Here is a 72,089-nt window from a genome sequence, read left to right as displayed (position 1 = left end):
CTGGTTGGTGGAAAGAGTCATAAAATCATAGAATAGTAGGGGTTGGAAGTGACTTATGGAGATCACCTGGTCTAATGCCCTGCTAACACAGGTATACCTAGATCAGGTTGCACAGAACTACTAATGTGTTTTTGGAAAGTGCTAGCACATTGGGATAGTACCATCATATTGATGTGTGGAAAGCTGTGGCAAACATGCCTTGTCTTTAGCCTCCCTTTACACAACTTTAGGTATTTTCTGATTCATTCACTTGAAGCATTTTAACAAAAATTATGTGACTACAGAAAATGGAAATTGTGTGAAACTGTGCTGGGGGAGGTTTAGGTTGGATATTAGGAAAGTTTTCTTTACAGAAAGAGTGGTCAGGCATTGGAATAGGTTGCCCAGGGATTTGGTGGAGTCACAGTCCCTGGAAATGTTCAAGAAACGTGTGGACGTTGCACTCTGGGACTTGATTTAAGGGCCATGGTGGTGTTAGGCTGACAGCTGGAGCAGTTCTATAGTTCTGTGATATCTTCCATAACAGTAATCCAATCTTCACCTGAATTCTAGACATCTTCAAAACTGTCCGTTAGAAGAAGAGCGATTTCAAGCTTGAGCAAAAAACAGGTTGCAGGTATTGCCTGAAAACACATGTATCAAGGGCTGGAAAGTAGCTTAAGACATTGTTAGAACCAGATACTTCTCCATGGAAGAACTGCAACAGAGAGAACTGTAAGCAAATGTACTAAGGAGGCAGCAGTAATCTAAAGGTGAACTTACAGTTTTGTTATTGACAAATAAGTATTGATGTATGGAGCAATACTTTTTTTCATGTTTTCCTTCACACAGAACCAAACTATGTGAAACTTGAAAACTATACTGTTAAAAAGGTTTACACAAATTTCTTGCAAGTTTATTCTGTTTAAAATTAATCTCTTGATAACAGTAAGCAAAGAATAAGAACCTTCATTAGGAAAAATGTGCTGTTTAATTTCTTTTTCTTCCCCTGGTGTTTTCAAGGTGACTGTCTGTTATCAGCATGGTTGCAAAGGCTGTCCCAGATTTTCCCTCTCTTTGCTGCCTGTGGAGACTTGGATGGTTTCACTCTACCCAAAACAAACTTCTTCCTCCACCCATCAGAGATAACTTCTGCAATTGTACAAACATCAGAGTGTAAATCCTGTTCTGATAAATTTGAAATGTCAGTTCTGTGAATGATGCTTAACAGTATGTTCTTTAGAGCAGTTATAAACAAGATATGAATATTGTATCTGACATAACAAATCTGTACCTCATCCACAGCTTTCACAAGGAAAAGAAAATCTTCACATTGCTACACAGGGGACTTCTTGGAACTGCAGTTGGAGATGATGATTATGGGAAAACTAGGACTTATAAATACTTTATTGTTTTGATGGAAATCAGCCAAGAAGGCAGATAAAAGACTTAAGAAGAGCTAGCTAGGAAACAAAACAGAGACCTAAATGACTTTAGTGGCAATGTAAATTCTAGAACTTAACATCTGGTTCTTGCACTTGTCAGCTCACTCAGCAAAAAGTCAGACTGATTAGCTGCTTGACGGCAGAATATAGGGAAGGGAGTAAAGACCACATCATATCAACAAGTAGCAGGCAGTGCCAAATGAATACTCATCATATACAGTGATATTACTAAAGGTAGCAGACAGCAGTGTTAGATAAAGCCTAACTCTCAAAGTCTGTGCCTGTGCCTGACCTGTCTCATGGGTACAACTATACAAATAATAAATAGTGATGAGTTGGTTGTTAAGGACACTGATATGGAATCTTAAACTCAGGCCAGGTTTAGTCAGGTCATGAAATATTCTTCCAAAAGATTGCAGTCAGCTTGCACAGATTTACAGTCCCTGACTTACTGACTTCAAGACCACATACTGATGAAAAACCACAATCATGGCAATGAGTTTGAAGATTTTTGCTTGAAAAAAACTTTGGAATTAAGGATTTAGGAAGCCTTCTTAAAATAGAACAGAAAGACAAATGTTTTCACGTGCATGCCCCAGATGTGCTGTACTTACACCATGCAATAAAAAGAGGTTTAGGGAATTACTATACATGAGAAATCTGAGGAAATAAACCCATTCAATGCAGCTTAATACAGTGCAAATCTAGACATACAGATCAGCTTGGGTTCTACCAAGCCTTGCAAAGTGTTCAACATGTATGGCAAAAGGGACACACTCTTTGGCTGCTTGCAGACCCCAGTTATCTTCCCTTAAATCAGTACAGGTGTCTGTCCTGGCAAAGTCCTGAGATTTATGGAGACAGGAGCCATGAGGCTTTCCTTTAAGCCACAATTTCAATGCATACTGTTGATCCAGCAATTACGCAGCATGGGACAATTGTTTTCAATACTGATCAGTCAAGAATTAGACTTCTTTGTTATTTAAGGAAGAGAAAGTGGAGTTCAGGTGGTTTTGCTTTGTTACATAAAATATAATAGTATGTTTGAAGTTTATTTCTGTCTCCATTAGTCTGCCCTTTGGCTAGGATGGCAAATGGTCCATGTTGAGGAAATGAAGAACAGGAAGACAGCATTTATATATCATCTTAATTTACAACTGTAGCAGCTCATTATCAGGAAGCACCTCAGAATAGAACTTTGGTGACCTGTATTTTCAAGACTAGCACAGGCCCCATAAAAAGGCACTTTGGGATATTCCAGCTTGACTATCAAGTATTCAAGTACAGCTGTACTCAGTATTGGTGAGGCTGAACATGGAATACTGTGTTCACTTTTGGGCCTGTCACTACAAGAAAGACATTGAGGTACTGGAGCATGTCAAATGAGGGCAATGAAATGGAGAAAAGTTGACTTAAAGAAGCAGTCTTGTTTCAGGGTCTTGCATCTCCCCATTACAATTCTTTTATAAAACAAAAGCATACCATTTCATTAAACAAGATAACTGCATAGGCTTCTCCATACGTTGTGTAGTGCTTTAAATAGGAAGTAAATATAAACATGACATATGGCCATCTTCCAGATGATTGAACTGTAAAATGTTATTTAATGCTGCAAAATATTGCTCCTTTCTCTTAGCTAACAGCATGGATGTCTGTATAGAAAATATAATTTTTTTCATGTGTTTATTTTAAAGAAACTTAGCAGAAAATAATCTCATCCTATCTCTGAATTGCTGGATTGGGTTTTTTAGTAAAATCAGAAGAAAAATGATTGCTTTAACATGCAGTCTAACTCTAATCTCGTTCAACTAATGTAAATCAAAATCAACTCCATTGAAGTAAGTCAAATTCAGTGGACACAGAATTATGAGGCCAGGGTTAGTTCCACTGACTTCAGTACAGTACGTGCTGATCTGCTTCAGTGTGAGATCAGAATCAGGCCAATATGGATACATATGAACATTCAATTCAACTCCACGAGTGGGTCTGGATACAAAATCTAAAATCACAGCCATGCTTCCAAAAAGGTAGAATGTTCAGGAAAATTATTTGGGACTTGACAGTAAGAAAAATAAGAAACAGTTGCAAGTTCAGGATATTTGGATATAGATAAATTTCTAATGAATTTCTTTTAAAATCAAGCATCTACAATTCCCCCCCTGTTTTTATTGCTGGGACCTAGTCTTGTGTCTCTGTGTTTCTACTGTATGAAACACTAACACATAAAGTAGAGCATATGCTTCAGGAGTGAGTAAAATTTTCTGCTGTAGCAGAAGAAATCCAGAACTCCGGACTCAATTATTGGCAAGTAAAAACATTTTGATTCATCTTTATGCCGAAACCTAATGTTGAATCAAGTTTGGTGCTCTACCTCTTCTTTGTGTTCAGGATGAGGGAAGCTAACAGAACTGGCTGAAGTTGCAAGAGGATTTTGTGGTCAGAGATTTGAACTAGATGGCCACATGCAGACAGGTTTTTGTACTTCCTGTAGCTCTTGAACCATCTCCATTCCTACAACTACCTCCAAATTGCACATTTTTTTTAAAAATTAGAACTATTTGACAAGTCTTTTCCACTTTGTTTCTGATTGCATCTAAAGTGGTATGAAAACTCAAGTATAAAACCTTTGGAGAGTTCATTGCATTACATCCCTATAGGTTACAAAAAACAAGGACTAACTCACCTACTAAAGCTATGAACAGTTCTACCTCTAATTGCACACTTGTTATATTAAACCAGGGAGCAAACTGTTAGTAAACAGCACATTGTCAGTAGAGCATTATGGACACTTGCATACAAATATATATTCTTCTTTTCTCCCATCTCTTATTTTTGGAGCATATCAGAAAAATCAAGAGGGGGCTATGACTTGTAATTGCCTTGAAGAACTGGTATTAAGGATTCTTGCTGGAATCCTGGAGAAAGAAAAGGAAAAGAACAAAATGTTGTGCATCTGCCTTTTTAACTTAGACCTAGAAATGGCCAGACATTGAAGTGAATTCAGATCTTTTTTTCTCCTCTCATTCTCATATGGATGGAATTTCCACATTGAGGAAATGAAGAACAAAATGGAGGCCAGGTGATGATCTGGTCATGGCCATAATCACAGTAAGGCAGAACAGGGAATATGCTGCAATCTTCAAGAGGTAGCACAGTGCCATGTAAACACAACATTTTCTCTGGACTCTCTTCCTTAATGTATTGCAATGATGGGAAAGTTCTGAAACCTGTTAAGACTTAGTCTGGTGAGAATTTGAATTCCTGTAAATCCACATAGCTGAAGAGATTAAAGAGCTAAATCCAGACAAAAAGCTGCCTACAGGATAGGAGCTGAATGATAGGCCAGCAACCCATTGCTTAAAAAAACAGTAACATGATTAGACTGCCATTCTGACAAACAGCATGATAGATGCAGATGGCAGAATTTTGTTCAAAGTCTCTAGGCACTATTTGATTGCAAAAACCAACAACTTAGTGTACACAGTAACTATAGACTTAGCTTGGAGTGTTTTTTTAAGTTTGCTTACTTTTGTGTTGTAACAGTAGGATGTTGAAATAAAACAAATAGATGATTAAGATATTACATTAGTTTTACTTTTTATTTTTAAAACTCCCATACAAAAGATTGGTAGCTAGAAAAAAATGCAGAAAGAAAATAGTATTCCAACTGAGGTCTTCAATGAATGCAGATTGCTTGCATCTGCTGTGCTGCATGATATTTTTATGTAATGGCAGAACACTGCCAAGATCAAGAGCAGCAGGCAATCCTAACACAAACTCCTGAAGTGGAGTCTCAGGGCCATCACACCCTGTTGAGATTATCTCCTGTTACCATACAAGTGCCTAAGTGCATTCAAGTCACTAACAAAATCAAATGTCAAGAAAAAGCTGAGATGTTTATTTTTAAAGCTGGATACCCTGCCCCAGGAAAGTAACCCTCTGAATGACCTTGTTCTTCCTGGCTACATCAAATGACAGATGTAGGTGTAGGGTCATGCCATCCAGTAGGCCTCAGAGCAGGAGGGTGACATTGCTCCATCATGAAATGAGATTCATAGAAGTTAGCTGGTTTTAAAAAAATAATTTGTATTTATTAATATTCTGATTTTACTTACAATTTTAAAAAATGTTCCCGTGAAGTCAAGATGTCCAGTGAATGTGGAACCAAGCCGTTGAGGAGAGCCCTAGCAGGCATGTCTCCACTGAGGTTTGGCTCTGAAGTCCTGCGAGGGACCATCATCAGCCTGGTCAATCCATATGGGCCACAATGCTCTTTTGATAAATGGCAGCCAGAAGTTATGAGTACTATTCCTGCATAATGGTGCCTGTCAGCAGGATTTTTCCCTCAGCTTGACCTGCACTGATTCTGCTTCTCTTCAGGGTCCAAGGGATTGGAGCTGGTTCCTTTTCCTGTGGCAGGGGTAAGCTACAGAAGCTTTTTTTTTTTTTTGGTTGATCTGTTTTGGTTTATACAACTGAAATCAGAATCACACAGTACTGCTTTTTGTGAGGAAGGGTTTGGTTGCAGTTGTGTTTTTTTTTTTTTAGTTTTATTTTAATAAAGTTTGATTTTTAACATCTTGGTTGCGAACTTTCCTTAATTCATCAAAAAAACCCCATGAAAACAGCCACTAAGGGTTTGTTTCTTCTCTTTTTGGACTTTTATCAAAAGAAGGTTCATGGCAATCATGTTTCAGCAGTATTAAATTAGAGGAGAGTGAATAGCAGTAATAATATTAACAAACAAAGAAGGACTGGTTGTTGATGTCAGGATTGGGGGTAATCTTGGTTGCAGTGACCATGACATGTTAGAGTTTAATATCAACAGACAGAGAAACAGAGTGATAAGTAAAATTTCAATCCTGGACTTTAAGAGGGCTAACTTTCCCCTCTCCAAGACTCTACTTAGAAATATCCAGTGGAATAGGGCTCTGGAAGGGGAGGCCCAAGAGAGCTGGTTAATATTCAAACATTACCTCCTCTAAGCTCAAGAGTGATGTATTCACTTGACAAAAAAATCAAGTAAGGCAAGAAGAAGACCTGCATGGGAGTCTTAGTAAAACTCAAAAACAAAAAAGGAGGTTTACAATATGTGGAAAAAAGGATTATAGAGATGTAGCCAGAGAATGTAGAGATGCAACAAGGAAAGCCAAGGCCCTCCTGGAACTGAATCTCGCCAGAGGGGTGAAGGAGAACAAGAAGAGTTTTCTCAAATGCATCAATGATAAATGGAAGAGCAGGCAGAAGGTGGGCCCACTGCTGAATGAGAGGGGAGATACAGTAACTGATGATGCAGAGATGGCAGAGTTGCTGAATGCCTTCTTTGCCTCAGTCTTCACTCCTAACACCAGCCCTCAGGAACCTCAGTCTCTAGAAGCAAGGGAGCAGAACTGGAGAGATGTGGACATTCTGCTGGTCAGTCAGGACAGGGTTAGAGATCTCTTATACCATTTGAAGACACACAAATCCATGGGCCCTGATGGGATGCACCCATGAGTGCTGAGAGAGCTGGCTGATAGTGTGGCTGAACCTCTCTCCATCATCTTTGAAAAGTCCTGGAGAACAGGAGAGGTGCCTGATGATTGGAAGAAAGCAAATGTCACTCCAGTCTTCAAAAGAGGCAAGAAGGATGACCCAGGCAACTACAGACTAGTCAGCCTCACCTCCACCCCTGGAAGGATGATGGAGCAGCTCATCCTGGAGGTCATCTCTAACCACATGGAAGACAAGAAGGTTATCAGGAGTAGCCAACATGGATTTACCAAGGGGAGATCCTGACTGACTAATCTGATAGCCTTCTATGAAATTATGACCAAGTGGGTAGATGAGGGCAGAGCAGTGCATGTCATATATCTTGACTTCAGTAAAGCTTTTGATACTGTCTCCCATAACATCCTCATAGAAAAGCTCAGGAGATGTGGCCTAGATGGTTGGTCAGTGAGGTGGATTGAAAACTGCCTCCACAACAGAGTTCAGAGGGTCTTCAATGGCACAGAGTCAACGTGGAGGCCTGTGGCCAGTGGTGTCCCCCAGAGATGGGTACTGGGTCCAGTTTTGTTCAGTATCTTTGTCAGCGACCAGGATGAGGGCATTGAGAGTACCCTCAGCAAGTTCTCTGATGATACAAAACTGGGGGGGGTTGGCTGACATCCTGTCAGGCTGTGCAGCCATCCAACGTGACCTGGACAGGCTGGAGAGCTGGGTGCAGGTAAACCTCATGGAGTTTAATAAGGACAAGTGCAGGGTCCTGCATTTGGGGAGAAACAACATGCAGCAGTACAGGTTAGGGGCTGCCCTGCTGGAAAGCAGCTCCACAGAGAAAGACCTTGGAGTGCTGGTGGACAGCAAGTTCTCCATGGAACAACAATGTGCTCCTGTGGCCAAGAGAGCCAATGGGATCCTGGGGTGTACCAAGAAAGGTGTGTCCAGCAGGTCTAGGGAAGTTCTTCACCCCCTCTACTCTGCCCTGGTGAGACCACACCTGGAATGCTGTGTCCAGTTGGGCTCCTCAGTTCAAGACAGAGACCTGCTGGAGAGGTACGAGGACGACTGGGGGACTTGAGCATTTCCCCTATGAAGAGACACTGAGATCCCAGGGGCTGTTTAGTCTTGAGAAGACTGAGACAGGATCTCATAAATGTGTATAAATATCTGAGGGGTGGGTGTCAAGTGGAGGGGGCCAGGCTCTTTTCAGTGGTGCACAGTGATGAGACAAGGAACAAAGGTTTCAAAGTAGAACATAGAAGATTTCACCTCAACGTGAGGGGAAACTTCTTTACAGTGAGGGTGACAGAGTACTGGAACAGGCTCCCCAGCGGGGTTGTGGAGTCTCCTTCTCTGGAGACTTTCAAAACCTACCTGGATGCATTCCTGTGCAGACTGCCCTAAGTGATCCTGCTCTGGCAGGAGGGTTGGACCTGATGATCTCTTGAGGTCTCTTCCAACCTCTAATATGCTGTGATACTGTGATGTATCACGTGTAATTAACTTTGTATAACACAGCTGTGAACTGTGTCTGCCCCTGCCCATGTTCGGATATGCACCATCCTATTAGTCCAGTTATCAGGGTCCTGTGTTACCAAAGGGCGTTAGTTGTCTTGGAACAGTATTTAAACCAGCCCAGAAGTCAGGCAGCTTGCCTTGTCCTCACCCAGACAGCAACAAGAACCAAATGCTGCCAGAGTAGCAGCTGAAGGCCTGCTTACCACAAAGAGACAAGAGCCAAATGCTGCTGGGAAAGCAGCTGAAGGACCTGCTCTAGCAGACCAACTATTTCACCCAGGCCTTGCACCTGGACCAAGGCAGAAAGGGGAAAGCTCCAAGGGAATTGAATCCCAGAAGAGGATGCAGCCCAGCGATGGAGCACACATGAGAGAGGACCCCTAGCCCTCTCTGAGCCAAGGGAAAGCTCCAGACGGACAACATGACAAGAGAGAGGCTCCTTAGCCGTCTCTGAGCCAAGGGCTGCTCAAATCATAGCCACAGCATCTGGGAAGATACCAGACAGAGGAGCAAGTCCTGAGTACCTGACCAATCTGCCATGGAATCCCATTTGTGGGAAACCCACAGATCACAGCACCTGTATTTCCAATTTGAATTGCTATATTGGAAAGGTTAGATCTGTGCTTAAATCATTTAACTGTCTTTATGTGTGCAGTGTAAAACCCACAACTGAATAACTGAACCTGTGAATACACTTTGTGAATAAGAGATGATGGTGTTTGAAGATACCACCGACAGGAACTATTAATTATAAAATATATAAAAACATACAATTGTTATCACAGATGGCCACCAGAAATCCATGAAATTTCCAGAGCAAACCTATAGAAATGAGAAGTCAGCTGAACAAATTCTTGTCACATTTGGGTTTATCTATTTCAAAGCACTGCCTCCAATTAACTTAAAAGAAAAAGCCCCCATATTTGGTTGTTTTTCCACTGTGTTCTTTTATCAACTCCTAGTAACACAGCTGGAGAAATCCATGTTTTCTGGCATGATGGAATTAGTACTGAGAAACAAAATTGTTTGGCTTTAGATCACTGAGTTGAACTGGAAAGGCGGAAAGAATGTCAAAGTTTACTGGTTGTTCCAGGCTGCATATAGAGTGAATTAGCAGCTTCAATTTTATTCTCCATTGCATAAAGACAAAAAAAATACCACTACTGTGACTTAAGCCCTCCTTGGCAGCCCCAGTAGAACAAGAAAGGTCAAGCTTGAAAACAAATGAGTGAGGTGGGGTGGGGTAGGGGAAATTCCCTTTCAATCCTACAGGTGCACTATCTAAGCCAGTGCTGGAGCACATGGAGGAGGCAATATGGGATGGTTTGTGTTGCCAGAACACCAGCTGGATCTCCTCTGGGCTTAAGCAAAAGACCTGGATACACAAACTGAGGTTGGAATGGCCCTAAACCACTTCATTTAAAGATAACAGATCTCCAGTGTCTGTCACCAGAACTCTTGAGTCCTCCCAGGCCTCTACTGGGGCCCGGGAAGTTAAAATAGAATGGAATACAAATGGAGTAATCCAGAGTGCAGCAAAGTACTAAGATCTACGCACTGTGCACTTGAACTGTGTTTGACAAAAGGAGCAGTTTCAGCACATTTTTGTCTGTGCCTGTTTTTATTTGCTTATTTGTAAGATCGCTGAAATTAAGTTCATCTTAAAGCAATCATTCACATGCACTGATAACAAACTTAAGACTCTTTGCATTTGATGGTGATGAAGTAACTCCTTTCTTCGGCAAAGTACAAAACATATTTACTTTAGCTAAGGTTGCCTAGGAATTAATGCTATTTATCTTGCAGCACAATGAACAAACTTCATTCAGCTACAGCAAAGAAAAATCTATATAAAAAGTTTTTCACGTGATCTTAAGAAATTTCTGAATCACTTCTATCAATACAATCAAGACAAAAAGACAGAAAGGTAAAGGCTGAGTGTTTTCCGTGTGAAAAGTCTACAGTTTTACACTCCACATCTTAAGAAATTACTGCTGCATTTTAAACCAAGCCATTTAACATCGATAGTAAAATGTTAGAATTTTAGGTACAAAAATGGGGAGAGAATTGGAGCCAACAGCTCAATAGCTGAATCTTATATTTTATTTTCTATTTTACAGATTGTTGTTAACAAAATCCTGTTTCCCAGAATGTGTACATTCAAAGGCATGCAAAAAATGTGATATTATCCTAATTTGAAAAGTTTTAGATCCCAAGGGACTTTTTCAATGAGGGCAGTACAGGAAGCATTCAATATTAGTATTTGAATGTCAAATGCCTATCTCATATGCTTATATATAAATAGCTATAACAAATATTTATTTAAAGCACCTCAAGCTGGATATACTCAATTTTGTTTAAATTAACTTAGAAAATGACACTGAAGGTCCAATTCTTGATTTATTGTATATAGGGATTAGTTTTCCTAAAATATTTTGCAGCATTTGCTCTGAGTGTGCTGTCTTGGTTATTATTCCTGAAAATAGGCTTCCTTGAGAGAAAAGTCACATAACAAATAAAGACATGCAAACAAGTTCTTTAATTCAGTTCAAAATCTGGAGGAAAATGTTCCTTAAAAAAAAAAAAGAGTGTTTTTTTTTTTAAATAGAAAAAGCTCATTTTATGTAATTCTAATTGAAAAGGTTTCTTTGACTGACATATTTTATCTAATCCTCCTTATTTAAGAAAATAAAGATGTTTTATTACTTTCCAGCTCTATGGCATTAGCGTGCTTGCCAAGTTTTTCTTGGCTAACACTATAGATAATTATTTTCCAAGTATGTGCATTTTAGCACTTAAACCACAATATTTGCCTACATAACAATGACACAGAGAGAGAACAGGTTTCCTCAAATCAGTGTAGCCCAGGCATTTTTTGTGATTAGAAGCCATAATGTGAAGAACAAATTGAGTGTACAGATTTTCAGATCTACTACAAGCACAGCTATTCCTTAATGTAATCTACACTGGTGTAACAAAGCACAAGACCCAGACCAGGACGTTTCTTTAAATAAAGTACATTTTAACAAGTTGCCAATAAACTTGACAAGTATGTTTTTGTCTTCTTGGAAACAGAGACTGATTGGGGTTTTTGTGGATCATGAAATGACTTTGTGCAGCCCTCTTTCACTAATACAGGATACCAGCAGACTGAAATGCAGAATGCTACCCTTTCCATCACTTAACAATGAATGACAAACAAAAGGACTGCTCTTAGTGACTCTATCTGCTAGATCCAGACTATGCATGATCTTCCCATCTTCATGATGCCTACACATACAGAGGAGGAGTTAAATGTCCAGCTTTTTAAGGAAGAGGTACTGGCTAGTTCCCAGTGGCTCTCAAGTACTTAGATAAAGTATTCTCCCACAGGACTGTTTCAGTAAGGCACAACACTCCATTTAAAGTTTGCATCAGCTGGTTTATTTGAAAAGTACTGACCCATCTTGTCACAGGCTGTGTCCCAGGAATGCATTCAAGTGAGATTTCAGACAATGATTTATTTTTTTTTCCTCTGTTATTAGTCCTTGTAATTATGAATAATAAAGGGGGGGGGAGGGGGGAGGGAGATACACAAAAAAATCCCATCAAACTTTCCAAAGTTTCTGCCACTCTATCTGCCACCTCATCTAGCTGTAGAGGTAAATATTGAAATGCACTGACACTCAGTTACTAAACTGCAGATACCTAGATGGAATGAGCTGTTTCAAAACCAGTTAAATTTTGTTTACTTTTAAAGTGGATGTTAGTCTCCTGCCCCTATCTCAAAAGGAAAATTGAGGGGGAAGAGCTGTGGTATGTGAAGGGGGATAATCTTGAGTGAGTCTTGATGGAGTCATGGCTCCAGAGAGTTGTGTTTGTGTAATGCCTGTTGCTATAAAAAGCAACACTGTTACTGATTGGTGGAACGCTAGTGGTGTGGAGATTAGGGGAAGAGGCAGTAGTAGAGAGGTAGTACGTGGTACACAGTGTTAGTTTCATTATTGCTTGTGTACAAAAATTACAAGGATGGGCCAGCCTCTTCTTCTTAATGACAAGTGACAGGACTAGAGGAAATGGTTACAAGCTGCTGGATATTAGGAAATGCTTCTTCTTTGGAAGGGTTATCAAACATTGGAATGGTCTGCCCAGGGAGGTGGTGGAGTCACCATCACCGGGGATGGTCCTGGCTCCCAGGGACATGGTCTAGTGTTGACCCTTCAGTGATGGGTCAAGGGGGTTGGACTGGATAATCTTTGAGGTCTCCCAACCATGTGTATTCTGTGGTTCTGTGATTCTGTGAAATACAGTAGTCTGTGTGATGCATCACAAGCACCCTAACTTCCTTTGAATGTGTCCGTTACTTTAAAAATAATTGACAAGGGCTTTGCTAAACAATTTTTACAGTGATGTGAAACATTAGTTCTCCATTCCTTTGCCTGACTCTTGTGTTGCAAACAGGAAGGTGATTTAACCTGCAAAGAAAGGTGTATATACTTTCACAGCTGTGGCCACATATTAGGGCAAAATCTTACATGACTCTCTCCTTGCCTCTGGCAGGGAGTGACCTGTTCCTTGTCCATATCTGTTCAGCATCTGAAAACCTCTCTCCTTACACAGACTCCTGCTAGTCATCAGCATACTTTGAATTCTAAGCTACCTGTCAGAAACAGGTAGCCCAATTACTATCCATGGTTGATTACAGGACATATAGCACAAGAAATATTTTGCTTAGGATATTCTTCTTGTTTCCAAACTTAAAGACAGTGAAGAAATGAGATTAGATTTCTGCTATCATTAATCATTTGTGCTAAAATTTGCCAGTCCTTTATGATTCACTCGTATTTTCTGGAAGAGTGGAAAGTTGTCCAAGTCATCATGATGCAATAATGTTGTAATTCCCTAACAATCACTCTGAAAACTAAACTTGGAATTTATATAGGCATTTACATAGGCATTCACATAACAGGTTTATACACAATTTTATTAGCCAGATAGCTCTGTCTTTATGAAGCATGTTGAACAAAAGAAACAAAACCAGCCCAACCTTTATTGCCCTGTTTTCTTTTTGATGTGTTGGCAGTCTGGATCTTAGACCCATAGAATCACAGAATCACAGAAACACAGAATCATAGAATGGTAGGGATTGGAAGGGATATCAGAGATCATTGGGTCCAACCCTGTGAAAAAGCAGAATCACTTAGGGCAGGTCACACAGAAACACATTCAGGGAGGCCTTGAAAGTCTCTAGAGAAGGAGACTCCACAATCGCTATGACCACCAGGTCCAGTGCTCCATTACCCTCACAGTAAAGAAGATTTTCTTCCTGTTGAAGTGGAACTTCCTGGTTTCCAGTTTGTATCTGTTGCTCCTCAGTCTGTTGCAGGACACCATTAAAAAGAGACTTGCACTTTCTTGACACCACCCTTTAGATATTTGTAAACATTAATAAGATCTCTTCTAAGTCTTCTCTTTTTCAAGCAAAACAGCCCTAGGTGTGTCCGCCTTTCCTCGTAAGACAGATCTTCCAGTCCCTTAATCATCCTCGTAGCCCTCCATTGGACTCTGTCTCCTCATTCTTGAACTAGGGAGCCCAGAACTGGCACAATACTCCAGATGTGGTCTTACTAGGGCAGAGTAGAGAGGGGAGGAGGACATCCCTTGATCATTTTTACATCACACACAAACATTCCCTAGAGATAGCTGTAAAAATGGTTCAGACTGAAACCAAAAATATAAGGTGTTCAAGTTGGTTGCTGATGCTTGTTTTACAACATCTGAGAAAGGCAAAAACTCAAAAGAGAGGTAAAAACATGCCTACTTTCTCAGTCCTTTTCTATTGTCTGCTTTGAATGCTCAGGCTGGCAGGCCCTTAAGGCTGTGTGAAAAGGTGATCAGCTCCTGAAATGAGGCTAAACGATTCCTTCCAAATATCATGGGAAAACAGAGTAATTTCCCTGAACATGGCAAAAAGATCATAGGGAGCAGAATTCTTTAGTTGGAAGCTGTCCATTTATTTCACAGTCCAGTTATGACAGTTTGAAATACAAATGGCTTTGCACACATATCAGCCTAGTATAAAACTAATGGCCCAACTCCATTTTGGACTGTTTGATCTGTTTGCTGGTAGGATCATCTGTCCTGATCAGTCTGCCCTGCAAATGAGGTGCCTAAACAAGTAAATACTCCACTCTGGTGAGACCCCATCTGGAGTACTGAGTCCAGTTCTGGAGCTCCTATTACAAGAAGGATCTGGATGTGCTGGAACATGTCCAGAGAAGGGCCATGAGGATGATCAGAGGGCTGGAGCACCTCTCCTATGAGAACAGGGTGTCAGGGCTATTTACTCTGGAGAAGAGAAGGCTCTGAGGTGACCTTATTGTGGCCTTCCAGTATCTGAAGGAGGCCTATAAGAAAGCTGGGGAGGGATTTTTAGGGTGTCAGGTAATGATAGGACTAGGGGAATGGAAAAAAAAAAACAGAAGTGGGTAGATTCAGATTGGATGTTAGGAAGGAGTTTTTCACCATGAGGCTGGTGAGACACTGAAACGGGTCGCTCAGGGAGGTGGTAAAAGCCCCATCCCTGGAGGTTTTTAAGGCCAGGCTGGATGTGGCTCTGAGCAACCTGATGTAGTGTGAGGTATCCCTGCCCGTGGCCAGGGGTGTTGGAACTGGATGATCCTTGAGGTCCCTTCCAACCCTAACAATTTTATGATTCCATTAAATACCACCAAATCCTCATGGTTGATATGGGTAATGTTTGCACAGCTCTTCACATCCATGAAATAGCTGTGTCCAGCCTAATCAATAGTGTGATGTTAATTAATTAGGTAAGGTAATAATCAATGTCTTCTGCTTGACATTATAACAGTCATTCTATTGGCATTATAATGGTGTCATAAGGGACTTATCCAGGAGACAGTCATTTGACCACTGTTCCAATCTCTGGAAGCTGGGCTCACCAGTGTATATTGGACATAGGAAGAAATGCTTCCGGTAAATTCCTTGCTTTCATTCCTGTGCTGCAGAACAGTAGTCACTGCAGATGTAATTGCATGAGGTCTTTCTTCATGAGCAGTTTTGAGCAATCATGTTGTGCCTCCTGCTCTTCAATCTTGTGCTTCTGAGCTGATGTCCTGAGCAAAACATGGCTTGTTGAGTTTTCCGAGGTAACCTGGAGATAAAACTCTTTGTTGGTGATCATTCAGGTTGAGCTGCAAAGTGATTTTTACCACAGGTATTCCTCAGCACGCCACCGTCCTGAAGGGCTAACAGCAAATCATTGTTCCTGGTGACAAAACCAGCCACCCTGTACAAAACATCATAAGACCTATTGTCTAACCTCAATGATGCTAGGGCATTTATATTTCTCTTCTCTTTACTGAGTTCCCTTTGGCTTTTGTTTCAGCTCTTCACAGCCTCTGTCAGCAAGATATCAGTAAGATATCTGATAATCTGGTTATTTGTGTTTCAAGAATCACAGAATTAACCAGGTTGGAAAAGACCTTTGAGATCATCAAGTCCAACCTATCACCCAACACCATCTAACCAAGTAAACCATGGCACCAAGTGCCTCATCCATCTTATTTTAAACACTTCCAGGGACGGTGATTCCACCACCACCCTGGGCAGCCCATTCCCATGGCCAATCACTCTTTCTGTGAAGAATTTCTTCCTAACATCCACCTAAGCCTCCCCTGGTGCCCCTTGAGGCTGTGTCCTCTCGTTCTGTCACTGGTTGCCTGGGAGAAGAAATCAAAAGCCACTACTCTGTTCCTCACTGGCTGCTCCTCTCCTCAACAAACATATTCATCCACTCGTTTGCATGCCAGCAGCACTGGGATGTGGGATTAGTTAGATGCATCAGGCCTATACATCTGAGGCCATGAGTAAAGCTGAAATATGGGCAACAACAAGCCAAGACTGGTGCTGCTGCACTCAGAGAACAACACCCCTCCAGCCAGCAGTGCTGAGACATTGGCAGGGCCCACTGTTACTGATACAAAGAAAACCAATCCCAGCCAAAACTGGACTCTTGGCACATTTGTAACTGCTGAAAGAGTTATACAATTTGGAAAAAACAAACAAACAAACAAACAAAACGTTTTTAGGCTGGTGGGGAAAAGGAGCCTTCTGCCTACACAAAACCTGTCATACATCTTGTGCATAGACATCTGTATTTTAGTAATGCTAGTGACACAGCTTTCTTTGTACATGTGCTGTAACAAGAGAGAGTTACTGGGAATGGATAACCAGCTGGAAGAATGTGGTCAGGCCTGAACTTTCAGGTCCATTCACGCCTGTGAATTAATTTAGCTTACCATTTTACCATCTTAAGTTACGAAATGTTCATGCAAAGCGTTAACAGCTAGAGCAATCCAAGAGACAGTCTATCACGCCAAACTCTAACCACTAGGCAGTAATTAAGCTGTCAGTTACAAAACATAACGTTTGTGGTATTTCCCAATGAAGCAACAGTCAGTGCCATGTGTCAAAAGGAGAGATTGGTTCAGACGGGTAAAAGTTCTTTTGTTTGACATCTCCCGACTTTGTTTCTGAGTAAATGAAAACTGTGTACCATTGTGCCAGTGAACTCTGGTTTGAAAGATCGTACAGAGACATTCTCAGTGAAAGCCCACAGATAAAACAAAAATTTACTAAGAATACAGTAAATATTTTTTCCCCTTGCATTTCAACACAGCAGCAGATTCTTACTCATCTCACTGCCTGAGTCCTCAAGGCATTCCTTTAACACGTAGCACCAGCAGGATTTAAACCTGGCAACATCCTGAAGAGTTTGGTGCAGCCTTTTTGATGGCTATTCAAAATAAGGGGTGTGCTAAGTCCAATATTTTTGAATCACCACCATGAAAGTCATGTGGCCAGATTAATTTTCAGGGTTAAAAGATTAAATCAATGGTTCACTAGATCAGGGGCTCAGAGTGTGCTTAGCTGTCAGTGTGCCTGTATATTTTACTTTTAGATGTAAGGCAATCTTTAACTCACATTTACCCACTGACAGCTCCACAGAACCTTCCTTCTACCGGGGAGAGGTAGAAAATAAAGATGTGCTTAAATCATTGCACATTGTTTTATTAACATCAAATAAATAGATAAAGAAAACGTTTAAGCTCCAGTGTTGGAACAGCAAATGATGCTCACTTTGGGTGACATAAACAAAGACAGTGATATCTTACATTCAACCACACCACTTGTGGCTCATGAAGCAGCTTGTTTGCAGCTGAACTGTCCAACCTGACAGTAGGAAAAAATCTCACAACCCTGCAACTAACCATTGCAGCAGGTATTTGAATGCTACTGATGAAACCTTTACATTTATGAGATTAAGAGTTACTGAAAACACGACTGTACAATTTTCAGCAGTGAACAAGCTGACTCTTATAATGAGCAAAAAGACCCCAAAACCCAAAAAAAACCCAACAACCCTGTGGTCCTTCCTTGGTGCAGAGAACTGTGGTATTTCTCCTGAGAATATCCAAGTGAGCCTGCAGGTTTCATTTCAGGTAGCAACAAAACTCACCTTGGGAAGAGAAAGAATTAATAAAGATCAATATCTTTCTCTGTAGTTTTATTTTATATTTTCAATATTTTATTTTTCCTTAAGGAAACTTTTGGAATTGTGCATATGACATTCTGAGCTTTTATTTAAAGTGGACACCTCTGTAACTAGAGTTCTTGCTTGTAAGTGTGCTTAAATGTCTGACAACAAAAGGATCTCCCTGAAAACATGTGAAAAACGTTTTGGTTTTTTTAAAATGGTTTTTGAGTACAGATAGACAGTTCTCAGCCTCACAGACTCACTGATGCACAGAAACTGTGCTCATAGATGCAGTCATGACTTTAGCTGCTAAATAAATAACCAGGGGCATTTTCTAGCTTGATATACTCAGAAGCCAGCATTAATGCTTTGGCATTTACTGCCAGGAACAACCAGGCCACCCACTGTAGCTGTTTTAAAGGCAAACAGATACAGCTCTCAAATACCAGCAAGCTGTAAGACAATGTGAGTAGTTTTACTGCCTTTCACAAGACCAGCATAAGCTGCTAATGTCTGTGTTTTACTATCATAAAAATAGATAAAGAAAACATTTAAGCTCCAGCATAGGGATAGTAAATGATGCTCTCAGAAATGTTTATTTGGAGAAACAGTGGCTCAGACATTCAGATACTATATAGACATTTGTGAATTTCTTTTCATTCCTCAACATGCCTTTTTTTTTTTTTTTTCAAATGTTATCAACCCATCCAGAGTCATGATAAACTTAATCAGATATTCATCAGGTACTTAGGAGCATATTCTGTGAAATCCCAGATAAGCCAGTAAATGCAGCAAAGGACAAAAAAGTGCTATTCAAATATTCACTGAAATTGCAAACACAACAACAACAACAAAAGATTTTGTCTATGGTATTTAAACAGTCCCAGTATCAGCACAGAGAGGTGTTTTGCAGGGAAAGGCACTTGCACCCACAGCATCATTTAGTGATAGAAAGTTATATTACCTCCTTTTTCATAGAGCAGGAAAGCAAGCACAGAGTTCTCAAGTCTTTTAGTAGTACTTTGAGCCATTGTTTTTCTATTATAATTAGATCCATACAACACAAACAATTTGGGGGAATTCTTTCGTCTTCCAAATGAGGACCAAAGAAGAAACATATAGAAAGAGAGAAAGGGAGAAATGTGGGGAGAGGTTCTGAAAGAGACAGAAAACACATCTGATGCGACTTTTCAGTGCAGTATGGTAACAAGAAAAAGTTTAATTACAAGCTGTGGGGCATTAGATCATGGAGAAGAGAGATTGTTCACATGGTGCTGGTAAGACCACACCTAAAAGAACCACTTGGTTTTTGAACAACTTACTATAAGGATGACTGTGCCCAACTGGAATGGATTTGGAGAACAGCAAAACAATTATTAAATGTATGAATTTATAAGGAAAGATAAACTGGCTAAATATATACAAAACTTGGCTATGAGATACTTAAAGGGAGACATTAACTGTATGTTAGTACAGCATTCAAAGGCGTATATGCCAAAGAGGCTGTAAATTCTTATGAAATATTTAGTGAGATATCAATAGGATAGAGTTAAGACTAAAGAAATGGAATAGTCTAGAGTATTAGTGCTTGAGAAAGGAGTGGCCCTCAACCAGGTAATAGGTGAATACAATCTTTAGTTTAACTGCCATATTATCTGTCTGTAGTACATGTGTCTAGGACAGGGAAGAGAAAGGAAAGTGGTACAGATGATTTAACTACAAAATTATTCTGAGGTGAATAACGTGTGAACAAATGGCATGGTCACTGTGTGCAAACTCATCCATCTTTTTTGTAAACAAAGTGTTTTTTATAAGGACCATAGCATTTAGTTACCAAAGTTGGAGGTTTCCACCTTCCAATTTGTATGTGTGCAAACTCTGATATAAGCCTTTCCATTACTGGTTTACATCTGTAGAAAGTACATATGCAGTGCAACTGAATAAACTCACACTGTTCAGTGGATTTAAAAGAATTCCTACTGGATTTTCTAGTATGAGAAAAAAAAATCTCCAGAGGTTTTTCTCTTGTTTCCACGTGGGGTGGATGAATCTACACAAACACAGAGATCCCAAACTCATTTAATCTCCCCTCATTCCCTGGCAAAGAGAACTCTGGAGATCTTTGGTTCTGCTAAAAAAATAGACTTCATCCATTTCCTCTGTGCTGTTACGGTTTTTATCTACGATATTTTGCGTGGAAGTTGCCAAACAACATCTGTGTTGCTCATGAAAAACAAATGAAAATGTTTTCAATTAGTTTATATCAGCACAAAAATATATTTTCATGTGAAATAGTTCTTGTTCTAGCAGCTATCTGATGAAGAATTGACTCACAAACATGTGAGTCAGAACTACTCCTCCTGGCATTTTGCTGCCTTGGGTGAAATACCAGCCCAAATACCCATGCAGTTCTTTATCATATTTGACAAGTTAATTTGGGAGTGCATTCTATTCAGTCAAAATTTCATGAAATAATTTATTTCCTTTGGTTCTGCTCTGCTTTCTACTCTTACCCTTTTGTGTTCAATCAGCTTCATGCTTCAGCATGTCTCTTTCTCATCATTACACATATTTCCTTAGGATATTACAATTATTTATACCATGCAGCCTCTCTTCATGTGTTTCCTTCCTTTTCATTCCCATGCACTGTTTTACTGGAGTTTCATATCGCCTGGTCTGAGCTATCCATCTCTCACACGCTGTCACCTAATGATCCTTGAGTTTCATGAATGCACTTACCCTGAAAAAGATAGTGTTCTGCACCTTGACACTTTTAGGGCCTGGGATGAGGGAAGAATTAGAGTGACCTGATGGTGAAGGAAAGTACAAAGAGACCTAAAGAGGGAGATAAGAAAATAGTTTGAGCTGCAAAATCTCCTTATTCCTGTTTTCATTTAATTTGAACGTTTCTCTACACTTGTGCTTTAGTATCTGTAGTCATTGCTTCCTATCTTTGAAATGCTACCTCTCCAAATATCAAGCCAGTGTTCTTTCAGTCCAGTTTGCTGGTGCTGTAGCAGGTGAGCACTCCTTCTCTCTCCTTCACTTCGGCAGGAAAGATTGTACAGATAAAAGTTTCCTGACCTTATTCATTGCAGGAATAGCTGAGACATGGCAGTAACAGGTATTTAACACACAAATGCAATCTTTTGGAACAGCTTTAAAGTAGTTGCTGGCAGAAAAGCTCTGCCTCATCCCAAAGGATTTCAGTTAAACAAAACACCCAGGTTCACGATCTAGAATATAAGGTTGTGAAATTGCTGTGACAGCACAAAGTCACAGAGTGGTACCTTAAACTTCAGGTTAAGGGCCTGAAATTCTCGCATGTCCTGCAAACAGAAGACCTTTCCCAGACTGTCCAAAAAGCTGAAGCTTCTGCCATTCCTGCAAAGGGACCAGAAGCAAACAAACTTCACAAAGACTATGCTGCTTTCCTGTCCTTTGCTATAAAGTTTTCCCTGCTGAAACCTAGCAAGCCAAAGTAATCCTTTGTATGAGTGCAAATTTACACTGCAAAGTCAGGAGCATTCCAAAGAATGGGAGTTGTGATACACATAGAGTATGCATGAGAATACACATACACAAATACATATGCATGTGCAATATATGTATATTAAACCTTCTGAGTATTTGTCTAATTAAGAGAGTGTAGTTTAAAAATTAAGAAGGCAGAATATTCAGTCATTGCTTTGCTCTTCTTCTTTCCTAACTTAATTTCTCCTGGTTCACTTTCTGCAGTTTTCAGCAGATGTTTTTGTGTGTGAAAGTGAGACCTTAAAATTGCTGGATAACCAAATTCAGGCTGCCTAGCAATACTGTGAAATGTAATGCATGAGAAATAGGATGCAAACTGATTACAAAGACATTTCAAAAGTATCCAGGAGTTTGGGAGTGTAAGTATTTTCCTCAAGCACCGTAGAAGAACTTAACTGTGTTTTAGATGGAACATATTACTGAAGTTCCGTTGTTCTCTGACTTAGTTTTAGAAAAAACACTGAAGAAAATCTGAGGTCTCTTCAGGATGCACTCATTTTTGGTTTTGTAGTTGCAGCTGTCCACTGTGATTAAGGAACTTGGTCTCCAAAGGTCCCTTCCTACCCTTGCCATTCTGTGGATCAGTTCCAGCCTCCATTTACATGTGCTGAAATAGCAAAATTCTTTTTTACTGTGTCACACGGTGGTGCCTTTAATGAAATGCATGAATTTGCCTTTAATGAAATGCATGAATTTGTGTCCTGACTTGACATTGAGATGGGAACAGAAATAAGAGAGGAAGATATGCATTGTTAAAATTCCTTCCTGTTATTTTGTAAACTAAGTTACAGTAAACTTTATCTATGAAACTGTGTGTATGACTTTCATTTCAATATTGGATCCTAAACAGTGCTTCAGCTGAGCAGATTCTTACAGCCTCAAGAAACACATAAAACTGACCTTCACACCTGCAGCAAAGGACACAATCTTCTATCATTTATAACAGCACAGTGAGCAAGACATAGCTGTTTATAGCATTCAGAAGAAGTAATTCAGCATAAACCACAATATATTCAAAAGGAAATGAGTATACCAAGGGCACTGGGCTCACTGACTTTGCCAACGTGAATAGGCTTTCCTCATGGGAATAACTCTGTTGTCCTCACTAGGAGGGAAGTATCTTCCAGACACTGAAGAATGCAAGGAATGCTACAGAAATAATTTCTTTAATGCTACAGAATGCTACAGAAATAATTGTTAGTTTGAGGTGTATTTGAAAGCGTGTGTTATAGAAAGCAAATACCTGTCCCAATTAAAACTCTTCCAGATCTGAATCTTTGTTGAACCTATTATCAAAACATGACTAGAGGTCAGCTGTGAAAAGAACCTTTCTTACTACTGTTCTGAAACATGTCTGCAACAAAGCAAGGGATGTATGAAACTTTTAACTGCCTGCCAGCAGGTACCATCAACTACTAAATTCTCGGCACAGCTAATGACATCACCAGGGAGCACGATTTAGGTCAAAAGCTTGGCAGGAGGTACTGGCAACTGTTAAATCAACAGTATTCAAAACTGGAAAACCAACATGCTTTCTACCATCAATTTTAAAAGAGAGCTTACTATGCCTTAAACACAGCAGCAGGTTTAATAGAAAAGCAGACATGTTTACGGTTTCAGATTTACAACAAGGCTTATAAACACCTTATTACTCAGAATCCAGTCTACTGCCCTAGAAACTAAGAATGTAACTTTGTTGAGCAGAAGGATTTGTTGACACAAATGTCTTGCCTAAATTTGCCGTTGTGGTTAACCAAAATACATTTACCACTGAGAATGTAAACAAAAGCAAACAAGATGCCTCTTCTACCACAATACAGTAAGCTTGAAATTGGCCAAGCCTAATGCAAAGGCATAAATATGCTTAATGTTTATGGAACTTTTCCAGAAGCTATTTGCCCTGTTAGGCCTAATGTCCTATATGAGACCTACTGAACGAGAATGTGTTTTCAGTGTTACGTGTACTTAAAGACCTCATCAAAAATATTCAGAGGAGCTGCCATGAATACCACTGTTAACCATGATGCAAATGAAATGGGTAATGGTTTACTCTTGCATCAACGTGAATAAATCAGTTCTGTCCCATATAGTATGTGTACACAGAGAAATTAACAGACAATTAGCATGATAACTCTAATGGAAACACAGATGGCACTGAAAGAAAAGTAGCTCTTAAATTTGCAGGAGAACTGAGAAACTGGGAAATCAAGTCTGGTGTCTGAACTTCTGTTGAGGGTTGCAGGATCTTACGCAGCTGCTTCTTGAGAGAGTAATCAAAAGCATGCCCAGCATTGTCTAGTGCTCAGGGAGAAGCTCTACCTCATGAGGAGACTCCTGATGTCCAGTCTCAAAGGAGAAGGAGGAGGAGATGGAGGAGAGTGAAGACAAAAAGCAAAAGGGGGAAGCTACTGAGAAAAAAATAAAGCTGTAATATATTAATTTCAATATATAGCTTTGAGGTGGATCAGGTGGTTTTGCAAACTAAGAAATCTTGAAAGACTTCCCTTTCATCTCAATTGTCTTTATGTCAGGTTCATGTTTTAACATTCCATTAATTCTATTTTAAAAATTAACCATAACCCATTAAAAATAGTGTTGAGGACCAGCATTCAGTGACTTTTAAAAAATATGTGTTATTAATTTTTGCTCCAGAACACATCAATGTAAGTGGAGGTTGAACATAAAAATGAGTTTGTTTTCTTAGCAGAAATCGTTTCTTGGAGTATAATAACATGCACATCTGTGAGCAAGACTGAAGCCTCACATCAGAAGTGTTACAATTAATAATACAAAAGACTCTGCAGCTGTTGAAGGGGGAAAAAATAAAAAGGTCAAAGTATTAATATCATGTGATTACTCAGTAAGGCTATGGTTTACACTGCGCCACAAATCAGCATGGAAATTTTGCCCAGGAATCACAGATTCCTTCAGAGAAGACCCCTGCGGTGCAGCTGTAATCTGTGACGATGTGTAACAGAACCACTCAGTGGAATAATGCCAACAAGTAGTAGAAGTTTTCCACTTCCACAAAAAAAGCCTGGGGCTCTGATTTCTGCAGCTTTTACCTCCTTTGTCTGGTGTGCGTTTGTTTGCTTGTTTCTTGGTGGTGGTGACTGAAGAGAGGTTACGTTTCCAGTTACTCTGCCGTTAACTATATTGTGCAAAAAACTTGTTAACAACGTTTCTTACATTATATCCTGAGAGAATCAGGGATTAGGAGTTGCTTGTCACATGGCTCATTTGTGGAATATTATCACTGCCCTGAGATGTCATTCTCTCATGACTCTAATGTTTAGACATAGCACTGTAAACACTTCATACAATTATAAAATAAACCAGATTCAGTTCTGTTAGAAGTGCTCACATGACTGGGTATTGTATGTGGGCTAAACAGCAGCAGCTTCTGGAAAAACTCCAACGAGGAAGGAAATGGTTGGCTGACCATGTTTAAGTATCCTGATTTCCAGTTGTACCTTTCCATGCTGAAAAGTGTTTATACTCGTTCCACAGACTTTCTCTGCTATTTTTTGTAAAAATAGCAGACTGGCTCAGCTAGTCAGTGTCATAGTAAGGTAACTCTCAATAGTTTTTGAAAAGTTGTGGTCATCTGGGGAGATTCTTGAGAAACAGAAGAAAGAAAATGTCACTCTGTCTTCAAGGTCAAGAAGGAGGATGTGGAGAGCTGCAAGGCTCACCAGCCTCAACTCAGTCCCTGGAAAGAAGCAAGACCTTACCCCTTTTAGTTTGAAGGTCAGAATCCTGTGACAATTAAGGTACAGAAAGATAGATCTGATAAATCAATAGCAAGTAACTTCACTGATACAGTCTTCAACTCAAGAAGTCCTTAGCTACTAGTTTCTGAAACCTTAGAGCTGGCTGAAGAGAAAATCAGCCTATACAAACCATTCTTACACTCTCTTCTTAAGCATTCATTGCTGCTTTCTGTTCCAAACACGACAGCACAGCAATGCTTAAATAATTCATCACTATTTACAAGCTACTAGGCCAAACCCAATCAATCTCTCAACTGTAGCAGAAAATTGGTCAGTTAGCTAAAGCTGTGAGCTACTTTTTCTTGAAAAAATAACACGGAAAGAATAAAAACAGATAAGAGAATGAAAATATAGTAATTAGAGCAAAAGCATTTGTATACTGTTTCCAAAACAAAGAGTTAAAGCATTTTCTTTCAAATTTTGGCAAGAGAATTCAGCTTTGAGAGTTAACTCTTTTTGAAAAACAGGAGAAGGGGGAAGATTTTTCTGCAGTGTTCATATGACACAATAATTACTATCCTTTAAAACGTTTCCTCAGAGACCTCTACTTTCTCTGAATCCTGTAGGTAAAGTAGAAACATCAGTCTCTGTGTACATATTCTGAAGTAGTGTTTCAGGCTTTAAGCACCTCTGGGATTTTGCAGTCTGAGTTTTCCCTTGTATAGGAAAAGGAGATGTGGGTTGTATGTCAGCATAAAAACTAAATTTGCTGTGGGGGTGAGGTGTTTGTGTAGGTGTTTAGGCATTATGGTTTTGGTTAACAAGACTTTTGATTTGGGGTTAGTATGGTTGGCTTGATGACTTTATTAGCAGTTTCTTGGAATTTAACTATTAATTGATAGAAAATGCAGCTGAGCAGTTCTCACTTTAAATTTTTGCATTAAGGAAATAACTTGCTTATCATGGAAGGAAACAATTCAATTTTTAACAAACTGTGGAAAATACACTTACAAAATGATTGAATCACTGATTTTTTTTTTTAATGTTAACCTTTGGGGAGCATAATTTAGGACTGATTCACCTGAGGATAATTATTCCTTTCTATGTGCTTTTCCAGGTTAAAATATCTGAAAAGTATTCCCATGAACACACTCCAGCCTGGTTTTTAAGAACACATACTTGATTCAAACTCCGCTGAAAACAGCCTGGTTTTCAGTGGGATCAGCTGATCTTGGCAGGGCTCCCTGCTTTACAAGCTCCAGATACTGAAATAAATAATTTACCTTTAACCTAGGATCTGGCTTATTTTTGAGACACTTAAGAAAACATATCTTTGTTGGGCTATCACCTTTCCACATTCCGTCATCTGCCAAAGATCTCTGGGAATGTCAAGTGTCTTCTTCTGGGGCATATTTCCAGGGGGCATGCTTTTAGCCATAGCACATTGGGATATTTTTATACCTAACAGATGATCCACGTGTCAGGTGCACCTAAGTACTAGATCATAGTGATAACTGTGAGACATCTGCAGAAAAGCTGACAGGCAGATCAACTGCATGTTTTGTGTTTGATATATGAGTCTTCATTAATCATGTTCAGAGTTGTTTTTCATCGTACAGAACAGTTCCAGCCCACATGGTGAATCCAGTACTTTCTCAAAAGGCAATAAAGCAAGTTGTTCGTGTTTTCTTTTTCAATTATTTTACTTTTTTCCTGGAAAAATTTATTACGTGGCATCCAATGATGATGTCTTGATCAAGATATTGCAGACAAATGTGACTCAATATGCTAAATTTAGAGACAGGAAAGCTGTCTCTAAATCTGAATCTCTGAACACCTCTACAGAGCTTGACAGGATCTCTCATATGAGGTTGCCTTCTTTCAGGCACAGTTAAATGTGCAATCCAATCTATCTACTTTTGGTCATTCTGTTGACAGTGATCATTGTGATTTAAAAGTTAGAATATGGATTTTCACAAAGGGCCATTAATAATGTAATTATCTTTTATCAATGATTGTCCCATGCACATTTTGAGAATACAAATTGATATAGAACACATGTTCCAGTGAAAGACACCTTTAGGATATTGGTCAGGCTGCCTCCTACTTACAGAGGGAATAGATTGAGTTTCAGGGAGAAAGATGAAATATTCACAGAGGAAATAGGCTGCAAAGGCAGCGCTGGCTGGAACAACGAGCATATTCCATAAGAAAAAGTGGGAATACATGTGCACAGCCCGAAACTCCAAACACCAGTGGTCAAGAGAGTACTAGCCAGCCAGATGCTGGAATGGTGGGCCTTTCTTAGGAAAAAAAAAAAAACAACATGTGGAATAAAAAGCGTGAAGTAAATCTGGGACATGTTAATGAGCTTCGTAATTCCCCTGCACATCCTAGGGGTAGCACTGTATTTCCCACTTGGACTTTGAGAGGCAAGATGAAAAGCTCGTAAGACAGGGAAGTGTGATAGTAGGTGCAGAAGTGTCTTCCAGTAATTGCTGGTGACACTCAAAGACCCATTAAAGAGCCCAGGCAAAGTGTGCCAGCTGTTAGCCTAAATTGCAGGTTTTTTTCCTACTGTGAAAATGGGAAATTCAAATTAATACTATTTCATCAATATAAAAATCAGACTCTTTTTCATAACAAGAAGGACCCTACGCAGTCACAGGTTGCACATGAGTTAGGCTAACCAAGGTGCCAACCCTTAAAATAAATCTGTACCTGGTCTAGAGAACTTCCTTTGCAGCTTGAGTCAGAGCAAATAAGTTTCAAGCCATGACAGCATAGAAGTGAAGCTAAATTAACTCATTTACCAGCCTCCATTTTCTGCTACGTATTAACATTTACAAACTGTATTAATGTATTTTCATTAATAACATGATTTTTTTTTTCATAGATTTAGTGCTATCTGTGAAGTGTTGTCTGTGAAGCTATGGAGAAGGTGCTTGTGCTACTAGCTACTTCATGTCTGTGCTCCGAACACTGCAGGGGCTCCCAGCTTGTTTCTTGGCATAATTGGAGTAGAGTTGCTATAGGAAAGAGGGAAAACAATGCCTCAACCTTAGAATATTTTTTCTTTTGGTTTTGAAATTACTCATATATTCCTACATTAAATATGTGCAGAGAGATCTCTTTGGTGTTGGCTTGGTTTCTTTTCTTTTCATTGTTTTGAAAGAGAGAAAATAAAAGTTACTTCAAGATGACCTGTTGAAGACTGGCCTGATTTTCATATGCCCTTTTATTAATTAAAGACTAGTACTTCTAACACAGAGAGAGAGGAGCACTATGAATCACATCAGATGATCGAATCAAATCAAATTTGTTAATCAAGACACAAAGGTTCAGTTCAGTGCAAGAAGCCTTCCAGGAAAGCTAAAAAAGCTCTTGTATTCAGTATCACTCTCCTGCTTTACCAGTAGATGTCTCTGTGTCAGCTTCTCCCTCTGTCTTGCCTCTGATAAAAAAAAAAAAATCTCCATTTGGACACCACGTTGTTAAAGGATGCCTAACATTTTTCACTGCACCTTCTAATCTGTGTCTATATCCAAGTGATTTTGAAAGAAATGTGAGGAATCTAGTTTGTCTAGATTGTTTTAAAGTGTAAAATAAGATATTTTTATTAGTCAAACTACGAGCTATTCAATTAGTAATAATTAGGGTATCTTCATCTTTAATAGCTATGTTTTATTTATGAACTAATCTAATGAATGATATGCTAATTTATCAGAAGGACATCACAACACAACTATTGATATAAGGAAAGACTGAGCTGACACACAATAAGACAAGCCCCACAGTAAAAGTGGTTCTGAATGTCACATCATTTCAAGGCACTTCTATTTAAAAATAATAGTAATAATTAAAAAATCACCATAACACAAATATCATTCCTTCTAAATGTTAAGTATCTTTACAAAACTGCCTGACAAAACTGGCTTTCCAGTATCTGAAGGGGCCTACAAGAAAGCTGGGGAGGGACTTTTTAGGCTATCAGGTAGTGACAGGACTAGGGGGAATGGAATGAAGCTGGAAGTGGGGAGATTCAGGCTGGAAGTGAGGAAGAAGTTCTTCCCCATGAGAGTGGTGAGAGCCTGGAATGGGTTGTCCAGGGAGGTGGTTGAGGCCCCATCCCTGGAGGTGTTTAAGGCCAGGCTGGATGAGGGTCTGGCCAGCCTGATGTAGTGTGAGGTGTCCCTGCCCGTGGCAGGGGGGTTGGAACTAGATGATCCTTGTGGTCCCTTCCAACCCTGACTGATTCTATGATTCTATGATTCTAAAAGAGGCTACTAATCAATTCCAGCTGTATTTGAAGTTCACACACATAGATGGCAGTCTGTCAAATACACAGATTTTTTTTTTCTACTGCTGATAACATTATTCTTATTAGCGCCTGATAGGGTGCACCAATCCTGCATCCAGAGGTTGTGCTGACTGTGTTGGTAAAGCTGTGAATGACAGTCACATGCCACTGTCAGAGATGTAAGTACTTCAGGGGAAGGCTGAAAATGGAAGGACCTTCTCTGAGTTCCTTCATTGATGTCTTTCTTCACATGACAGGGACTGGCAGTGTTGGCAACCATCTAAGAGGAAAGGGAAGTAAGGAAAGAGCAAAGAGCCTTCCCACAGCAGGAAGACAGGAGTCAGGAAACCCTGTTTTACAGGGATGATGATCATAGAATCATAGAATCAGTCAGGGTTGGAAGGGACCACAAGAATCATCTAGTTCCAACCCCCCTGCCATGGGCAGGGACACCTCACACCACATCAGGCTGGCCAGAGCCTCATCCAGCCTGGCCTTAAACACCTCCAGGGATGGGGCCTCAACCACCTCCCTGGACAACCCATTCCAGGCTCTCACCACTCTCATGGGGAAGAACTTCTTCCTCATGTCCAGCCTGAATCTCCCCACTTCCAGCTTTATTCCATTCCCCCTAGCCCTATCACTACCTGATAGCCTAAAAATCCCTCCCCAGCTTTCCTGTAGGCCCCCTTCAGATACTGGAAAGCCACAATAAGGTCACCTCGGAGCCTTCTCTTCTCCAGACTGAACAGCCCCAACTCTTTCAGTCTGTCCTCATAGCAGAGGTGCTCCAGCCCTCTGATCATCCTGGTGGCCCTTCTCTGGACACCTTCCACCATGTCCATATCCCTCTTGTAATAGGGGCTCCAGAACTGGATGCAGTACTCCAGGTGGGGGTCTCACCAGAGCTGAGTAGAGGGGGAGAATCACCTCCCTTGACCTGCTGGCCACACTTCTCTTGATGCAGCCCAGGATCTGGTTGGCTTTCTGGGCTGCAAGTGCACACTGACAGCTCATGTTGAGCTTCTCATCCACCAGCACCCCCAAGTCCCTCTCCTCAGGGCTGCTTTCCAGCCAGTCACTGCCCAGCCTGTATTTGTGCTTGGGATTTCCTTGACCCAGATGCAGGACCCTGCACTTGGTCTTGTTGAACCTCATGAGGTTGCCTTGTGCCCACCTCTCCAGCCTGTCCAGGTCCCTCTGGATGCCATCCCTTCCCTCCAGTGTGTCTGCTGCATCACACAGCTTGGTGTCATCAGCAGACTTGCTGAGGGTGCACTCAATGCCAGTGTCCATGGCACCAACAAAGATGTTGAGCAAGACTGGTCCCAGGACTGATGCCTGAGGGACTCTGCTTGTCACTGGCCTCCACTGGGACATGGAGACACATGGTGATCATGATGATCACAAGCCTAAGAGAAGATAAGAGGAAATATAAGTGGAAAAAAAGGGATAACACAGGATTGGATACATTGCTTTATTTCATAATTTTGTGGGTTTAGAAAGATATCTGAGGATGAATGTGAGTTCAGCTTTTCCCTGAAGTAAAATATCTGGCAGTCTGATGGGAGTTGAAGGCCAGTGATTTTGGTACATTGCCTGGTCCTGAAGAAATTTAACAGAAAGGAAGTTCAAACTTCCTGTGACTGAAAAGTTTCCATCAGCTGAGTTCATCTGCCAGAATGTGGATGGTAAATGCAGAGACTCATATACCTACATACATTGAGGTGAGCTAAGGGCCCTATATATATACACGTACATATTTTTTCATTAAAAAGAGAAAGGTAAGGGAAAGAAGCAAAGAAGACAGAAAGAAAAAAAATAAAAAGGCATGACAGTAAATGACCTGTGGTTTGGAGAAGAATAGAGATCTAGTGAATGCTGTCTGGTAGTAAGCTAAGAATAACACAATGTGTAGCATGACCACTGCAATCTTTTGTTAGTATCATGAGCCATGTTTTCAAAGTTTAATTCTATTGTGAAAAAAAGTATCTAGTTTCTTCCACAATGTCTGAATGAACACACCTATTATTGCTTTAAGTGATCATTACAAGTACCTCTAGGACATCTCAAAAAAGATAACCTAAACTGTACCAGCAAGGCCTTCCACTTTCAGTTAATTTCCGAACAAACATGCAAAATTACTAAAAAACAGATCCTTAAGGAATTTCAGGAACAACTCCCTCAGTTCTCCATGGCATGCTGCAAAACACTACAGAAGACTACAGAAAAAATCAAGGGAATTTCTCCATTGAAACCTTGGTTTTGAAGACAGTACATGAACATTTAAAAAACTGGCTTCAAATCATGAGAGAATTAGGTGTAGAAATTAGAGCTTCCTGGCATAACACTTTCATGGAACACAGTCATTGTTTATGGAAAAACTGACCACAAGTACTGGATTTGTGAAAACACAGTACTTTCTCACAAATTAGGTCTTCTCTGTTTGAACTAAGAATCTTCTCTGAATTACTCTATCAAATTACATTTTTTTTTAAACCTTCCAGGTAATAGTTAAAAAAAAAAAAATTGTCTCAACCCACCTTCAAACATTTCAGAAACAGAAAACAGAACAACACCTCAAAGTTTCAGGCCACTTTGTAAATCTTCTGAAAGACACTGCATAAATGAGGATTTCAGTTTTAAACACCCAAAGAAGGTGTGTGTACTGTTTCAGTGCACTTAATCCTCAAACATTAAGTTGCATTTTAAACCTTCTCCCTTCTATTGATGACAAGCAGGAGTTTGTGCTCTTAGCCGGGGTGTCTCTGTTAGGAGTTAGCGTATGGCACTTACATGAGGTTCATACCCCGTTCACATGTTCAGGTTTCCTGGGTAAACAAACTGTATACCAATGACAAGATGGGGGATGAGAGGGGAGGTGGGAATAAGCAAAAAAATAGGCACTTAAGTTGAAGAGAGTCAAACAGTAGAAATCGTTAGAAATTGGCTGTTATACAGACATTGTTAGACATGATAGATTTTAGCATGTAATAACTAAGGAATTCAACAAGGTACAAAGAATAACTAAGCTTAGCCTCTGAGAAAAAATATTTATCATAGTACAGGAAAGAGTAAACTGCCAGTGACTGGACATTATACAATTTTTCATGTTAGTCAGTTTCTCTGCCAGTGAAAAGAGCCCCTTACATTTCATTCCATGTTAGTTCCCACTACTTCAGCTAAGTAAGAATCAGTATAAACTCTTTGTTCAAATGAAGATCAAACTTGTGAGTTCAAGTACATTCTTTAAAGGAATATGTCTATTTGTCTTTCTTTTCAAATATCAAGTCAGCTCCACTGCTATCCATTAGAGCCTTTTTATGAGTGTGCTCCTCTTGCCTCTTACTTAAAACAACATTTTGAAATACTTACTTCCCAAATATACTCAACTCCCTCAAAACTTCATCACGTGCATGTGCTCATTACATTTGCTTTTTTTCCTTTTTTCATCTCAATTCGCAGCCTTGTCTTCTGACTACTTCTAACTCACACCTCATATGCTTGGTAATACTAGAATACTTCCCCATTGTTTCACTTTGCAAAAATGTAAGCAAGCCTCTGTGTAATCCCACTGAAGTGGACTTCTCTCCTGTACCTATTTGAAAGCAATGGTTTCTGAGATCTTCATCATAACAAGTGGGTTCAGGGCTGAGAAAGTATCCTGCTGAAGGAAAGATGTGATGTGAACAGGGGCTAAACCCATGACATTTCCATCCAAAGCAAAAAGAGTTTGACCGCCTGTGATACAGTGACCATTTCTAAAGGAAAAGCAAAAATCTTGAAAAATACTTCTCATATGCAGGAAAGAAATGTAAACATTACAGAAATTGAAGGCTGTAGGTAGGAGCTTTAATTTGCTGTATTTAGAAACAGCTGAAGAGAAACATTTACGTGCTGCTTATCTGGCTAATTAACTCACGGTGAATAGCAGCAACAACTTAGCACTGTTCTTTTGAATTGCAATCATTACAATACTTGAAGTGCACAGAGCAAGACAGTAATAAAACTACGAATATGAGAGACTTAAAGTTTGTGCGTGCAACCAACTGATTGTAATCAGTGGCAACCAAGCAAGCTATGAAACACGGAGTCTTCCAAAGGAAGTAATGTCCTGAAGGGTAAAAGCATTAACATTTTATTTAATTCATTTAAATATTCATAGATCTCCTAATTACCTAGATACTTAGAACACTCTTTATGGTCAATGCATTTAGAAAAATTTTCATGGCACTTCTTTCTAAACAAAAACAAACAAACAAAAAAAAGAAGTGAGAAAAAGTAATCAGTAATCACTATTGTAAGGAATCTCCTGTATTAAAAAGAAATCCAGCTTTGTCCGTTCAAGAGCTCCCTCACTGACACTGCTTGACAACAAAACAGTGTAAAAGAAACCATGCTTTGCTTCTCTTTTATTACAATCATCTTTCAATGAATGAACCATCAGGCTGTTCCTGTCACTACTTAAAATTCTAAGTTACTCAAAAAGATTTTCCTTCTCGCAGCCCTGTGTAGTTGGTTTTCCCAGTAGAAGGTAAATATTTGCAATGTGTTCTCTCCTTGTCTTCTTTCTGCATGGTGTTCAAATTTCTCCCCCTTGCTTTCTCTCTCTTCCCCACCAATATTCCTACCACGTGTACAACCTTCTCACACAAAGGCCTTTTTTTTATTGTTGTTGGTTTTGCCCTCCATACTAAGTACAAAAATGTAAAACCTGCAGTTCTGGGTATGTTACCAAAGGAAACAGTTTTACTTAAAATCTTGTTTTTGCCAAAATATTTTCAAAGTATCTGGAGGGGAGTCAAACCACAGTGGCTCTCAGTTGTATTTCCTTTTACTATTTCCCCAGGTACTCCAAGCACAGCACTAAGTAATTATATACTCTTTCAGAAACAAAACAAAACAAAACACCCCCAAACAAACAAACAACCCCCCTCCAAAAAAAACCCCAAAAACCAAAAAAACCAGACCAACCAAACAAAAAAACCAAACAAGAGAGAGACTGCATGAGACAATTTCTAGGTTTTAGAACTATCCTTCTGGGGCCTGTGGGATGAACACAGGGCACACAGCTGCCAAACTTGAAATTCTTGTTTGTGTTAGGTGTTTCTGAAGACAGGAATCAAATACAATAGTTTGTACTAAACACACTGATGATGCTCAGCCTTTGTAAGGCTCTTTCAAATCTGTTCAACTTCTGAAAATTGGGAATGAGAGATTGAAATTATCTGTGATTTTACTTGATTTTGGTATCTGATCCTGCCTCTATTTCTGATTAACCTTTCCTATTATGTACATATGAATTATGAGTTAAGATATATATTACTCATAAAGCTTTAGTAATATAGTGGGGGGAAAAAGTTTCTGATACAGCTACATTTGCTGAATTAATTATATGCTATAACTGCTGTCATTCCATTTTGCGTGCCATCTAACTAAATCTTCTTATGTCCCAGACTTCAGCTTATATTGAAAACACAGCTGCAAGGCTTCCTGGTATAAGCCAAACACATATTGCTTGTGTACTGGGGGTCTTCCCACAGGCCACCTGTAGTCTATTATTTCAAAATTTTGTTTAATTCTTCTCAAGATATTTGTGGTCTTGCTCACGTCTCCAGAAGACTTATACCACATCCCCCTTCAGGAGTGCTAAGATCTTGAGAACACAGGCATGCTTTGGCATTAAGGATTCTGTCTGTTTCTCTTGACAGTTGATAAATTCTCTCCCATTAAAACTGCAAAACAAACACAGAAACAAACAAAAACCCAAAACAACCTGAAGTAGAAAAAGTTTTTTGTCCTTCATTATCCTCATAGAAAACTTAATGCAGGTGAATTCTTGTTGCATTTTCATTTCTTTGCAGGATCATAATTTCTGGGGAAGAGGGATATCAGATATTGCTTGCTGAAGAGGACATGAGAGACTGACCAAAGGAGCAGCAGAGTTAGCATAATTCACTTATTGCAGCCTGCAAGATACAGAGTTTAGGATTAGCCCCAGGAGGCTGTCTGTTGTATGCAGTGTGTACAGCTAGGGGTTTGTTGGATAGACCTTTTTGTGAATCAGCTGTCCCTTTAGGTCTTTAAGGAGCCAATGTTAGCAGATGGACTCTGTCTAATGGGTTTGTTAAGAGGAGATGACAGCTCCCTGGAGAACACATTGCTGCTATTCTGTATATGGACCCCACTGCAGTAATGTCTTACAGCCCTTAATATACCTCCTCAAGGGTTATTAATTTGGAAATGTGCACAAATAAACAACATATATACAGCTGGAACAATGTCTACAACACAGAACCTTTCACCTTAGGCTGGGATTCTCTCATCACATAGTGCTATAACCAATACTTCTCTCCAAAAAAGTGTAACAAAGAATTACCTATTCTGCAGTTTGAGTTGAAAATATATCCACACTTGGTGGGATGGAAACTGGTATGATTTTGTTCCATTGCTCTGCTGCTTTTGGCTGGGACAGAATTAATTTTCTTCATAGTAGCTAGTATTGGTCTGTGTTCTGGATTTGTGATGGAAATAGTGTGGATAATTCAACAATGTTTTAGTTACTACTGAGCTGTGCTTTCACAGAGTTAAGGCCTTTTTGGTTCATCGCACCCACTAGTGAGTGGGCTGGGGGTGCACAAGGAGTAGAAAGGGGCCACAGTGAGGGTAAATGACTCCAGGTGACCAAAGGGATATTCCATACCATATAATACCATGCTCAGCTTATAAAGATCAGGGAAGATGCAAACAGGCAACATTTGTAGTGATGGTATGTGTCTTTCCAAGTAAATAGTATGTGAGATGGAGTCCTGCTTTCACATCTCTAAACATCTGCCTGCCAATGGGAAACAGTGCACGAATGCCTTGTTTTGTTTCATGTGCTCGCAAGGCTTTTTTGCTTTACCTGTTAAACTTTTTTTTTACCTCAATCCATGCATTTTCTAAATTTCTTCAATTCTTTCCCCCATCCTGCTCAGGGGAATGAGTGAGTGGCTGAGTGGTGCTTAGTTGCTGTCTGGGGTTAAACCATGACAATTGCCCTGAGTAACCAAAAAAAGTGAGCCAGAGTGGAAATTATTCTCAACTACAAATACTGTATTGCCATACACTTCTAATATCATAATGTGTTACAATATCTTGTTGCTTCATTCTGGTATGTCAAGTCATTTGGTTGTGTTACTGAGAGTAGTCTGTAATCTGAAAACACATTTTGGATCTACATATGCAATAACTTTTGAGTCTCAGATCCTTGAGATTGCCATATTTGATCACTAGGCTCACAATGTAAGTGAAGTAGCCTCTTTTGGAGAACATATGGCCTATGGCAAAGTATCACAAGGACCAGCAAGTAGCATTGTTAAATCAGAGGAATACTTTTCATTTACTATTCCAGAAAGAATAAATAACCTGTTAATTCTGATCTCTAAAATGAAGATAAAAATCTTGCTGGCCATAGCAACTTGAAGGATTTACCAATACATAGTAGGCTGAACATGAGCCAGCAGTGTGCCCAGGTGGCCAGGAGAGCCAATGGCATCCTGGCCTGTATCAGGAATAGTGTAGCCAGCAGGTCAAGGGAGGTTATTCTTCCCCTGTACTCAGCACTGGTCAGGCCACACCTTGAGTACTGTGTCCAGTTCTGGGCTCCTCAATTTAAGAGAGATGTTGAGGTACTGGAATGTGTCCAGAGAAGGGCAACGAAGCTGATGAGGGGCCTGGAACACAAACCCTATGAGGAGAGGCTGAGGGAGCTGGGGTTGTTTAGCCTGGAGAAGAGGAGGCTCAGGGGAGACCTTATTGCTGTCTACAACTACCTGAAGGGAGGTTGTAGGCAGGAGGGGGTTGGTCTCCTCTCTCAGGCCACCAGCAGCAGAACGAGAGGACACAGTCTCAAGTTGTGCCAGGGGAGGTTTAGGCTGAATGTTAGGAGGAAGTTCTTCAGAAGAGAGGGTGATTGCCCATTGGAATGGGCTGCCCAGGGAGGTGGTGGAGTCGCCATCACTGGAGACGTTTAAGAGGAGACTGGATGAGGCACTTAGTGCCATGGTCTAGTTGATTGCTTAGGGCTGGGTGATTGGTTGGACTGGATGATCTTGGAGGTCTCTTCCAACCTGGTTGATTCTATGATTCCATGATTCTATGCAAGGAAGATGTACTCTTTGATAGAGTGGCAGATTATAAAACAAAAATATCAGCAACAAGTTGATGTTTGAGAGGTTCAGAATGGACATTAGAAATGCTTCTTCACTAGGAGGGCACTGCAGTAGTGCATCAGGTTACTCAGGATGTGGAATCTCCATTCTGGGATGCTTCCAACACTTCATCATACCAAATTCCTGTTTTGATCAAGTTTTAGCAAAAGTCCTGCTTGGACTGAGAGAGTGGAGTAGATGACCTTCACAGCTTCTTCCAGCCAACATTTCTATGATTTTATCATAAATAACAGTTGCAACAAATGCTAAGCAAAACAAAAGAAACAAGCAAGCTGGAACAACATAACAGCAAAAAACCCCAAATAAACCCCAAAACCAACCAAACAAAAAGACCCAACAACCGACCCCCCAAAAAACCCCCAAACCAAAACAACAACAAAACCCAACCCAAAAAAACCACCCAACACCCAAAAAACTGTAATTACAGTAGAATGAAAATCAAGTCCATCCACCTTTGAAGGGGAGATTGTAGGATGAAAAAAGAATAAATCTGTGAATATTTATGTTCTTACTCTGCTTCCACACCAGTGAAACTAACAACAGCTGATAAGGGATATTCAAGACCACCCCTAGAAAGGGGGCTTTTGGAAGCATTTTCCATCCAATCTTCCTAATGAATTCCCACAGTCCTCTGAATTTATCACAGGGACACCCAGTAACTCTACCAAAGAACCATAAATCAGATCACAGTTAATCACACCACCTAGGTATCTTTGATGTGGAGTCCACACTGGAAGCTAAATGTTGATGGCAGCAGAAGTGGGAAAGTAATGTTGACTTTTACCTAGATGTGACTATGCTGAAGTTCTTTATGAGATGTTTGGCAAATGCCTGCAATGAATAGTGACTTATGATTTGAATTGTACTCTTTCTGTATTCAAGCATGTTAATGATCCCCATAACAATTCAATTTCCTATGTTTTGCCCACTCACACAGGCACTTCCCATTTTCCCAAGGATGAAAGAGCCTGTATTTCCTTAAAAGTATTTATTTAAAAATATTTCAGCTGCTGTCTTCCTATTGGCTGCTAAGTTTAAGGAGAAAAATGTCACTCCATATTATTTTGCAGTTAGACTCCAAAATAAAAGAAAATATTCATTTTTCAACATCATTGCTTTTCTTGAAGGCACCCCAACTTTTAATTAGTCCCAAGTTGTTTCTTAATTTCTCCACATTTGTTCTTACTCTGTTTTATTATCATGAAGACAGGAAATAGGAGATCACTAAGATCATCCATTTCACTCATTTTTGGGTGGTTGAAGCCCAAGATAAACAAAAAGTGTCAAATATTTCAAATAAACTGAAAATACCTCTAGTATTTACCACCCACAGCTGAGGTCACATTTGCAGCAGTATCATGGCTGGTCTCAGACATGTTTAATGAATTATGTATAGTAACCCTATAGAAAGGAATGTTTAGGTTCTCAACAGTTACTCCTGAAAAGAAAAAATATGATGAGGCATTCTTTTAAATTAAGCATTTAATGCCTCAAGATAAATTTCGTGTATTCTTAGGTGTGTAAATAAGGTATTCATATTGCCTTGAACTGCTGAAAATGTGACAAGTCCTTGCATTTTATTGATTTCAAAAACTCACTCTTTTAATTTTTCATTTTGCTGATGCTATTTTCTTGTTTTCATCTGAGTTATTATTATAGGAAGCTCATTCTCTCTGTATTTCCTTGTCAACAGAACTCATGATTTGCTGGACTTCTCCAGTGCTCATCTGTTTTCCAGAGACTTTCAGATCTGTATTTAAGGTAAGAGGTTCAGAGCATTTAGATAAGTTTAGATGTGCTTCTCTAGATCCTCCTCCACACAGATAATGTGCTCTGGTCATCAAGAGTAGTGTGTTCACCTGGAACTGGAAGCTGAAGGAATTGTCCACCACCAAAAGACAAAAATCTTAAGCCAAAATTTACTGGTGACTGCTGAACCTCTAATTTATTCACTTAGTAGTTAGCCTGTGGTTGAATTGCCTTAATTAAATGGAGTCCAACACTTCAGTTGAAGTATGACAAAATCCCTGTCCTGTGAGTTACACACTTGATAACAGCTTTCACAGAAGCCAGTACACAGAACACCTACACAGCAAACAGGAGCCATGAGGAAGAAAGGTATTTTAACAGTCAGTTCCCTCTAGATTTAGGCACTGTCTGTAATACCACAACTGATGTTCATATCAGAATGTGGGTTAATAGTATTGTGATGGTTTTAAGACTGCCTTTTTAATTTTTCTTCACAAAGGTCGAGCAGAGAAAGAATGTAAATAAAATCACTATTGGGTGTAAGGAAGCAAAATAATGATTGTTCTAAACACTTCCATTGGAGAGAAAGAAATGTTTAAGAATCTCTACCCAAAACAAGATACAGGACAGTGGGGCAATCAGGCAGTCTTTCAGTCCATCTTCTCTCAGTCTGCCTGCTTCTTCTCTCTCCTGGCTGAAGATAACACACATACTGACCTTGACAAGCTCCGTCTAACAACCTTTCTCTGCTTCTTGGCTTTCTTCCCTTTTGCCTGCTCTGGGCAGGGGGAGGAAAAAGAAGCACAGCCCCTTCTGGGAGCCAGAGGGTCTTTGTTGTGCTTTTCTGTTGATTGTACATATTTGTAAATGTTGCCAATAGTGTCTATTTGTACATATTAATTGCATTTCATCGTAGATTGTAGTTCTGCCTGTAAATACAGCTTTCATTTGCTTCCAGACTGAGCTGGTTATTGTTGGTGTGGGAGGGGGATTTCAGCTCTCACACTGTAACAAGTATCAAACCCATCCTTGACTTTTAACTTTTCCTTTTGATGTGGGAACCTGGTTACTCTATTCCTTTAAAAGATGGGAGGAGAGCCTGGCAGTGTCCCATTTTCTGTAATAGACTAATGGTGAGAGCATTTATGCAAGAAGTGGGCATCCTAGGCTCAGCGGTACACTAGATTGAAAATGTCCACAAATAACTAACTGCTGTTGGCTGCATCTCCTAGAATTTAGTGTGATTATAAGAAAACTAATTTTCAAATTAATATTCAGAAAATAATGGCACCACAAACTCTGGGGTTTATGAGGAATTTGCAGTACATCCAGAGCATTGCTGAACCACAGGCTGCCGTTAACGAAACAAGAGTTTTGATGTAAAGGCTTACCATACAAAAAAATGGTGAAATCAACTTTATCACCTGCATGTTTTCTGTTAAGATGGCTGGAACTGCCATGGTCAAGCTGTAAATATGAGGGAATTACTCTCTTAGCCCAGCCCTGTGATTGGGTCACTCATAAAACTTGCACATGGAGTAACCTGCTTTGGGAAATTCACGTGTATGCAATTAACTAGGTGCTCTCTAGATTGTTCATTCAGTTTAAATACATAAAACACACAGTAGACTCCCAAATGCTTTTTTAGACCCATCTTTTGGGTGTTTGAATATAACAACCTCTCCCTCAAATTGTCTGCTGTGAAGAAATTAATGAATCTTAGGTTACCACATACCTTTCTAAAACAGAGTTACCCAAGCCTACCTAGGTTAGCTGCTCAGTAATATGGCAGAGGGAAAGAGTTTGATTTTGTTTCTGTGCCTGTTCATGAAATCTCATACTCTGAGAAGAATAATCTGTACCATTGGATAGTTCTCATCTTACTAATGAGATCATCAGTTTTTCCTGTTGATATAAGCAAGATTATCTAAATTTAACAAAGCTCTTGAAGTAACACTGTCTTACGGTCATTCCACTGATTAGGTGGAGACACTGCACAGAACTATTTGCCCCCTTTTTATGTGCTAAGCCCAGTATTTCATATGTTAGGGAATTCAGTCAATTTAAGGGAAAGGTTCTTTGTGGTAGATTTGTAGGATATCCACTACATCATTACACATTTCTTTGCTATAATATAGACCAATTTGTATCATGTTCTTGTAGTGCACAGCAAGCCTGGGAATTAAGCCAAGTCTTTTATTACACATCTGATGACAGAAATGAGTACATTTGGGAAGAGAGAAGTGTTATTAAACTGAATTATGCTATGTCTTATTTTTTTCTGTTTCAGAGAAGTATGATATAGAATGAACTAAGTCAAATTTGGAGCCTTTACATAAAGGCAATGAATTAAACATGAATACTGTGCAGTCCGGAAGGTGATTTCTACCAAATTTCAAGTAACTTCATCAGTCCTAAGGTACTCATAGTTTCCACTTAGCATATCCGTCCAAAAAACTTTGTTAGTCTGGTTGCCTCCTGATCTTTAACAGAGTCTTATACATTTATGCTTAGTTTGGCTCAGAATCACATATAAGGTTTTTACAAAAAGATGGCTTCTCTAAATATTACTCTAGATGCAATTCGATCTAAAAGTCAAGCTAAGTTCTTTCTTGTGACTCATCAAGAGTAATAATGTTTCTGCAAGTCAGATTCTAACCTTAAATTCATGGCCTCACATTCACCTGTGCAAATAACTAAATGCCGAATTTGACCTCCAAAGAGATCCCTTCAGAAACTGCATTGTCTTCCACAGGGTGCTGCGAAGGTTCTGTAAGGTCCAGGCCCCCTCAACACATGAGTGATAAACAGTCTCTGCCTGTCTCTCTTTCTATCCCCTGCCCCCATTCCCCCACCCCACCCCCCAAAGGAAAAAAAAAATATACTTCTGTTTCTAAAGCATACAGAGAATTCCATTTTGGGTAATTTTTTCTAGGTCTCTCCACACTCTAGCCACAACCCACAACTGGGCATTTGTTGTAATATAAATTGGAACTGCTGTATTGTCTAACTTTCTGAGTGTGTTGATATGATGTTTCAATTCAGGTGCAGTTCTAACTATTGGGAAGTTGAAAAATCTCAAACACATTAGCCCTGAATAAGAATTTCTTTTTGTTGAATTTATCCCTTCAAAACTTAGAAATAAAGATGTGTAAGTTTCTTGGTTTACTGGCAAAAACTTGCCACTTACATACCTGCTTTCAAAAATTAATAACTATTAAAGGAAAACATCAAATAAAAGACATTTTAAACAATTATACAAATTATTACACTGTCTAATCAAAGTGTCAGTGCGAAAACTGCATAGCACTAGAAATGATACTGCCTGGAATTTAGTTAGATAGAGGCAGGTTGTGTTGGCAGGTATAAAAATAAAGCAAATTATTTGCAAAGAAAAATATGTTTGAATAATAAGACTATAATTTATGATAGGTAACTAATGCAGAGAGGAAGATATAGAAAAGCAGTCATGATCCTAAAGGAAAGCCATAAGGTTTCCTAACTTCTCTATAAGCAATACTAGTTTAGTAAAACTTTGAATATTTCCCTTTATTTTTTTTTTTCAAAGGTATTATATTTGTGGTAAAAGACTTTCACACAAATGAATATTTTAAGATATTTTGTGGTCACAATCAAACCCTGTTTTGTGGAGGTTTCTTCCAGTCACAATGTCTGACAGCATTTGTTCTCAATCTCAGGTACTTCCTCCTCGGTCTCATGGTCTGCATTGCTTTAAAAGAAGCAGTTGATGCAGTGGTTGAGATGTCACAATTCAAGATGCACAATCTGATCTATAATGAAATTAGAAGCAAAAGCTTGAAAAGGCATTATGAGGGAACTGGGAACCAGCTGTCAGCTTGAGCACAGTGCAGGTGAGGGTTCACATAGCAGTCAAACTCACAAGTCATAAGCCATATATATAAACCTGGGAGTTGACATCACAGTTCAATGCACTTCAGAATGAGTGTGGCAAGCACATGGGCTGCTGTGTCCAGGCCTGTGCTTTGAATGATGTTTCCTGGGAAATCAGAAAGTGAAAGAAAAGCGGTCATTCACACTTGTTGGACAGAATACTGCGAAGTATTGTGGGTTGAATGCCTACAGAGACATGAGAAAACATCATCGACTATTCTTTGATATGATTTTACTTTCCCAAACATTACTTGCATCGTACTTGTTTCAGCTTGAGTTAGTTGGTTGTCATCTGGAAGATTATTTCCTTATTTCCTGATCTGTGCTGACGCGTTAGACATAATGACAGATGCATGAGCTAAGAGCAAGATAAACAAGATAAACGGTTGCGTGTAATCGTTCTATTCTTGGTAGCTAAGATGATGATGTTTCTCTCTTACCTTCTTCCAGAAGTCTCATGTAGATTTTGAAGAAAAAAAGAAAAAAAAAAAGGTTAGCAGTGATCTCTTCAAGATGTTGGGAGAAAGAGTAGTTGCACGTTACTAGAAGGAAGAAATCTGGTATGTCTGCTACATGACAACAATGTCGGTGGTTCTGCAAGTCTCTCCACACTAGAGTGTCAACACTCTAGGAAAGTGCAATAGTTTGATCAAGACTGTTTCATGTGTGCTTACAGCCTAGAAGACATTTTAAAGTATCTGTGGCACTCTGTCCTATTTGGCCTCTGTCACTCTGCTTACCAGCCTTCCATGAGGTCAACTGGTGTCACAGAATCATAGAAAGGTTTGGGTTGGAAGCAGCTTTTAAAAATCAGCTAGCCCAACCTCTTTGCAATGAGCACAGACATCTTTTACTAGACCACATTGCTCAGAGCAACCTGATCTGGAATATTTCTAGGGATGGGGCACCTTCCACATCTCTGGGCAACCTGTTAGAGTGATGCCATGTAGGCCATTATCTTATTGAAAGAACAAAAACTGTGGAGGTGACACCAGACACAGAGAAATGTATAGACCTGTTGTCTGTGTCACCTGTTGTCTCGTATTTATGCCTTTTTTTTTTCTTTACTATCTTGCTCAAAAGGAGAATTTGGAATTGGTACAGTAGCTGGAAAATTCTCTTTCTACCTGTAAACGGGATGATGAAATCCTGGCTTTTAAACTCAACAATTCAGTTGTTAATGCCATTCTCTTGCCTAAACCTAAAGGAAGTGGTTACAGCAGCTATTACACCGTTCTGAGAAAGACAAACATTAGTTTCCACGCACTGGAATGCCTACAGTTTCCAGGCATTTTTCTTCTCAATATCTTTTCAAGAAAAATTAAAGTTATTATTCAAAAATGCTGAAACTATGACTCAGAGACTGAGGCATTATTAAATGCTCCAAAACTTTAAGCAACACATTTTAATATCCATCAAGAGAAAGAAGATTTTTCCATTTATCTGTTTTATTTGTACTTCACGGCCAGCTCCTTCCTTGCAAGCTATACATTCAAAACAAAGATACAGACTTTTAGTGTCTTTTGAACATGCAGATGACTCATCAGCTATTCTTTTTATCACCAAGACAACATAACCATGTGATTACATCTTTCAAAGTAAATCCTCCCGTAGGCTGTGGACCTAAATCAACATCATTCTCTACAAACATCCAGACTTTGGGTTTCCTTAGCTTTCTTTCTGTCTTTCAAACTAAGGAAAGCTTTCAAAGACACTCCCCATGGCTCTTGGCAGAGTGAGCTGCCAATTAACAGGGGAATAACATACATAGGCCTTCACTTAATGTGTTATGCAGATAGAGATTCATACCATTCACTGGATGTATACATAATAGACATACCCTAGATATGGATACATACCCCAGAATTTGATCTCTGAGGTGTACTGCTAATGGTTTCTGATTTGCAAAACAGCAGCTTTTAGAAGAAAAGGGAAGAAAAGAGGATTCAAAGCATCCACCAGGAAGCTGCTAAGTGCTTTATGGAGAGGCAGTCAAATGCTTCTGGGTTCCAATGTGCAAAACTGATGGGGCTAAGGAAAGCATTTAAAAGGATGGTTTAGGAAGACATGTTATTGCAGACATCTTAAGGAAGGAAAAGTCTGGCAGAAATCCATCTCATCCAAATTTTTTTCAGACCAATATCCTCTATAATGATGAGGTGGTCATTTCCATACCAATCTGATTTTTCTAAGATAATACTGGGTCTGGTTATTTTCTCATTCCCTCTCCCATAATCTGAATCTCTGTACAATGTTCAGCTAAAGCTGTCTGCACAGCCTGGGTGAGCTCTGTGTTTCAGAACAAGTGAGTGTTATTGAGATTCCATTCATTCCAGCTGTGGAATGGCAGACTGTGGGAATAGTTACAGAAAGAGACATTCCCCTCCTCCTCTCCCTCTCTTTTTTAAAACCCTTTTTTTTCAGGATAAATATTTAAAGACTAGAATGAGGCAAAACTCCCATAGGGCTGGAAACATAGACAAGCTCACACCAGACAAGTCTGCAAAATATCTTTTGTGTTTTGTTTTTCATTTCAGCTTCCAAGCTTTAAAGATGTCCAGCTTTTAAATTGCCTTTGAAAAGAAAAGAAGCCATATTACATGCTTTTTTTGTGAAGATGACATATTGAGTGTTAATTTTTGTTCCAGGAACTTATGCCATGTAATTATTAGTCTGGTGACTAATAATAGTAAATAATAATAGTAATAATGATAAAGTCAAAAGTAAAACACTGAGAATAAAACAGTTGAAATCCATTATCAACTTATGATCAAAGATTCAAATGCTCACACAAATGAGTTGTCGTTGTAGTACTGCCACCTTTTATCATTTTTTGTCCTTTGGACATATAGGCTTACAGTGAGGTGAAAATAATTTCCTTACTTGAATTCTTTGTAAAAGATTACAGAGACAGCAAGAATCCTAGGGACTTTTAGGATCTCCCACACAACACACTACAGTTAATGAATAAATTCAAATTCAGACTAGCACTGGTCAAGTCTTGGCCAGTATGACCAGATATTTTAGGGCTTGTCTATTTTAATAATGTTCCTATATCCCATACCTTTTAATCTCTCACACAATACAAACATTAGTAAGACTTCACTCCTCTCATCTCAGCTTTTTTTTTTTTTTTGTGTGTAGAATGATAGCTTTCCTAACTACTGATTCACTTAATTTAGGTTAAGCATAAGGAAGCTCAACACTATGTTAAGACCATGTAACTGCGTCCAGTGAGGGATATGGACATGCTGGAAGGTGTCCAGAGAAGGGCCACCAGGATGATCAGAGGGCTGGAGCACCTCTCCTATGAGGACAGACTGAAAGAGTTGGGGCTGTTCAGTCTGGAGAAGAGAAGGCTCTGAGGTGACCTTCTTGTGGCCTTCCAGTATCTGAAGGGGGCCTACAAGAAAGCTGGGGAGGGACTTTTTAGGCTGTCAGGTAGTGATAGGACTAGGGGGAATGGAATCAAGCTGGAAGTGGGGAGATTCAGGCTGGACATGAGGAAGAAGTTCTTCCCCATGAGAGTGGTGAGAGCCTGGAATGGGTTGTCCAGGGAGGTGGTTGAGGCCCCATCCCTGGAGGTGTTTAAGGCCAGGCTGGATGAGGCTCTGGCCAGCCTGATGCAGTGTGAGGTGTCCCTGCCCATGGCAGGGGGGCTGGAACTAGATGATCCTTGTGATCCCTTCCAACCCTGACTGATTCTATGATTCTATGAATCATATGTCATGGTACATACCAAGCTCCACACAGCCACTCACAGAATTGCTCCACCTACCTCCCTTCCCCACCCCACCCCCCCAATGCTGCTGGTATGATGGGAAGGAGAATCAAGAGAAAAAACTCCAGGGCTTGCAACTTGCCTGTCCCTCACTCCCACCTGAAAGAGAGAGAGAGAAGTGGAAGTAAAAAGAATTGCCACATCATAGTCACAAGCTCAAAGCATCCCACTTTTCCCCAGTGAGTCCTTCACACATATAGCACACAATGATGTCAACATGGTATCAAATAACCATTACCTGGTTCAACTGGCTGTCTTGGCTATGTCCAGTCACAGCTTCTTGGGAAGGAAACAAAGGAACTTAACCCTATCCTAGCTGAACCTTATCCAGAAAAAAAAAAGTCTGAGCGTGTTTTTTATTTGTGGAAGAGGAATGGGTGAATGCACTTATTGAGAAATTGTCATGGGTCATGTCTAGATTTCTGCTCTGCTATTGAAGATTCACGTGGAGGATACATGCTCTTGCCTGGAGCTTTCACTTCAATTTCTCCTATATTCTCATGTCAGTATTTCCTATATTCTCAAACTAAAATGATTTATCTTCTCATACTAGATAGAGATACATTTGTCCAAAGTTCCTGCATCATCTTATCCATATGAAACCTGGATATCAGTCTTTGTCAGAGGTACTTATTTCAGGGTCCTCTTTGCTATCCACATGTCTACCACATTTTCCTGTTTCTTTTCTCTCTTCATCCCATCAGCAACATAGCAATCAACCTGAGGTAAAAGCTTTTTTAGTCTCATAGTGTTTTCCACAAACTGTGAACTCAGAAATTGGACTGTATTCAACTCCTCTATCCATGGTAGAGGAATGCACTATATTGATTCTTTGGGTGTAAACTTGCTATATTTCCCAGCAACTTCCACTGAGGACAGAATTAGGAAATATCATACCCAAATAATCCAGAGGTAAGTGCTGGATTGCAAGCTGTTAGAGAAAAATGTTTGTGAGTATAGTAGGACAGTGAATGTACTGGTTTGCAACACTGACTCTAACTCACAGCACCCTGTGTCGACACCAGTAAAGTCTCCCACCCGGAGAGGGTTGCCTGCCAGCAGGCACTGTTTGGGAATGGTTGCTCCCAGACTGTGGGCAGGAATAGTTTGGGTAAAGGCTCTCCTTCCTTACCTGCATCAGAGAATCCTTACACTTCTGTAAGAAGAGTAGTTCTGTAAAGGGCAGTAGCAAGAAGCCTGATGATGAGTGACAATTTTTAAGACTTTTAAGAGGCCAGCTGTGCTGGATACTATCCTGATAGCGTACCGTCACCATTAACCACTGTGCCCTGACTCTCTTTGATTTACTATTATGGATGAATTTTCTTGGGTGACCATTGAAAATTTCCATTACAAAACCATATCCAGGTCTTCCTGGCTCCTAGCACTCTCATTAGGTAATAGCATGGCAGCCGCTGCTGTGCTTGACCCTCTTGAGCTGCATTTGACCCTTCCCACTTTTGCAGGAGCAATATCTTCACCAGGGTTGATCAGCAGAAGCTTTGGCCAAAATCTCTCAGAAATTCTCCCCATGGACAGTATAAACAATGTCAACACATTTTATGTATAAATGGACTTGCTTCTTTTGGAAGTGAACAAAATAAATAAAAATTCTACACTTCCAGGTAAAAGCAGAGCACAGGAATTGTTCTCTGGCTGTTTTCAATTACCGCTCAACAGGGCTTGCCTTATGTGCCTAAGGATAAACAAATGAGGAAGTTGTCTTTTAAACAAAGAGAAGTTCTTTCAGTTATGTAGGAAAGAAATTGCTTTTTTCAAGCCACTGTCTGGGAGAAAAATCAGTAAATTAGTCCCATAGATCTCTTTCTGATTTCAGAGCACCTATCTCTTCCCTTGTCTGAACAATTAAGAAAAGCTGTTGCCCTGACAATCACAGAGTATGTTTCAAATACTGCCTGTGACACACTGGGCTTCAAACATATTGGTATTCCAGTGGTTGGATGAATTCTACTTTATTTGAATCACATGTTATTTATTTGCTGTAGTACTATATACAGCATTATCTGAGATAATTATCTGACTAATATTTTCCTTGATGTGCTGGACTTAATTATGGTGTTTGATTGTTGCATTGATGTTTTTTGGCCTTGACACAGAAGAAGTTTTGCTTGGTCCTACACTTCAAATTTCATCAGCAAATGAAAAAATAAAGCTGTGACCTTGGCATCTGATATACGACAAAAATCTTTCTTGGAGGTTTCTCTTAATATCTTTCCTATCCTAGGTATTTTTTAAAGAAACAAATGAGTTATGTGAACAAAGAGAATTCTTGAGAAGTTGACAGAAAACCTGATCCTCCATGCTTAGAAATCTCTCTCTTTGTTCTTAAACCAAGGTTCAAAATGAAATGCTTATTGACACTCTAACCTTTTCATAGAGTCATGGAATCATAGAATGGTAGTGGTTGGAAGGCAGGACCACCAAGGGCAGGTCACACAGGAATGCAAGTTTCAAAAGTCTCTAGAGGAGACTCCACGACCTCTCTGAGCAGCCTGTTCCAGTGCTCAGTCACCCTCAAAGAGTTTTTTTCCTCATGTTGAGGTGGAACTCCCTGTGTTCCCACTTGTGTCCATTACCCCTTGTCCTATCACAGGGCGCTACTGAAAAAAGACTGACCCCTTCATATTGACACCTACCCTGCAGATACTTGTAAACATTGACAATATCCCCTCTCAGTCTTCTCCAGAAAACACACCCCCAGGTTCAAATCTTAAGCTTCATTTGCATAAAAACAAAAGAAAACCCACCAAAACAAAAACAAGTTTAAAGGGAAAATAAGTGGTGGGGAAGGAGGTCGGGGGAGGGGAAGGGCAATGGGGGGCAGTGAGTTTCGATTCATGTATGCAGTGTCTCTGCTCTCTGGCCATCAGACTCACTCCTACTGCACTTTTGGATCCTTTACAGGGCGTTTATACATACAGAAGGATAAACCAGGATTCTGTGATACGTGGTGGGTACAATGAGGAACATGTTTCCTTACCCAAATATTTTTGCAAAGAGGAGGAAAGTTCGTGTCTTCTTTGCTTAGAAATCTTAACTTTCAATTGCCTGTTTGTTACTCCCACTGAAACTAATCTGGACTGGCATGGTATGATGTACATTACATAACCTGTAAAACAAGTAAGCGTTGTCTAATTACAGGTTTCTTTCCAGAAGAAGAATGGAAAGGTTTCTGGAGGAGTTTTAGAAGGAAATTAAGTATGAGATGTATAACCCAGAATTACCAAGTATAATTACTTGATTTACTCCTATAACCCAAATGAATTGCCTTTTTTTGAAAAAAATAAGAATTAGTGAAATAAAACGTTGATGCTTTTCCTCTCTTCAGATGAATTTCAGCTCTACAGAAAACTCACACAGATTCTATGAACTAGAGAGACTAGGTGTGTCCAGCAGGTCTAGGGAAGTTCTTCTACCTCTCTACTCTGCCCTGGTGAGACCACACCTGGAATACTGTTACCAGTTTTGGTCTCCCCAGTTCAAGAGAGACAGAGACCTGCTGGAGAGAATCCAACAGAGAGCCACAAGGATGATTAGGGGACTTGAAGGTTATTCATGCAATGAGCTTGTGCACAGACACATATTTTGCAGGGCCAGGGTGTGGCACAGAGGAAAAAGTGCCAGAGGATCTCATATACTTGTTGCTTTTATGAAGGAACTGAACTGTTTGCTGGAGGTTGCACATGAAGCTCCTGTTGGCTTTAATGGGAGCAGTACCCCTACTAACACTTGGTCAGCTTTTGCTGAGGCTGTCTTTCAGGCTTTGTGGTGATAAGTCCAAAAGGAGCAAAGGTTAACATGGCAGTGTCCAAAATAATAGGATGAAAAGCATTACTGTGTTTTGGTTGTACAATCAATAGCCACTTGCAATAGGAAAATATCAATCTCTTAAAGGTCAATGTTTTAAGAATTAAAATGGCTGTTACAGAGTCTAGCAGCAGCAAAAGACTCTGAGATCGATCCCAAATGGCACTGTAAAAAATTATATATATATATATATAGAACAATTTTATAGAGTCATGAAATGTGAAATTAACTTGGATTTGAATGTTGTTTCAAAGGGCCAAAACAGTAAACTCTAAAGACTACCTTTTTTAGAATGGAGACATCAACAATGTTAACAATGGCAGCTCTGCTGTAAAGATCTAATGAAAGCCTTAAATGCTTGTAAAATGTTAATAGCTACTAATGCCATTTGTTCACCACTGGAAAAAATGATTTTGCTTCCATGTTTTCTCCTCAGATCATTTAGGTTGGGCCATACTTGAAGTCCCAACCACAGTAAGAAGCCCAGACATATAAAAGAGCCTGAGCAGTTGTGATACCTGCCAAAGATAACTGTTAGTTTAAGAAGCAGTATGATGAAAGCACATCATACCACTTGCTGGGGTCAGACAAACACAGACAATTTAAAGAGACAAACCAATCATAACTTAACTAAAATTTTGAGGAGCTGGCATGAGTCTCTTATCCTTTTTTTTCTCTGCAGTTGAAAATAGAAAGATATGTAGTATTACTTCCTCCACCCTCAATCCTACCAATTCAGACAGAAGCAATATCACACTGTTGTTTTCCTGCTAGGTGAGCACTTGGTCAGACCACCTCAGAGAGTAAGTGGTACTTGAGGAGATGATTTACATACTGACAATTCTGTTTCTATTTCTGTTTCCATTTCTACAAGGCAGTTATTGCCCTGGTAAAGAAGTAAACCAGGTTATACTTACATGTCACCATAAGCAAAACAAAATATTTTCCCCAGTTCTCTTCTCCCTTTCTGTTTGTCTAGCCACTCCTAATGTCATTGTCCTCTACAGGTGACATGCATGAGCTGGAATTGCCATTAATTTCAGCATTTGTCGGATGCCATCCTCCACCTAAAATTCCCAGATGCTTACATACTAAACAGAAGGTACAATCAAGTTGCTGCTGAGAAACTATCGTAATATAGAAGGAACTGAGAGCAGGAGACAGAGTCTGAAGAAAAACAGTATGAATGATGGTAGCCAGAAGCTGCATTTTTAGCAAGGCCCAGTTCCCTCAGTTCAAAACACACCACGACCATATGATCCATTCCAGGACATGCAATATAGATTGAGATTTGGCTTGGAAATTTTGTGACCTGTTTGAGCGAATGGTCTCTATAATGTTACAAATACTTCAGATCCAGCTATTTAATTCCCAGTATTGTGCTGACAGAGATGTGCTCACTTTGTTCACCGGGCTTGTTCTTAGGAATGCCGAGCTGCAGCAGTCCTGAGTATAGTAGAAAGGTGTGTAATAAATAGAGCTGTGGCTGTTCAGTCTTCAGCACAACTTTGAATTATTGTGTTGTTTTATTTTGTTGTGTTTTGTTTTTTCAAGCTATTTATGTCAGCTTTGCTAAAAAAAAAAAAAAAAAAAAAAAGAAATAATTGCTGGCTCTGGTTTGTAGTTATCTGTACTCCTATTTTCTTTTTACATAGATCTGTTGCTCAGGACTGTCTCTTGCTTGAATGAAACCAGAGCATAGTGTGAGATGTAGATAACTATCTATTTCTGAACTGTCCAAGGTCATCAAATAAAACCAAAACAAGGCTCACAGAATTATCTGGAAGCATGAACTGGATGAGCTGTGTGCATGAACACTGTCAAGCTTTCCCTTAGGTTTCACCAGGTTATTAACTTCAAAACAAAACCTAGTTTTCCTGAATTCTATTTTGAAGATTTCTTCTCTATTCAAAACATCTGTCCTGCTATTATTTTTGAGAAAGAGTGGAATCTGGAAATACATGTGTTATGAGCACAACTGCACTGCTGTCTAGAAGTGAGCCATTTGTGGTTGTATGCATGGGAAAGTTGTAATACCTTTGCTTGACCCTTACAGCAGGGCTACTAGAAGTGCATCTGTCCGTATAAACTCAGCTATTTGTGGCTCTCTCATTTTCTGCATCCCATGTTAATATAGCAAAAGAAAAGACATTTGGAAGGTCATAAGGAATATTTCAGAGAAGTTTCCTTGCAAGTTCTTTGGGCAATCTGTTCCAGCTTTGTCTGTGAAAAGTGGATGTGTGTGGGTCGCTGTTAATGGGAGAATTAAATCCCTGTTTGTCCCACCAGTAAACTCTTGCCAACAGCTTGACAATACAGCATAACTAAATGCATCAAAATGAAAACAAGCTATTTCTTAGCAAAGGAATGATTTGTATGGGAAAAGGAAAAATAAACAGCTAAATCTTCATGGCCTTTACCCTAACTCTGTGTCAGTAGAAGGCAGTGAACTAAGTGAAAATTCAGAATTTCCCCAGGTCCTGAGCCTACACAGTGAAATCTATAGCAAACTGTTTTTCAGGCCTCTGTGTTAATGGATAGCAGGCACAGGCTGGATGGTTGGAACACAAAGTTTAATGTTTCATCTGCCCAGTTTTGTGGATATTTTAATATTTGTCTTCCCTAAGCAGAACATCTGACCTGGAAGGCTCTCGGAGGACTATTTGATTCTGACCTGAATCCAGACCCCAGCAAGACTTTTTCTGTGTTATAAGCCTGTGCTTTTGTTACCAGGCTGCCTTATTCGTTCAGCCCTTGGAATCCCCTTGGAAAAATGTGCTGATGTGTTTGTACATGGCTACTTCATTAGATTATTCCTCCTCTGCTTTCAGATTACATGTCTTTCCAAATTTTGAGAGTTTAAAGTAAATACTGTTTTTGAGCTCTTAGACTGGAATTCATGGCACCTATGTTTATTTTTTTGAAGCAGAGCAGCCTGCTGAAGCTGGCCATCCACACTCTTTCAGGGAGGGACAAGACCCCCCAAAAGGCAGCTCAATCCGGCCAGAAATGGATGCCTAAAATAAACAGCATGATTCACCACCGAGAAGCTTCTCTTACTCTGATAGCAGAGGAAGCTTAGGCAACTGCTTTGGACTACAGTCCGGACTCCATCTGAACTTAATTGAGATGCTCAGAAACACTTTTTAAACTGTTAGATATGCAGATCCTGAAACTTCAAAGCAGTCTTACAGGTAACTTTGAAAAGACTCTGGATAAGGTGAAGAACTGCACCTGCTATATTTACAACAGAAAGCAACTTCTTGTTAGAAATCATTCAAGTGACAAACAGCTATTGAGTCAGCCAAGACTCAGTAGACCATGACAAGTTACAGAATTTCTACCACAGCATGTTGTGGATTCTGAAACTTTACATGGGCCAAATGGGAGACTGGAAAACTTCAAGGCAGAGAAATCCATGAAAGGTTACATGTCTATGACACAGTGTCAGGAAGCCACATGCTGTGACAGGCTGAGAGAGCATTTTAGAAGTGAATTTATATATCTTGTCCTACACTTCTGCATTTTGGCCATTGTTGGAGTGGGAATACCAGAGTTAGATGACACTGTTGTGACTGAGTATGCCTGCTTGGACCACAGATTCTCACACATCTGCTACCTGTTACCAATTTTTGATTTACAGATTTGTTGGGTAGGAATTATCGCATTTGAAAAGAAATCATCTAAACTAAATTGAAAACACTTGCTAATTAACATTAGCTATCAATAATGCTTTACCTCTGGTAATTATTTAGGTCAAAGCTTTTCCTGAAATTATATCCATAAAACTGTCAATGATAATTGTCTACCTTTATAGACTGTACATACACTGTTGGGGATCTGTATATCCCTGTTTATGTTTAGGAGATCACAAACTATGTTCAGTGGAACATTTCTTTATACTCACATTATTCTTTTTCTTGTTATTATAGAATCATAAAATTGTTTTGGTTGGAAAAGACCCTTAAGATCAATGAGTATAATCATTATCTAACTACTAAACCATAGCCCTTAGCACCATGTCTATGTATCTTTTAAAAGCCTCTAGGGATGGCGATTCAACTATCTCCATGGGGAGCCTATTCCTGTTTGAAGAAGTTTCATCCAAAGCTCCCCTGCTGCAACTTGAGGACATTTCCTCTTATCATATCACTTGGGAGAATAGACTAACACCTACCTTTCCACAATCTCCTTAGAGGGATTCTCCCTGCAGGCTCCTTTTCTTCAGACTAAACAACCCCAGTTCTCTCAGGCACTCCTCAGAAGACCTATTCTCCAGACACTGCATTGGTTTCATTGCCCTTCTACGGACCTGCTCTGGGACCTCAATGTATTCCTTGCCAAGAATAATTTCTTTTTTTTTCACCAATGAACTAGAGTAAATTGGGATGGTTACTTAGCCTCATCCTACTATTTTGGTTGTCCAGCTTACTAAAAAGCCACATTAAAAAAAGGAAAACTCAAAGCTTTCATGTGGTCACAATCACCTGAGCCAAACCATTAGGGTATTTTTAGAATCTTTGGACTCTCAGCATCTGTATTTTACCTTTACATCCTGTAAAGGACAGAGGTAATATTGCAGAGACTAATTTCATATAATCACACAATCACACAATACATCTGGTTGGAAAAGACCTCAAAGATCATGCAGTCCGACTCTTGACCCAACACTGAAGTGCTGACATTACACCATGTCCCTAAGTGCTAGGTCTACATGGTCCTTGAACGTTACCAGGGCTGTTGACTCCACCACTTCCCTGTGCAGACCATTCCAATGTCTGATATCCTTTCAGTGAAGAAATATTTCCTAATATCCAGACTAAACCTCCTCTGGTGCAGCTTGTAACCATTTCCTCTAGTCCTGTAACTTGCCACTAAGGAGAAGAGGCTGGACCCCTCCTCACTCCAACCTCCTTTCAGGTTGCTGTAGAGAGCAATAAGGTCTCACCTCAGCCTTCTCTTCTTCAGACTCCCTGTTCCAGCTCCCTCAGATGCTCCTCATAAGTCAAGAGGGCCTGCATGAGATCCAGGACCTTCATGAGCCTTGTGCCCTTCTATCCTTCCTGTAGTGAGCGGCCCAGAACTGAACACAACACTCAGGGTGTGGCCTCACCAGTGCTGAGTGCGTGGGGACAATGACCTCCCTTTCCTACTGCCCACAGTGTTTCTAATACAAGCCAGGATGTCATTTGCTTTCTTGGCCGCATGGGCATACTGCTGATATATTCAGTTAACTGTCAACCAATATTTTCAGGTCTCTCTCTAAGCTGCAGCTTTCCAACCACACACCCCAAGACTGTAGCTTGCTATGGGTTTATTGTGACCCAGGTGGCACTTGGCCTTGCTGAACTTCATACAATTAGCCTTGGCCCACTAACCTAACCCGTCCAGATCCTTCTGCAAAGCCTCCTGACCCTCCAGCAGATTGACACAGCCACCCAACTTGGTGTCATTTACAAATTTACTGAGGGTGCACACAATGCCCTCATCCAGATTATTGATAAAGATACTAAAGAGGACAGGCTCCAGTGCTGAACCCAAAGGGATACCATTAGTGACTGGGCAGCAGCCAGATTTGACCAGATTTGACTCCCTTCACCACCATTCTTTGGGCCTGGCCATCCAGCCAGTTTTTGTCATCCAGTGCAAAGTGCACTTATCCAAGCCTTGTGTCATGAGTTTCTGGAGGAGAATGCTGTGGGAGAGAGATTCCAGGTAGACAATGCCAATGGCCCTTCCCTCATCCACTGGGTGGCTTATCTTACTGTAGAAGGACCAAGACCTGTCTTTCATAAACTCATGCTGACTAAGTCTGTGATCACCTGGTTGCCTTGTATGTGCCATGTGATGACAGGTTGACCTGTAACTTTTGGTTAGTTTTCAGTAGAAGTTGCATGATCTTGCAACGATTGTGAGCTTGGAGCTGGTGAGACATTTTACTTTTTCTCTTTAGACCAAGAATTCATCACAAATATATTCACAAAGACTTCAACGAGCTGTGACTATCAGGGGTTCCTGTCAGCTTGAGCTAGGAAGATATTCCACTCCTCCCTTCACAGTGCATGTACTGGAACAACACAGTACTATGCCTGTTACATCACTGACATAAAGTCACTCTCAAATAACTTGATATACCTCCAGATAAAACCAGAAACAGCAGAAATAGAAAAGGGTTTAAAAAATGGTAACAGATCATGACTGGATATTATTTTTGTGCAAAGAGAAACGTATCCAAATGGTTCAAGGAAAGTAAATTTCTTTGTTTCCTCATTCCTGTAATACATGTTCATGGGGACATCTGACAAGATCAAAAAGCAAGTAATTTAAAGTAGTTTGAAGTACAAAATAGATAAAAATAAGCACTTTAAAAATAATAACTGCTTAGTAATATCAACTTGTTACCACAGGACTAGCTGAAGGACAAAGACTCACAGAAAGGTTAAGGATTATATGAACTGTACAGATTTCTCCTTTTGCATAAGTTGTGGCTTACTTTTGGGACCTTATTCCCCAGTAAATTAAAAAAACCCACTAAGAAATAGGATTAGAAGGTCTTCACCACATTTCTTATGATTTTCTGGTAGATTTTTCTCAAGAATTTGCTAATGGGCAGTGCTGGAGTAAGAGACTAGATAAGCGAATTTTTGTATGCCCTATTAGGATTGTGCAAAAAAAATCTTGAACAAATTATTTTGTTTCTTATCAGCTATGAACTCTTTTTAACACTTGTAAAGACTGTAAAGAGTCTTCCAAAGATGCCTGAATTTGATCCAATAAAAGAAAAATCCAGTGAAGTGAATATGAAAACCTATATGAGAACTGTTAAAAAATGAACACAGAATATTTTCACTTATTTTACATATAATTTCCTATATGTATCAGAAATGATCAAACTAGACTATATCATTAGTGCGATTAATTTGATCTTAAGAAATATTTCTATGCAAGAGAAGCTCTTAAATTTAACTAATTGGTGAGACAGCATTTTACAGCATTTTACAGCTGTACTGAGTATTAAACTAGAGTAGGTCTAAAACAAGGATGGGGGAAACACATCCAAAAGAACATGAGATAAAACTAAACTAAATACAGGAAGCAGTATTTTCAAAGCAACATAGAACTGAATGATGGCTAAAGCATCAAAAAAATGTTAAAAAGAAGCTTGAGGACTTCATTTTCTTTAGAAGAAAGAAGACAAAGAAGGATGTGATTGTATCACAGTATCACAGTATATCAGAGGTTGGAAGGGACCTCAAGAGATCATTAAGTCCAACCCTCCTGCCAGAGCAGGATCACTTAGGGTAGTCCACACAGGAATGCATCCAGGTGGGTTTTGAAAGTCTCCAGAGAAGGAGACTCCACAATCCCCCTGGGGTTCCAAGGCTCTGTCACCCTCACTCTAAAGAAGTTTCTCCTCATGTTGAGGTGAAACCTTCTATGTTGAAGTTTGAATCCATTGTCCCTTGTCTTATCACTGTGAACCACTGAAGAGAACCTGGCCCCCTCCACTTGACAGCCACCCCTCAGATATTTATAGACATTGATCAGATCCTCTCTCAGTCTTCTCTTCTCAAGACTAAACAGCCCCAGGGATCTCAGTCTCTCTTCATAGGGGAAATGCTCAAGTCCCTATTCGTCCTCGTGGCTGTCTATTGGATTCTCTCCAGCAGGTCTCTGTCACTCTTGAACTGAGGAGCCCAAAACTGGACACAGTATTCCAGGTGTGGTCTCACCAGGGCAGAGTAGAGAGGTAGAAGAACTTCCCTAGACCTGCTGGACACACCTTCCTTGATACATCCCAGGATCCCATTGGCTCTCTTGGCCACAGGAGCACATTGTTGTTCCATGGAGAACTTGCTGTCCACCAGCACTCCAAGGTCTTTCTGTGTGGAGCTGCTTTCCAGCAGGGCAGCCCATAACCTCCACAGATGCAGGACCCTGCACTTGTCCTTATCAAACTTCATGTGGTTTGCCTGCACCCAGCTCTCCAGCCTGTCCAGGTCACATCGGATGGCTGCACAACCTGACAGGTGTCAGCCAACCCTCCCAGTTTTGTATCATCAGAGAACTTGCTGAGGGTACTCTCAATGCCTTCATCCAGGTTGGCGATAAAGACATTGAGCAAAACTGGACCCAGTACTGATCCCTGGGGGACACCACTTGCCACAGGCCTTCAAGTTGACTCTGTGCCACTGATGACAACCCTCTGAACTCTGTTGTGGAGCCAGTTTTCAATCCACCTCACTGACCAACCATCTGTGCCACATCTCCTGAGCTTTTCTATGAGGATGTTATGATGGAGAGAGGTTCAGCCACAGTATCAGCCAGCTCTCTCAACACTCGTGGATGCACCCCATCAGGGTCCATGGATTCGTTTGTCTTTAGTTGGTGTAAGAGATCTCTAACCCACTCCTGACTGCCCGCTGGAATGTCCACATCTCTCCAGTTCTGCTCCCTTGCTTCTAGAGACTGAGCTCCCTGAGGGCTGGTCTTAGGAGTAAAGACTGAGGCAAAGAAGACATTCAGCAACTCTGCCATCTCTGCATCATCAGTTACTGTATCTCCCATATCATTCAGCAGTGGGCCCACCTTCTGCCTGCTCTTCCTTTTATCATTGATATACTTGAGATTCAGTTCCAGGAGGGCCTTGGCTTTCCTTGTTGCATCTCTACATTCTCTGGCTACATCTCTATAATCCTCCCAACTGAGCAGTCCTTTTTTCCACACATGGTAAACCTCCTTTTTGTTTTTGAGTTTTACTAAGAGTCCCTTGCTTATCCATGGAGGTCTTCTGCTTGCCTTACTTGATTTTTTTTTCAAGGGAATACATTTTTCTTGATCTTGGAAGAGGTAATGTTTGAACATCAACCAGCTTTCTTGGGCCCCTCTTTCTTCCAGAGCCCTAGTCCACTGGATGTTTCCAAGTAGAGTCTTGGAGAGGGGAAAGTTTGCCCTTTTAAAGTCCAGGGTTGAAATTTTCCTTATCACCCTGCTTCTTTGTCTAAACTCTAACATGTTGTGGTCACTGCAACCAAGGTTACCCCCAAATTGTAGACCTCTGATATTTAAGAGACTGTTAATATTATAATGAAAAAGTTGTTTTTATGCAAACAGGTCTTCTGATAAAGAAGAAATCTTACTATGACTATAGAAAACTTTTTGGTTGGATGCTAAGGAAAATGTTATAAGCAAAGGGCACTGAAACACTGGAATAGTCTAGTTCAGTATGCTGTGGTAATGGATATACTGGAGAACGGTTCAGACAAATATCAGTCAAGTAGGTGCAATGATATCTGATTCTGCTTCAGGGCAGTTCTGGATCACAGAATTATAGAATCATAGAATGCTTTGGGTTGGAAGGGACCTTAAAGATCATCTAATTCCAATTCCCCTGCTATGGGCAGGGACACCTTCCACTAGATCAGGTTGCTCAAAAATGCATCCAGCCTGGCCTGGAGTATTTCCAGGGAGAGGGCATCCACAAGTTCTCTGGGCAACCTGTTCCACTTCTCTTCACCCTCACAGTAAAGAATTATTCCTAACACCTAACCTAAATCTCAACTTTTTAAGATAAGTTGATGTCTCATTTTTCCCTATAGATCTCCATTTTTGGCCATTTTGCAGGCAGATGAATCCCAAGGGCAAGTTCCTTATGCTTAGTGGGAAATCCCAGTGGGCTATGCCAAGGAGCACAACTGAGAATTTAGGACATGGAAAGATCAAGTGCTTGTAGATACACTGGAAAAACTGTAACATACCACACAAGCAGCTTTTGTAGTTCCCAAACCTGGTATGTGTTCATCGTTCAAAACTAACACAACACAGATGCCAAAACCCACATTGTTTTCTGTGCTGATTTATATTGAGGTTAAAATAGAGAAAGTACCTACATTTTCGTGCACAATATTGAATTCATACACAAAACCTCATTTTTTTTCTTCTGATTCAGTGAAAAGCAAGGTCTATTGAGTGAAAAGCAAGATCTGTTGACATGTTTTAAGAATGTAATCCAGCCACCTTCAGAACTGACAGTAACTGGCATTCAAGCAGTCTTATCTGAGAAACAAAGAACTGAAAAGATCTAAAAGATGAAGGGTGAAGATTCAGTGGCAGAAGCTGGGGCATTATTATAGGCATGCTTCAATATTTAGGACCAGCTTTCTATTTCTTTTCAGTTTATTAAAATTTAAATAATTTGTATAATTCCCATCAGGTTTTGGTCAATATAACTTCCGATTCTGCCACTTTTTCTAATACATTTATGTCTACATTTTCTTAAATTCAGCTCCATCTGAATTTCTTTAAGCAAATATCCTAAATCTTACTGAGCTAAGCAAGAAATTCTGCTATTTCATGACAGTGTATAGGACAGAACTGATGAAAAGAAAATTACTTACCTCATTCGTCTTCTATTAGTGATTTTCATTTTCTTCCAACAATAACAGAGATCATTTCTCTCGGACTATTAAAGATATAATAGTGAACTGAGTTCTTTTCCCTTCTTAGAATTAATCATTATTGTAATAATGATTTTTCAAGGGGTGTCATAATGCTGTCAAGTACCACACACGAAGAGAAGCCACTCTTCATCTGAGAGAGGAAGCAGTTTCTGCTCTGTCACTTTTGGGACATTTAGTTTCTTATCAGCCTGATGATGGCACTTCAGGTAAGAATTGGACTGGAAGCAGCTTTACAAAGCACCATGGGAAGTTGTCAACACGAAGATGAGCCCATCAGTGGTACTGCAGACAGAAAAAGCCACGAAGCCTGGCACCAATTTCAGGATAGCAGAAGCAAAGACAGTTAAAAGAAGGCATACCGGAAGGTAAATAGAAAGGGTCAGATGGAAGCATGAAAGGTGTATGGGGAAGATATATTGCCACACCACATTGAAAACTTGCAAACTTCCAAGAATAGACTTTCCCAGTTGGAAAGGACCTACAATGATCACCTAGTCCAATGACCTGGCCAATTCAGGACTAATCAAAATTTAAAGAGTGTTATTAAGGATATTGTACAAATGCTTCTCAAACACTGGCAGGCATGGGGCATTGACAACCACTCTAGGAAGCTTGTGCCAGTACTTGACCATCTAATTTACAGTGAAACACATTTATTTGCTAGTATTTGTATCCATGTGCCAGTGTCAGTAGTGTGCAAATAATTCAGAGGTTAGGATTTCAGTTCTCTTTGACACATTTCATCAATTTTCCAACTCAGTTATTTTATATCTACCATTAACAAATTATCTATAAACTAATTGCTGCACGCATCATGTTTAAATTTTAACTCAGAGAAAGAATTTAAAATTAGTCAGAACAGTATTTATATTCTACTGAAATCCTGAGAATTCACACACGCTTTGGACTTCGTTCTCTAACCTCATTGATGCTGGGTACCTTGAAAGTTGGAAAACCTGAGTGGACACTAGGGAATAGTGGTGATTATTATGGCACAAATAACACTTTAAGCTTCCTGTTTCGATCTACGGACAGGTCAGGATTAACTTTTGTAATCTTTTTTTCTTTTTACATTAAAATTTCTCTTTTAGAATGCTAATAAGTACATATCCCTTTTCTATACAGACTTAAGAACAATAGAATTAAAAGGTTTCCGTGCCTTGCAACCTTGAGCTGGTGACTGCAGGAGAAATCAGTCTAATTGGGAAATAAATAAATAAATAAATAAATATTGTCCCCAGAGGCAAAGCAAAGGAACTAATTTATTTGTAATGGTTCTTCAGAGCTCCTCTGGATTCCTTCGGTTCTTTGTTTTACTGATATGGTAATGGCATTTGACTGTTTTCAAGTCAGCAGGCAAGGAAGGCACTAAGGGCTTGATCTTGCAGAAGCTAAGTTATGAAAGTATGCATGTTTTTGGAATCCCAGGAATGTTCACAGATTTAGAATTTATACTTCTAGGATTACATTTTTTAACCCAATTGAATCCAACTCTGCCAGATGCAGTAGCTGAAATTACAGATTTGGAACAGTTATTTTGAGGATATTCCAAAGCATATGTAAATCAAGCACCATGATAATTTTAAAATTAACCAAGAAGTACTTTATTTTGTTTTACAAAACATTTTTAATACCCCAAATTCTTGTATGTTTGCATGTGCATTTAGCTAGGGTCTGGATTACATCTACCTTACAAAATAAAACACCCAGGAAGGAGCAAAAGTGTCAAGAGATTGAGGTATCACTGCTGTCTCCCAACCACAGTTTAAGGAATGAAGACAGTATGAATTTTAAGTGTGTTCAGATGTGTAGCTGAAGATCATCCAGACTATTCAAACCTCTGGAGATTTGAGGATCAAAATGTCTTTTGAACAACTCTCCTGCAAGATCTATCGAACTTCACGGGGCTGAGTATTTGTACCCACACCAATCACACTAATCTACTAATACAATGAAAGTCAGAAGGCAAAAGTAAGAGTGGATGTGCTAAGATTATTTTGATGCTTTCATTTTTTAACAAAACCTACTGTGTTACCATATTGCTGTGGCAGCCATCCTCCTGGTAGAAATTATGCTCTCTCACGGAGGTGTTTTCATTCAGAAGATAAGCCCTGCTCAGAGCCTTCAGCAAACTCTAAGTGAGTCACAGAGACACAGAATGGCCCTATTATTCCAAGTTCCATGACAGCAGAAAACACAAGAAAAAAGAAAAATGACACTGAAACAAATTACAAATGCAGTTTGTAAGATACAGAATTCCAGTGGAAAGCTATCCCTGCCAATATGTCAATCCTTCTGTGTCATTGTGGGAGAAGCAGTAATGGTGGAAAGTCAGGTAGAATCAGTATCATCAGATTTTACAAGAATCTGTTTTCTGAACTGGTCGCTTTAACATGGATGGATAGGAAAACAGAACTCCCAAGAGATGCCCCAAGGAAACCAAGGATTTACTATGACACTATTGGTTTCCTACAGCACAGTTTCGATTTCCAGCTAATGATCCTCTGAAATGGTTTTTTACAGTCAACAGAAGCTGTTCTCAGACTAATACACATGTCAGCATGGATCTGTGTTTGTCCCAGACTGAAAACACTGAAGGCACCATACCTCCCCATGGCTTCTCCATGGGATGGTGTGATTCAGAACTATGTTCAATGCTATTTTTGAAGTATGACAGAAAATTGGGATAACATATGTATTTTCCCATTGGAGACTTAAATATGCAAAGATACTGTACTTTATTGAGATGCCCAGATTTCTGATATTCAGTGGCATTCTGAATGAACAAAAAAAATGTTCTTTTCATCCACTTTTATGCATTCATGCCATCATTACGAACCAGAGATAGTCACATCCATATCAGAGCATGGACTTTGTGCCTAAAACTTAACTGAAATGTTTTGCAGACACCTCACTGGAGATGAGTCCGTGAATGAAATAATCTGGTCTCTCAACCAGAAGGTCCCTTACTCAAGTTTTAGTCAATACCTACTTAGACAGTGGGTGGTAGCATGTGGTTCTAAATCTCAGTGGCCAGTTATGTGCAAAGATAAAGAAAACACCGAAAGCAGGCTGAAAAGCACAGCAATTCACTGCTGTATTTTACCACTGGATCATATTTTACTCAAATGCAAATAAAATGTTTCAAGTCCTGAAGCTTAAAAAACAGTGCAGAAATCCCAGTATGCTGTTTTGGTTTTTTTTATGTACTAAGCTCATGCAAGTGTCCCTTCTTAATTTTGCAGGAATTTACCCACTGACCTATCCTCATGCTTTCTTCCATGCTGCTTGAAATGTCCTTGACAGAAGCACTTCTCTGTAAAAATTTTCCTGTGCTCTGAAGACTGAGAAAAGCACAGCACCACTGTATTCACACATATTCCTATTCATTAGTATGGAAGGAGAAGCTTTGAGCTTCTTAAAGCATTACTACAGAAGGAAACAGCTTTAGTAACTCGTGTCTAGTTTACTGATAGCAGAGTACTTGTTAGTTTTATTCTTTTTCTTCTTTGCTGATGATAGTTACATTCTGTCGTGTGACTTGCTGCTATTCAGGTAAATTTATTTAAATTGGTGTGAATGTGACAAAGAGGAAACTGATGTGATCTTCTAAATCTATTTGTTAAAGTGAGGTTGTGAGCTGAACTTAACATTCATTTTGATATTTGGTGTCACTACATTTTAAATAAAACTAGCCTTTATAACACTTTACACATTATAAGGGACTTTTTTATGTTCACACAGAGGGTAGCAACACCTGGAGAAAATAAACATATATCTTTGATGCAAGAGGACATTCCTGACAATTTCACATGAGAGCCTTTGAAGAAAGAGTCAAGACACAACAGAACTTCATCTGAAACATGGAATGCCTTCTCAACTCTCGTATCTGATCAGATGAACTCAAGCCAAAAGAGTATCAGTAAAGAGCTAACAGGAAGATACAAAATGAAACATGGGAAATTGAAGTAATTTTGTTTTGATAAGGCTGAAAGGAGGTAAGATTGCTCCCTGCAAATACAGATAAACATCAGTGATGGAGAAAGGGTATTTAAAAGGAAGGACAGCCTTTGCACTATTAATACTGTGACACAACAAAAGAAACCAGCTGGTAAGGGCCTGTAATGAATGACTAAATCTAAACATCCCTCCCTAAAAGAGCTTATGGAGAAGCCTTTCAGAAGTATGAATCAGTAAAAAAAAAAAAAAATCATTCATTTTCAGGCAGGGTTTGATTACATGCTGTGTTTTGCTTCTCTCTATCATAGCTAGGGAGCTAGACTTCATGGACCCTTCCTGCAGTGTCTTCCTGCACAACATAATCATAATTCCCACCATTTAAAGCCCTGGAATATATTTAACATTTTCAAATGGCTTCAAATACTGATTTTCTTTTATAAGTTAGAAGCTTGGAAATTTTTCTTTCCATATTTTAGTTCATGGTATCTCTCTGTTATTTTAAGTATCAGAAGATAATCTTTATTCTGGATCTACTGTGATTATTCTCACCCCTCCATGTATGCTTATGATATGCAGGAAATTATATGTATGATTCTCCATCTTGAAATAAAGCCAAATAAAAATTCCAAGAACATTTCAGGGGACTATTGAGATTAGTCCAGCAATGTGACAAAGTTTTATCTAAAAAATATTTCCATCTGACAAAGCAGACACCTTAGCATCATAAGCTCATCTAAAACTCTTCAGTCCAAATCAGATATCTGGTCAACACCAGTCTCTCTATTGAGACTCCAAGTCAAATGATTGATTAAAGTCCTACATCTTAGTTTTTAAAATGAATGCTTCACATCCAGCTACCACTGAAAATACAGATCCTGATGGAAAATTGTACCTACGTCCATGTGTTTCTCACAAACACTCTGTTGCTTGTTCCCAGTAAAACAGTGCACACGTGAGCAAAATCCTTCCCAAAAAAAGTGTAATTTGGCAATAACTAGTTCACCTATACTGATAAGTATTACACAAACTGCCAAGTGGTGGTGTTGTGTAACTAAGAGCTTGTGTCCTAGTGTGACCTGAATTGCAACACGGGAATCAAGGTAAAAACAGGACCCTGAAAATTAGCTTAACTTCAGTGTTTTTCTTCAGTAGATACAGTTTTCAAAAACATACCCCTTGATTGCTTAGGATAGTCATCTACTTGCAGATTTTAAATTTAAGAAGAAAATATTATGATTAGATGCTCTGTCATTTCTGTGGCACAAACCACAAAACTTCACTTAGTAATTCCTGCCCTAGAACCTTAATTTGTGATGGATCTAGAACATTTGTTCTGAGCAGAACTCCTAACTTGGTTTCAAGAGTCAGGAATTCACAATGTCACAATTAGTTGCCCTCACAGTGAAAATACGACCCAGCCACTGCACCTTGCCATGTTCATATCAAAGTTTACTTCCTGAAGACTTGCTTTGCTTCTGAAATCTTTCGTGAGTTTGCTATCCGTAAAAGTCTCTGGAGCAGTAACTTCATTTCCTTCACATAATACCGCTCACGTTTTTCTATTTTACTAATTACGACTGTAAGAAAAGTGACTTAAAATAAACTAATTTAGAGACTACATTTCATTTGGGAAATGGACAAGATGAGTGTTTGTGCTGGCTTTGTACCTGCATGGGGTTTTTTTACCTCTTTGTATTCAGGTCTAAAATCAGATGGAACTTTCCCTCACACATATATGGTGAGTTACTGGGTATATTACAATATCTCTGAGTATTTGGCCATTTCCCAGAAAATCTAGAGGATAAATAGCACGGCTTTTGCATGACATGATGTGGATGATCAGTCCAGTAGAGCAAGGAGGAAGCAGAGACTCACAACTACTGGAAAGCTAACTGGAAAGGAAACTCAAACATTTTTACATACCAGTATCTTGAAATACAGTCCTGTGTGATGTAATTGTCCTCATAGCATTAAGTGTCACAGAGCTGGTGGGAGGAAAATGCACATATGCAATTGTGAGGGAAAAAAGAATAAAAAAAAAATTAATGCATAGAAACCTGACCTCCAAGTGGAAAAAAAAGTGCAAAAAGATAGGCAAAAATACCCCTCCTGGACAGTTCAAAAAAGGCATTCCTCTTGGAACCTCTGTAACAACCTTCTTGGACTATGATAACTAATGGAATAAAGCTGGAATTAATGGAATAAAGCTGGAAGTGGGGAGATTCAGGCTGGAAGTGAGGAAGAAGTTCTTCCCCATGAGAGTGGTGAGAGCCTGGAATGGGTTGTGCAGGGAGATGGTAGAGGCCCCATCCCTGGAGGTGTTTAAGGCCAGGCTGGATGAGGCTCTGGCCAGCCTGATGTGGTGTGAGGTGTCCCTGCCCATGGCAGGGGGGTTGGAACTAGATGATCCTTGTGGTCCCTTCCAACCCTGACTGATTCTATGATTCTAAGTAGACTTTAACAATGAAAATATCTAATACATAAACAAACAAAAAGGATCTTATCCCCTTTCCCTGAAATCCTCCCCTAGGTTGTTTAGAAGATTGGATATTTTTTGTAACAGTTGAAAATAAAAAGCTCTGACCACTGTGGAACCTCTTAGCTCCTTGTAGCACAAAATGTAAGCTTTTATTTTACTGAAATGTGGACCCTTACATCAGGAATGACAAGCCAAGCAGAACTCATTTGCAGAAAGAGGATTCAGAAGTGGGCATTGGTCCAGAAGAAGGAAGAGTTCCCAGTGGGAACATTTGAAACCTGATGCCTTTTGTATAGAAGAAAAGTTAACTCAGCTACCAGTAAATCACTACCAATTCTCAGCTTTGAAGAGGAGAAAAACATATCCTCCTCTCCAGACTCTTTACCCTAGAGACCCACAAAAAGCATGCAGCAAATGCACAGAAACACCTACATGTCTCATCAACACTATTACCTCAAACCTCAGCTATCACACTAATGTGAATTATTTCAAAGAAATTCAAAGTGTTTTTTACAGATTACTAACCCAGGATTTATGTAGGAGATAAGCAACATTGAAAAAGGTGCCAGAAATTACCTGATGATTTATTTGCTGCTGCTTCTGCCAGCACTGTTTCTTTGTTAAAACAATGGACAGCTTGACCCAGAGAAATCACCTAAGGACACCACTGTTTTGTGAATTTACCCAACTCATAAGTACAAAGTAGTAGGACTTCCATTCTACTGGGCTGTACAAGGAATGTTAAGGTAGGCTGGCCCATTGATGTTGATCAGGCAGGTGACACCCGCAAATGAGCAAGCCAAAATGTCCTAGTATGGCATGTATGAGAAGTCTAAGGCACAAGATGTAAACTGACAAAGCCAGAAAGACAAACATTTTCCATGTCTTTCCCCAAACTGCACAAATTTAGAGACCTAACAATGCTGTTGCTGGATTAAGCTGAGCTGGTTTAAGCAAGTGAAGGAAATGTTGCTGACATCTATGAGGCTGTGTGCAATGTTCTGTGAAGACTGAGGAAGTATAGCTGGTAGAGTCACTGTCATTAAAAGACAGAAACTGCTAAGAGGGGAAAATTGCAAGTATAGACTTTCATTGTGAGTAGCTGAAGATATGCAGAGAATTACGTACATACAAGTCAATTTAACAAATTCTTCAGAATGATATATTATTCACATACCAGATAAAACAGCCTTTTCCAGCATAGTTAGCCTGTCTGACACTGACTGACCTGGGCATTTTTATAGGCACAAAAGGTAGGAATGAAGTTGAGGATTTATTTGATTTTTTTAAATGGCAAGATCACATAGTTATTTCATAGAATCATTTAGGTTGGAAAAGACCTTCAAGGTCACTGAGTCCAAACATTGACCCTACTCTGCCAAGTCCACTACTAAGCCTTATGCCCAAGCACCACATATGCTTGGCTTTTAAACACAACCAGAGATGATGACTCAACCACCTCCCTGGGAAGCCTCTTCCAATGCCTGACAAACCTTTCAGTGAAAAAATTTTGCCTAATGTCCAGCCTAAACTTCCCCTGGTGCAACTTGAGGCCGCTCTGACTTGTTCTATCATGAGTTACTTAGGAGAAGAGACCAACACTGACCTCACTACAATCTCCCTTCAGGAACTTGCAGAGATCAGTAGAGCCTGCCCTCAGCCCCAGTTCCATCAGCCATTCCTCATAAGACTTGCTCTCTAGGCTCTTCACCAGCTTTGTTGCTCTTTTCTGGACATGCTCCAGCACCTTGATTTCATTCTTGCATTGAAAAGTGAATGCAATAATCATATAATAGTTAGGGTTGGAAGGGACCACAAGGATCATCTAGTTCCAACCTCCCTGCCACAGGCAGGGACACCTCACACCACATCAGGCTGGCCAGAGCCTTATCCAGCCTGGCCTTAAACACCTCCAGGGATGGGGCTGATCTGTCCAGTTCTGGGCCCCTCAGTATAAGAGAGATGTTGAGATGCTGGAACATGTCCAGAGAAGGGCAACGAAGCTGGGGAGGGGTCTGGAGCACAAGCCCTATGAGGAGAGGCTGAGGGAGCTGGGGTTGTTTAGCCTGGAGAAGAGAAGGCTCAGGGGAGACCTTATTGCAGTCTACAACTACCTGAAGGGAGGTTGTAGGCAGGAGGGGGTTGGTCTCTTCTCCCAGGCAATCATCAACAGAATGAGAGGACACAGTCTCAAGTTGTGCCAGGGGAAGTACAGGCTGAATACTAGGAGGAAGTTCTTCACAGAGAGAGTGATTGCCCATTGGAATGTGCTGCCCAGGGAGGTGGTGGAGTCACCGTCCCTAGAGATGTTCAAGAGAAGACTGGATGAGGCACTTAGTGCCATGGTTTAGTTGATTGGATAGGGCTGGGTGACAGGTTGGACTGGATGATCTTGGAGGTCTCTTCCAACCTGGTTTGTTCTATGATTCTTTTCTATGATTCTAAGATGAGCTGCTCCACAGTCTCGCCTGGCACTGAGATCAGGCTGACAGGTCTGTAATTCCCTGGCTCCTCCTTCCTGCCCTTCTTGTGGATGGGCATCACATTGGCCAGCTTCCAGTCATCTGGGACCTCTCCAGTGAGCCAGGACTGTTGAAAAATGATGGAGAGTCCTGAGGAACACCACTTGGGACCAGCTGCCAGATGGATTTAACTCCATTCACCAATACAGTTTGGGCCCAGCCATCCAGCCAGTGTTTTACCCATCAGAGCATACACCCATCCAAGCCATGAGCAGCCAGTGTTTTCATCAGAATGCTATGAGAAGGAGCATTGAAGGCTTTATGGAAGTCTGGGTAGATGACATCCACAGCCTTCCCCTCATCCACTAGGTGGTCATCTTATCATAGTAGGAGATCAGATTCATCAAGCAGGACCTGCCTTTCACAGACTCATTCTGACTGAGTTCATGCATGAAATTTCTGCATTAAAAGGATGCCTTTCAATAGTAAGTGAATGATATGTTTTGCTTTGACATCCATACCATTGTTTTACAATGGGCTCTACAAACTGCAATGTCTGGGAGTGCTACAGGCCTTCAGCTGGGAAATTCAACACTGCTCAAAGGAATAGTCTGTTTTGCTGGCAACAGTGGCCTCAAAGGAGAAAGGTGACTTATAGCGATAACTATCGGATTCAGTTCCCATGATTACATATCCAAAGTTAATTGTGGGGCAAAGATATTCTGTGAAATGTTCTAAAGAGGAAAATCTTTGTTTTGATGTAATTCTAGGTAAAATAAACAGTAAAAAAGACAGTTTTCTCTGAAAATCTTGCTGCCTCCAGCTTCTTGGAAATATACCACAAAATGTCTTCTGGTCTTATGGGGAATGAATCAGGGCTTGCAGAAAGGAGTTAACAATACATCCAGGAAGGCTTGAAGACTCTCCATGATAATACAGTGGTACTAATTACTACTGGCCACATGGCTTTGTGAAAAGTAATTTACTAGAACTTTATTCATGGCAAAGATATAGAAGGGTTAAGTGGTCCCTGTCAGAAGGAGAAATTACAGTTATTGGTACAGTTACATCTGGAATCACCACTCAGGGTCAGTTTTGAAGACAATTTACAGAGTAGAAACTTTATAAAAATAAATCTTATTTTTAAATAGGAAGAGGGGGGGAAATTTTAAAAGTTCTGTCTGTTATCTATATGAAGAAATTTACTGAATTTCTTCTGAAAGACCATGGATGAAGAAAGACCATGCTGAAGAACAGGCAGGGTTATCACTACACTATCACATGAGTAAAACTAAATCAATTGAGAGAGAAAGTGGTTTGATATTTGGACTGTTCAATATTTTGAGTTATTTTTATTAACACCTACTTAACTGAAACACAGAGAGGCACCTGGAAGAAATATTAAGTCCTTTTATATTTCAATGGAGGACTGAGAAAGCTTGTAATACATATATACGATTTCCGAAGAGACTTTTAGGGAGCAAAAAAAAAACCAAAACAAAATGAAAATCAGAGAGATCAAATTTAATATAACCAATATTTTAAAAAGCAAAAGTATCCAAGACTACAACACCCTAAAGAAATATAAAAGGTGTCACAGCTTATTTTTCTTTTTCTTTTTTCTTTCTTTCCTTTTTCTTTTTCCTCAGTACTTTGGCAGAAGTATTTATAAGGTGGGAGGAGCTAATGTCCTCTGACATTATCTCCTGGGACACAGCAGACTGATGAACCACC

The sequence above is a fragment of the Indicator indicator genome, chromosome Z (genome assembly GCF_027791375.1).
Source record: "Indicator indicator isolate 239-I01 chromosome Z, UM_Iind_1.1, whole genome shotgun sequence".
Taxonomy (NCBI): domain Eukaryota; kingdom Metazoa; phylum Chordata; class Aves; order Piciformes; family Indicatoridae; genus Indicator; species Indicator indicator.
The sequence above is the reverse complement of the archived record's forward strand: the minus strand, read 5'-3'. Positions refer to the sequence as shown.